Source organism: Triticum urartu, chromosome 3A, assembly GCF_056163025.1.
Source record: "Triticum urartu cultivar PI428250 chromosome 3A, HENAU_Tu73, whole genome shotgun sequence".
NCBI classification, from domain to species: domain Eukaryota; kingdom Viridiplantae; phylum Streptophyta; class Magnoliopsida; order Poales; family Poaceae; genus Triticum; species Triticum urartu.
In genome coordinates, this window is record NC_141875.1 from 25,599,949 (window position 1) to 25,663,821 (window position 63,873).

At 46.0% G+C, this 63,873-nt stretch overlaps 5 protein-coding genes across 7 annotated transcripts in view; 4 read left to right on the plus strand and 1 right to left on the minus strand.

Annotated features, from left to right (window-relative positions):
- LOC147978079 (uncharacterized) overlaps window positions 1–11,239 on the minus strand; it is an 11,433-nt gene extending 194 nt beyond the window's left edge. Inside the window, exons 1-4 of the mRNA XM_087514638.1 lie at window positions 10,767–11,239; window positions 10,490–10,651; window positions 10,282–10,372; window positions 9,843–10,108 (exon numbers count right to left, since the gene is read on the minus strand). Coding sequence (XP_087370764.1) covers window positions 9,843–10,108; window positions 10,282–10,372; window positions 10,490–10,651; window positions 10,767–11,239 — 992 coding nt within the window. The remainder of the gene's footprint in view (window positions 1–9,842; window positions 10,109–10,281; window positions 10,373–10,489; window positions 10,652–10,766) is intronic.
- A 12,001-nt stretch (window positions 11,240–23,240) lies between these two features.
- On the plus strand, window positions 23,241–27,764 carry LOC147978080 (LEAF RUST 10 DISEASE-RESISTANCE LOCUS RECEPTOR-LIKE PROTEIN KINASE-like 2.5). The gene is made up of 4 exons (XM_087546124.1): window positions 23,241–23,926; window positions 25,948–25,983; window positions 26,293–27,358; window positions 27,453–27,764. The coding sequence occupies exons 1-4, from the start codon at window positions 23,272–23,274 to the stop codon at window positions 27,556–27,558; spliced, it is 1,863 nt and encodes a 620-aa protein (XP_087402250.1). The 5' UTR covers window positions 23,241–23,271; the 3' UTR covers window positions 27,559–27,764.
- Window positions 27,765–31,749: 3,985 nt separating this feature from the next.
- On the plus strand, window positions 31,750–40,064 carry LOC125546476 (LEAF RUST 10 DISEASE-RESISTANCE LOCUS RECEPTOR-LIKE PROTEIN KINASE-like 2.1). 3 transcript variants are annotated; one of them, XM_087546118.1, is made up of 6 exons: window positions 31,750–32,543; window positions 34,697–35,359; window positions 37,151–37,186; window positions 37,917–38,982; window positions 39,083–39,192; window positions 39,635–40,064. In XM_087546118.1, exons 1-5 carry the CDS (start codon window positions 31,826–31,828, stop codon window positions 39,186–39,188), a joined length of 2,589 nt encoding a protein of 862 aa, XP_087402244.1. In that variant the 5' UTR covers window positions 31,750–31,825; the 3' UTR covers window positions 39,189–39,192; window positions 39,635–40,064. The 3 variants fall into 3 exon arrangements, with proteins under 3 accessions (XP_087402244.1, XP_087402243.1, XP_087402245.1); XM_087546117.1 differs by having other exon boundaries at window positions 31,754–32,543; window positions 34,598–35,359; XM_087546119.1 differs by lacking the exon at window positions 34,697–35,359 and having other exon boundaries at window positions 31,760–32,543; window positions 39,635–40,063.
- Window positions 40,065–41,363: 1,299 nt separating this feature from the next.
- On the plus strand, window positions 41,364–58,981 carry LOC147978081 (LEAF RUST 10 DISEASE-RESISTANCE LOCUS RECEPTOR-LIKE PROTEIN KINASE-like 2.4). The gene is made up of 8 exons (XM_087546125.1): window positions 41,364–41,676; window positions 41,963–42,431; window positions 44,843–44,852; window positions 52,446–52,481; window positions 52,783–52,919; window positions 55,407–56,335; window positions 56,435–56,544; window positions 57,944–58,981. Exons 1-7 carry the CDS (start codon window positions 41,459–41,461, stop codon window positions 56,538–56,540), a joined length of 1,905 nt encoding a protein of 634 aa, XP_087402251.1. The 5' UTR covers window positions 41,364–41,458; the 3' UTR covers window positions 56,541–56,544; window positions 57,944–58,981.
- Window positions 58,982–60,302: 1,321 nt separating this feature from the next.
- LOC147978082 (uncharacterized) lies at window positions 60,303–60,698 on the plus strand. The gene has a single exon (XM_087514639.1). It carries the CDS (start codon window positions 60,303–60,305, stop codon window positions 60,696–60,698), a length of 396 nt encoding a protein of 131 aa, XP_087370765.1.
- Window positions 60,699–63,873: the final 3,175 nt, after the last annotated feature.

Genomic DNA, 63,873 nt, shown 5'->3' on the forward strand with positions numbered 1-63,873 from the left:
GCAAAAACAACATGTGTGGGGGTTAGCCTATCTTCGTGCATGAGACTGGATTTACAAAGTATGAAAACCAGAAAGGACTTTTAGGCAACTTGTGTGTGTTCTGGGCACACAAGTTGCCTCCCCCCACCCACCCCTTTTCTACTTTTGAAGCACTTTATGTGTGCTCTGGGCACACAAGTTGCCTAAACACGTAGGAAACTTAAATGTGTTCTGGGCACACAAGTTGCCTCACACGTAGGCACCTATACGTGCGGTCTGGGCACACAAGTTGCCTCCCACCCCTCCCACCCACCCGCCCCAATCAGGTAGGTTTTTGGGGGGTGTTAGGAAACTTGTGTGTGGGTTAGCCTATCTTCGTGCATGAGACTGGATTTACAAAGTATGAAAACCAGAAAGGACTTTTAGGCAACTTGTGTGTGTTCTGGGCACACAAGTTGCCTCACAAAGTATGGAAATATGCCCTAGAGGCAATAATAAAAGCATTATTATTATATTTCCTTGTTCATGATAATTGTCTTTATTCATGCTATAATTGTGTTATACGGAAATCGTAATACATGTGTGAATAACAGACACCAACATGTCCCTAGTAAGCCTCTAGTTGACTAGCTCATTGATCAACAGATAGTCATGGTTTCCTGACTATGGACATTGGATGTCATTGATAACGAGATCACATCATTAGGAGAATGATGTGATGGACAAGACCCAATCCTAAACATAGCATAAAGATCGTATAGTTCGTTTGCTAGAGTTTTTCCAATGTCAAGTATCTTTTCCTTAGACCATGAGATCGTGTAACTCCCGGATACCGTAGGAGTGCTTTGGCTATACCAAACGTCACAACGTAACTGGGTGACTATAAAGGTAGACTACGGGTATCTCCGAAAGTATCTGTTGGGTTGACACGGATCGAGACTGGGATTTGTCACTCCGTATGACGGAGAGGTATCACTGGGCCCACTCAGTAATGCATCATCATAATGAGCTCAAAGTAACCAAGTGTCTGGTCACGGGATCATGCATTACGGTACGAGTAAAGTGACTTGCCGGTAACGAGATTGAACGAGGTATTGGGATACCGACGATCGAATCTCGGGCAAGTAACATATCGATTGACAAAGGGAATTGCATACGGGGTTGCTTGAATCCTCGACATCGTGGTTCACCCGATGAGATCATCGAGGAGCATGTGGGAGCCAACATGGGTATCCAGATCCCGCTGTTGGTTATTGACCGGAGAGCAATCTCGGTCATGTCTACATGTCTCCCAAACCCGTAGGGTCTACACACTTAAGGTTCGGTGACGCTAGGGTTGTAGGGATATGTATATGCAGTAACCCGAATGTTGTTCGGAGTCCCGGATGAGATCCCGGACGTCACGAGGAGTTCCGGAATGGTCCGGAGGTAAAGATTTATATATGGAAAGTCCTGTTTCGGGCATCGGGACAAGTTTCGGGGTTATCGGTATTGTACCGGGACCACCGGAAGGGTCCCGGGGGTCCACCGGGTGGGGCCACCTGTCCCGGGGGGCCACATGGGCTGTAGGGTGTGCGCCTTGGCCTACATGGGCCAAGGGCACCAGCCCCAAGAGGCCCATGCGCCTAGGGTTACAAGGGGAAAGAGTCCTAGGAGGGGAAGGCACCTCCAAGGTGCCTTGGGGGGGAGGGAAAACCCCCTTGGCCGCCGCCCCACCCTAGGAGATTGGATCTCCTAGGGCCGGCGCCCTCCCCTTGGCCCTCCTATATATAGTGAGGGAAGGAGGGCTTTTCTCCCACGCCTTTGGTTGCTTCCTCCTCCCTCTCCAACACCTCCTCCTCCTCCATAGCGCTTGGCGAAGCCCTGCCGGAGTACTGCAGCTCCAACAACACCACGCCGTCGTGCTGCTGCTGGTGCCATCTCCCTCAACCTCTCCTCTGCCCTTGCTGGATCAAGAAGGAGGAGATGTGGCTGTTCCGTACGTGTGTTGAACGCGGACGTACCGTCCGTTCGGTGCTAGGATCTCCGGTGATTTGGATCACGTCGTGTTCGACTACCTCATCCCCGTTCTTTGAACGCTTCCGCTCGCCATCTACAAAGGTATGTGGATGCATCCGATCACTCGTTGCTAGATGAACTCCTAGATGGATCTTGGTGAAGCCGTAGGAAAATTTTGTTTTCTGCAATGTTCCCCAACAGTGGCATCATGAGCTAGGTCTATGCGTAGTTCTTCTTGCGCTAGTAGAACACAATTTGTTGTGGGCGTAGATGTTGTCAACTTTCTTGCCGCTACTAGTCTTATCTTTCTTCAACGGTATTGTGGGATGAAGCGGCCCGGACCAACCTTACACGTACGCTTACGTGAGACCGGTTCCACCGACTAACATGCACAAGTTGCATAAGGTGGCTGGCGGGTGTCTGTCTCTCCTACTTTAGTTGGAGCAGATTCGATGAAAAGGGTCCTTATGAAGGGTAAATAGAAGTTGACAAATCACATTGTGGCTTTCACGTAGGTAAGAAAACGTTCTTGCTAGAACCCTACTTCAGCCACGTAAAACTTGCAACAACAATTAGAGGACGTCTAACTTGTTTTTGCAGCAAGTGCTTTGTGATATGATATGGCCAAAGTTGTGATGAATGATGAATGATCTATATATGATGTATGAGTTGTTCATGCTATTGTAATAGGAACCACGACTTGCATGTCGATGAGTATGACAACCGGCAGGAGCCATAGGAGTTGTCTTTATTTTTGTATGACCTGCGTGTCATTGAGAAACGACATGTAAATTACTTTACTTTATTGCTAAACGCGTTAGCCATAGTAGTAGAAGTAATAGTTGGCGAGCAACTTCATGGAGACACGATGATGGAGATCATGATGATGGAGATCATGGTGTCAAGCCGGTGATAAGATGATCATGGAGCCCCAAGATGGAGATCAAAGGAGCTATGTGATATTGGCCATATCATGTCACGTTTATTATTTGATTGCATGTGATGTTTATCATGTTTTGCATCTTGTTTACTTAGAACGACGGTAGTAAATAAGATGATCCCTCATAATAATTTCAAGAAGTGTTCCCCCTAACTGTGCACCGTTGCGACAGTTCGTTGTTTCAATGCACCACATGATGATCGGGTGTTTGATCCAAACGTTCACATACAACGGGTGTAAGACAGATTTACACATGCAAACACTTAGGTTGACTTGACGAGCCTAGCATGTATAGACATGGCCTCGGAACACAGAAGACCGAAAGGTCGAGCATGAGTCGTATAGAAGATATGATCAACATGAAGATGTTCACCGACGTTGACTAGTCCGTCTCACGTGATGATCGGACACGGCCTAGTTGACTCGGATCATGTTATACTTAGATGACTAGAAGAGGGATGTCTATCTAAGTGGGAGTTCATTGAATAATTTGATTAGATGAACTTAATTATCATGAACTTAGTCTAAAATATTTACAATATGTCTTGTAGATCAAATGGCCAACGTAGTCCTCAACTTCAACGCGTTCCTAGAGAAAACCAAGCTGAAAGACGATGGCAGCAACTATACGGACTGGGTCCGGAACCTGAGGATCATCCTCATAGCTTCCAAGAAAGATTATGTCCTACAAGCACCGCTAGGTGACCCGCCTGTCCCAAAGAACCAAGACGTTATGAACGCTTGGCAGACACGTGCTGATGACTACTCCCTCGTTCAGTGCGGCATGCTTTACAGTTTAGAGCCAGGGCTCCAAAAGCGTTTTGAGAGACATGGAGCATATGAGATGTTCGAAGAGCTGAAAATGGTTTTTCAAGCTCATGCCCGGGTCGAGAGATATGAAGTCTCCGACAAATTCTTTAGCTGTAAGATGTAGGAAAATAGTTCTGTCAGTGAGCACATACTCACTATGTCTGGGTTACATAACCGCTTGACTCAGCTGGGAGTTAATCTCCCGGATGATGCGGTTATTGACAGAATCCTCCAGTCGCTTCCACCAAGCTACAAGAGCTTTGTGATGAACTTCAATATGCAGGGGATGGAAAAGACCATTCCTGAGGTATTTGCAATGCTGAAATCAGCAGAGGTAGAAGTCAAAAAGGAACATCAAGTGTTGATGGTTAATAAAACCACTAAGTTCAAGAAGGGCAAGGGTAAAAAGAACTTCAAGAAGGACGGCAAGGGAGTTGCCGCGCCTGGCAAGCAAGCTGCTGGGAAGAAGCCAAAGAATGGACCCAAGCCCGAGACTGAGTGCTTTTATTGCAAGGGAAGTGGTCACTGGAAGCGGAACTGCCCCAAATACTTAGCAGACAAGAAGGCCGGCAAAACAAAAGGTATATATGATATACATGTAATTGATGTGTACCTTACTAGTACCCGTAGTAGCTCCTGGGTATTTGATACCAGTGCAGTTGCTCACATTTGTAACTCAAAGCAGGGGCTGCGGAATAAGCGGAGACTGGCAAAGGACGAGGTGACGATGCGCGTCGGGAATGGTTCCAAGGTCAATGTGATCGCCGTCGGCACGCTACCTCTATTTTTGCCTTCGGGATTAGTTTTAAACCTTAATAATTGTTATTTAGTGCCAGCTTTGAGCATGAACATTGTATCGGGATCTCGTTTAATTCGAGATGGCTACTCATTTAAATCCGAGAATAATGGTTGTTCTATTTATATGAGAGATATGTTTTATGGTCATGCTCCTATGGTGAATGGTTTATTCTTAATGAATCTCGAGCGTAATGCTACACATATTCATAGTGTGAGTACCAAAAGATGTAAGGTTGATAATGATAGTCCCACATATTTGTGGCACTGCCGCCTTGGTCACATAGGTGTCAAACGCATGAAGAAGCTCCATGCTGACGGACTTTTAGAGTCTCTTGATTATGAATCATTTGACACGTGCGAACCATGCCTCATGGCTAAAATGACCAAGACTCCGTTCTCAGGAACAATGGAGCGAGCAACCAACTTATTGGAAATCATACATACTGATGTGTGCGGTCCAATGAGCGTTGAGGCTCGCGGTGGCTATCGTTATGTTCTCACCCTCACTGATGACTTGAGTAGATATGGGTATATCTACTTAATGAAACACAAGTCTGAAACCTTTGAAAAGTTCAAGGAATTTCAGAGTGAGGTTGAGAATCAACGTGACAGGAAGATCAAGTTCCTACGATCAGATCGTGGAGGAGAATACTTGAGTCACGAATTTGGCACACACTTAAGAAAATGTGGAATAGTTTCACAACTCACGCCGCCTGGAACACCTCAGCGTAATGGTGTGTCCGAACGTCGTAATCGCACTTTATTAGATATGGTGCGATCTATGATGTCTCTTACCGATTTACCGCTATCTTTTTGGGGCTATGCTTTAGAGACTGCCGCATTCACTTTAAATAGGGCTCCGTCGAAATCCGTTGAGACGACACCGTATGAATTATGGTTTGGGAAGAAACCTAAGCTGTCATTTCTAAAAGTTTGGGGATGCGATGCTTATGTCAAGAAACTTCAACCTGAAAAGCTCGAACCCAAGTCAGAAAAATGCGTCTTCATAGGATACCCTAAAGAAACTGTTGGGTATACCTTCTACCTCAGATCCGAAGGCAAGATATTTATTGCCAAGAATGGATTCTTTCTAGAGAAAGAGTTTCTCTCGAAAGAAGTAAGTGGGAGGAAAGTAGAACTTGATGAAGTATTATCTCTTGAACCGGAAAATGGCGCAACTCAAGAAAATGTTCCTGAGGTGCCTGCACCGACTAGAGAGGAAGTTAATGATAATGATCAAGATACTTCTGATCAAGCTCCTACTGAAATTCGAAGGTCCACAAGGACACGTTCCGCACCAGAGTGGTACGGCAACCCTGTCTTGGAAATCATGTTGTTAGACAACGGTGAACCTTCGAACTATGAAGAAGCGATGGCGGGCCCGGATTCCGACAAATGGCTAGAAGCCATGAAATCCGAGATAGGATCCGTGTATGAAAACGAAGTATGGACTTTGACTGACTTGCCCGTTGAACGGCGAGCCATAGAAAATAAATGGATCTTTAAGAAGAAGACAGACGCGGATGGTAATGTGACCATCTATAAAGCTCGGCTTGTCTCTAAGGGTTATCGACAAGTTCAAGGGGTTGACTACGATGAGACTTTCTCACCGGTGGCGAAGCTAATGTCCGTCCGAATCATGTTAGCAATTGCCGCATTTTACGATTATGAGATATGGCAAATGGACGTCAAAACGGCATTCCTTAATGGTTTCCGTAAGGAAGAATTGTATATGATGCAGCCGGAAGGTTTTGTCGATCCTAAGAAAGCTGACAAAGTGTGCAAGCTCCAACGCTCGATTTATGGGTTGGTGCAAGCATCTCGGAGTTGGAACATTTGCTTTGATGAGATGATCAAAGCGTTTGGGTTTGCGCAGACTTATGGAGAAGTCTGCGTTTACAAGAAAGTGAGTGGGAGCTCTGTAGCATTTCTCATATTATATGTAGATGACATACTTTTGATGGGAAATGATATAGAACTCTTGGACAGCATCAAGGCCTACTTGAATAAGAGTTTTTCAATGAAGGACCTTGGAGAAGCTGCTTATGTATTAGGCATCAAGATCTATAGAGATAGATCAAGACGCCTCATAGGTCTTTCACAAAGCACATACCTTAATAAGATATTGAAGAAGTTCAATATGGATCAGTCTAAGAAGGGGTTCTTGCCTGTGTTACAAGGTATGAAAGTGAGCTCAGCTCAATGTCCGACCACGGCAGAAGATATAGAAGAGATGAGTGTCATCCCCTATGCCTCAGCCATAGGTTCTATTATGTATGCCATGCTGTGTACCAGACCTGATGTAAACCTTGCCGTAAGTTTGGTAGGAAGGTACCAAAGTAATCCCGGCAAGGAACACTGGACAGCGGTCAAGAATATCCTGAAGTACCTGAAAAGGACTAAGGAAATGTTTCTCGTTTATGGAGGTGACGAAGAGCTCGTCGTAAAGGGTTACGTCGACGCTAGCTTCGACACAGATCTGGATGACTCAAAGTCACAAACTGGATACGTGTATATTTTGAATGGTGGGGCAGTAAGCTGGTGCAGTTGCAAGCAGAGCGTCGTGGCGCGATCTACATGTGAAGCGGAGTACATGGCAGCCTCGGAGGCAGCACATGAAGCAATATGGGTGGAGGAGTTCATCACCGACCTAGGAGTCATACCCAATGCGTCGGGGCCAATCAAACTCTTTCGTGACAACACTGGAGCTATTGCACTTGCGAAGGAGCCCGGGTTTCACAAGAAGACAAGGCACATCAAGCGTCGCTTCAACTCCATTCGTGAAAATGTTCAAGATGGAGACATAGAGATATGTAAAGTACATACAGACCTGAATGTAGCAGATCCGTTGACTAAACCTCTCCCTAGGGCAAAACATGATCAACACCTGAATTCCATGGGTGTTCGATTCATCACAATGTAACTAGATTATTGACTCTAGTGCAAGTGGGAGACTGTTGGAAATATGCCCTAGAGGCAATAATAAAAGCATTATTATTATATTTCCTTGTTCATGATAATTGTCTTTATTCATGCTATAATTGTGTTATCCGGAAATCGTAATACATGTGTGAATAACAGACACCAACATGTCCCTAGTAAGCCTCTAGTTGACTAGCTCGTTGATCAACAGATAGTCATGGTTTCCTGACTATGGACATTGGATGTCATTGATAACGAGATCACATCATTAGGAGAATGATGTGATGGACAAGACCCAATCCTAAACATAGCATAAAGATCGTATAGTTCGTTTGCTAGAGTTTTTCCAATATCAAGTATCTTTTCCTTAGACCATGAGATCGTGTAACTCCCGGATACCGTAGGAGTGCTTTGGGTATACCAAACGTCACAACGTAACTGGGTGACTATAAAGGTAGACTACGGGTATCTCCGAAAGTATCTGTTGGGTTGACACGGATCGAGACTGGGATTTGTCACTCCGTATGACGGAGAGGTATTACTGGGCCCACTCAGTAATGCATCATCATAATGAGCTCAAAGTAACCAAGTGTCTGGTCACGGGATCATGCATTACGGTACGAGTAAAGTGACTTGCCGGTAACGAGATTGAACGAGGTATCGGGATACCGACGATCGAATCTCGGGCAAGTAACATATCGATTGACAAAGGGAATTGCATACGGGGTTGCTTGAATCCTCGACATCGTGGTTCATCCGATGAGATCATCGAGGAGCATGTGGGAGCCAACATGGGTATCCAGATCCCGCTGTTGGTTATTGACCGGAGAGCAATCTCGGTCATGTCTACATGTCTCCCGAACCCGTAGGGTCTACACACTTAAGGTTCGGTGACGCTAGGGTTGTAGGGATATGTATATGCAGTAACCCGAATGTTGTTCGGAGTCCCGGATGAGATCCCGGACGTCACGAGGAGTTCCGGAATGGTCCGGAGGTAAATATTTATATATGGGAAGTCCTGTTTCGGGCATCGGGACAAGTTTCGGGGTTATCGGTATTGTACCGGGACCACCGGAAGGGTCCCGGGGGTCCACCGGGTGGGGCCACCTGTCCCGGGGGGCCACATGGGCTGTAGGGTGTGCGCCTTGGCCTGCATGGTCCAAGGGCACCAGCCCCAAGAGGCCCATGCGCCTAGGGTTACAAGGGGAAAGAGTCCTAGGAGGGGAAGGCACCTCCTAGGTGCCTTGGGGGGGAGGGAAAACCCCCTTGGCCACCGCCCCACCCTGGGAGATTGGATCTCCTAGGGCCGGCGCCCTCCCCTTGGCCCTCCTATATATAGTGAGGGAAGGAGGGCTTTTCTCCCACGCCTTTGGTTGCTTCCTCCTCCCTCTCCAACACGTCCTCCTCCTCCATAGCGCTTGGCGAAGCCCTGTCGGAGTACTGCAGCTCCAACAACACCACGCCGTCGTGCTGCTGCTGGTGCCATCTCCCTCAACCTCTCCTCTGCCCTTGCTGGATCAAGAAGGAGGAGACGTGGCTGTACCGTACGTGTGTTGAACGCGGAGGTACCGTCCGTTCGGTGCTAGGATCTCCGGTGATTTGGATCACGTCGTGTTCGACTACCTCATCCCCGTTCTTTGAACGCTTCCGCTCGCCATCTACAAAGGTATGTGGATGCATCCGATCACTCGTTGCTAGATGAACTCCTAGATGGATCTTGGTGAAGCCGTAGGAAAATTTTGTTTTCTGCAACGTTCCCCAACAGTTGCCTCACACGTAGGCACCTATACGTGCGGTCTGGGCACACAAGTTGCCTCCCACCCCTCCCACCCACCCGCCCCAATCAGGTCGGTTTTTGGGGGGTGTTAGGCAACTTGTGTGTGGGTTAGCCTATCTTCGTGCATGAGACTTGATTTACAAAGTATGAAAACCAGAAAGGACCTTTAGGCAACTTGTGTGTTTTCTGGGCACACAAGTTGCCTCACAAATAGACTTTTGGGCAACTTGTGTGCGTCCTGGGCACACAAGTTGCCTCACACTGAAATTGCCTCCCCCCACCCACCCCTTTTCTGCTTTTGAGGGAAACATGTTAGAGGGGGAGGGGGGTACAAGAAGGAGAAGGGAGTTGGGGCACTTTATGTGTGCTCTGGGCACACAAGTTGCCTCCCACAAACCCGCCCAATCAGGTAAAGTTTTTGGGGTGTTAGGCAACTTGTGTGTGTTCTGGGCACACAAGTTTCCTAAACATGTAGGCAACTTAAAATGTGATCTAGACACACAAGTTGCCTCCCCCACCCATCTTTTTTGCTTGCTTACTCGCCGGGAAACGTTAAACGAAGGGGGAAAAAGCAACAAAAAAGTACACACAAAAAAAGAAAGGAAACAGGACTTTGCTTATTCATTATTTTGCTTGGGAATGTCGATGTTTACAAGACTGAAGTCATCTAGCACAATGTGGGACTTGTGGTAGTGGTGGTCCCACATGGTACGGGTAGTTGCTACTATTTTCCTTGTATTAGTGTCCAAATTTATATCATCGAGCGTCCTCCAGGAGTCAAGCACCTCAAATCTTCGGTCTCTTATATTCAGATTAAAGACCCAATAATGGTTCGAAGTTTTCTTCTTTGCTGGATTAAGGTTCTCCAATATAGGAAACATAATCTGTTTTTTGTTGCACAAAAAAAAAGTTAACGAAAAAATCGAACAAATGCCTTGTCAAAATGTACAAAAAAATGGACTCCCTTCATTTGCACGCAACTTGTGTCTCCAAAAAGTAAGTGAACACATATATAACTTGGGATATATTTTGTGCAGACATCAAGAAAATGACTCACCATGTCTTTTCGGTCCAAATGGTTAGACTTGTTGAATCTGCCATTCATGTCTTGTGTGTTCCATTCCATCTGTTGTAGCCTGATTTGAAAAATAAAAAGGAAAACCATCAACACATGATGACCTATATTGCGCAGAAGAAAGAAGAAAAAAATGCAAAAAAAACACATATAAATAGAAAAGCTTGAAGGCAAAACTTTTACCGAGAATCGAAGAGGCGTGACGACCTTCTTTGAGTCTGCAGGCAAATTCAGCATTATAGACTCGATGCCAACTTCGAACACGTGCGAAACAACGACACCCTCAACCTTCATTGAGTCTGCAAGTTCCCTCAGGGTGACATCATATCCATTGTAATCAATGATTTTTGGGCTGGAAACAGAAAAAAGCAAGGCGATTAAAAATGAACAAGCAAAAAAGTAACCCAAACGCATTAAGATCCCTGGAGCAAACATTGGCCATTGCTATGATTAGACAAGTTTGGTACCTGATGTCTGTATTTTTTGATTCATCTACACTGATCTTTGCATGCAAAATCATTGAAGCATATAAACGGTTTGCTTCAGGTTTGCAATGGAACTCTTTCTTGTTCCCAGGAATCATGAACGGTGATCTCAGGCATGGAGGCAGCTTGATGAGCCTCCTCTCATGTTGAAATGTGACTGGCTCGCCTGAACTACTACTACTGTAATACTTGCTGCCCGAACATAAATATGTTTCAGTCATACCTTGGGTGTCTTTAATAGGTGTGTGCAAGTTATTTGGTGACAAGCTACTGACGTCTTGCCCACCAATTGATTCTTTTCGCCTTCGCTCTGCTGCTGTACATGCTTCTTCTATAGCATCCCAATCATCATCTTCTATATTAATAACTTCATTCACATCATCTTCATCAAGAAATGGCTGTTTCAAACTCCTATTCACATCATCTTCGTTGTGGATTTGTTGTTCCGAACTCATTGTCCATGCAAATTGACTGCTGGTATTGGTTGCTTCTTTATGACTTGGAATAAGATCATCTAAGATAATCCCAAAGTTGGGTGCTGGACAGTATTCGTCCCATATCCCTTTCAACTTGCTTGGGGGGGTCATCAACGGGCTCTTCACATGTGTTTTCTGCTGGAAGGTTGATTTCTTTATTGGTTGGAACAACACATCTTGCTAATATCTCATCTATGTTTAGTGTGTCATTGGAGTGCTCCTGGTGTGTCTCCGGTGGAAAGTTTTCCTTGTTTGCATCCTTTGTAGGAGGTCTGCTGAATTTGGAGCTCATCGCAGGCACCTTGGTATCAACCTTGGGCGACTCTGGTACTGGAACTGGTTGTTTCATGTCGGTGTTTGGATTCCCAACAACTTGCTGGCTCCCTGTAGGCAGCATGAGATTAGTCTTGAGAAAATTTGCGACTGACTTGGATAGTTTGAGATGAGTTGTAGGCTGTCTATCAAGTGGGGGGCTTGTTACATGTTACTTGGCATCCTTGCTGATCATCTCAAGGCAGCTCCCTTGACTAATTGTAGTGAATGGCTGTCTTAGAGAAGGTAGTACTGGTACAGGTAGCTTGGCATCAGTCTGTGGCAAGTTTTCAAGTGGACTTGCCTGCCTCACGGCATTATTTGTCTGACTCGTGAAATGGTAATGTTGCAGCCAGCTTGCTGTCATTGTGCCTCAGCTTACCAGGGGGCTTGGGATCATTCTGTACAAAGGTTGCATGTGAGCTTGCTTCTCTGAAATCAGTAAATGGTGGGCATGTGTTTTTTGGACAGGCTGCAGGCAAATTGAGATCAACTTTGGGCAACTTTGCACAAAAACTTGCTTGCTTGTTAACTCCCATACAAGTTGCCCCAACTTTCAGCTCACTTGCTCCATCTTTCAGCTCACTTGCTCCCTTGGTTTTATCATTCAGTTCCTTCTTAAGCTTTTCATTAGCTGATCCTTGCTTACATGTGGTGCCTAAGGGCTGCACTGTTCCCTTTTCTCTAAAAATTGGAGCGTCAGCAATTGGTGCTTCAGTTGTTCTTCGTACTGCCTGAGCTCCCATACAAGTTGCCCCAACTTTCACCTCACTTGCTCCATCTTTCAGCTCGACTCGGTGAACTTTTTCAGTTTGCTGTTTATGCTTGAGTGATGAAACAACCTGCCTAGTTTCATGTCTTGGCTCGAATGCTCCAACTTCAATTGGCGCCAAGTTGAATGATACCCTCTTTTGCTTCCTTGGTGGTAGTGGGGGCATATGCCTTTTTGGTTCTTATTTTCTTTTTGCTATCGGGGCATGGAATCCACAAATTTCTTGCATAAGCTCCTCCTGTGTGTGTAGTGGGCATAACTCTTCCATGTTGAAAGTGCATGCCATTTGCATGTTCTCGTCCTCCAGAATGCTTTGGAATATCATGTTGCTATATGAAGCAGGTGTTCGTCCATCATAAAGTTTCGGCAGATCAAGCTTCTCGCCTTCTAGCGGTTTCCATTGCTTGTTGAACTCCATCATAACAATGTCTATAAGAGATATACTTTTTGGGTCATCTGCCCCTTTTGCTTTGCTGCCATGCTCTTGAATGAAGAAGTCTGTAGAGCAATCGCCTTCGTTGGTGCTACCTGAACTTGCTGCCGGCTCATCTTCTGCAGAATTACCGCCCGGGGTACCTGCTCCGGTGTTGTGACCTCCACCCCTGTCCTCATCGTCTTCGTCATTCCCTTTCCTATTACCCCCTCTCTTTTCACTTGTTTGGTCATCGTCCTCATCCCGATCATCATCTTCATTCGGTTGTTCTTGATCATCCTTCTCCGTTCCATCCTTTTCAGATCCCTCCTCACTGTGCACCTCTTCAGTGGGGTGGCTTCCATTACCTCCATCTGAGCTGGTCTCACCGTCCCCTTCCCCTGATCCACATCAACATGTTTTTTCTCACCCGCTCTCTGGTCCTCCTCCAGATCATCATGTTCTTCAGCTGTATTGGTGTTAGTATTGCCTGTTTGTGGGTCCTCATCATCTTCGCTGCCACCTGAGTCATCATTGTCCGATTCGGTTTCGCTGTCTTCAGCCGGTTCGTCCTCATCACTCTCGCTATCAGACTCGTATGACTCTTCATCCTCGGTAGAGCTGTGCTCAATCACTTTTGGGATGGATTTCCCCTTCTTACTGCCCCTTTGAGACGTTGCCCCCATTGTACAGCGTGCATCTGTACTTGTCGTTGCTTCGCCGTCATCAAGCTTGCCTACTCCAACTACCAGCTTCCCAACAGCATGTGACATTTCAGTGCACATCTCATGAACCATCTCTGTCAGCCTCTTTTGTTTCTACACAAGGCACGAAAACACAAGTAGGCCATTGGAAAAACAACGATGTCACAAAATTTGAAATGAAAAAAAAGACTTTCCTGACAAGATGTATAGTTTGAATACTTACAGTTTTGTTGTAGCTTTGTGGGAGCCTGGCTGCAACAAATTTTATGATGTGATCCATGCTGCCAAACAAGCTGTCTTTTGCGCACCGGGAAAATTCTCTCTTGAGCTGCAACAGAAGCATGTTTTATAAAAAAAACAGAAAAGTGTCCGCGACTATACGGGGGAGGGGTGTGATAAATGTAGTTGGCTTGATAGAAAACTAACAACACAGAGACAATTACTGATGATTCTAGCATCGTCTGCCTGATTTTTGAATCACAAAAACTAACGTCACACCCCATATCTCGATATGGCTAGGGAGAAGGATGAATAACAATAAGTTTCCCTTTGGTGCTATAAAAAATAGAAACATAAATTGGGGCAACTTATGTGTATGTGGGGCACATAACTTGCCTGCCTGGCTACCTCTTTTTGCCTGCTAGAAAAAACACTAAAACAAACAGAAACAAGTGGGAGTTGCTGGTGTTTATACCATCAATTGCCAGAACTCAAGTTATGGGAGTTGTCATGAAAACATGGAAATTCTAGTGGTTTGTAGGTTGTGAGTACAAAATAAAACAGAAAGTGCCTGTGACTGTATGGGGGAAAAGGTAAAAACAACACCTAAAAAAGGTTTGATTCAGCTAGTTTTCGAATAAATGTAGTTGGTTTGATAGAAAACTAACAACACAGAGACAGTGGCCGGTGTTTCTAGCATAATTTTGCCTGATTTTTGAATCACAAGCTAACATCACACCCATGTGTGGATATGACTAGGAAGAGGGATGAAGAATAGTAAGTTTCCCTTGGTGCTATAAAAAATAGAAACACAAATTGGGGCAACTTATGTGTACGTGGGGCACATAGCTTGCCTGTCTGGCAACCTCTTTTTGCCTGCTGGAAAAACCCTAAACAACAGAAAACAAGTGGGAGTCGCTGGTGTTTGTACCATCAATTGCCGGAACATAACGTAAATTTGCAAACACTCATAAAAAGGAGACCAAAAAAATAGACACCCCTCCTCTCCTTATCCAATTAACGGCAACTTCATTAGTGTCTATTTGAAAAAGGTTGTTTGTCATGCTATCATGCTATTCCTTTATGTTTAGCAGAGGGGAAAACTTGTTGGGGAACGTAGCAGAAATTCAAAATTTTCTACGCATCACCAAGATCAATCTATGGAGAGACTAGCAACGAGGGGAAGGAGAGTGCATCTACATACCCTTGTAGATCGCTAAGCGGAAGCGTTCAAGTGAACGGGGTTGATGTAGTCGTACTCGTCGTGATTCAAATCACCGATGATCCTAGCGCCGAACGGACGGCACCTCCGCGTTCAACACACGTACGGAAGGGAGACGTCTCCCATGCCTTGATCCAGCAAGGAGGAGGGAGAGGTTGATGGAGATCCAGCAGCACGACAGCGTGGTGGAAGTAGCGGGATTCCAACAGGGCTTCGCTAAGCGCTGCGGGAGGAGGTAGATGTGTCACGGGAGGGAGAGGGAGCGCCAGGCCTTAGATTCGTTTGCTCCTCCTTTTTCCCCACTATATATAGGGCCAAGGGAGAGGGGAGGCGCAGCCCTTGCCCCTTCCTCCAAGGAAGGGTGCGGCCAAGGGTGGGGAGGAGTCCATCCTCCCCAAGGCACCTCGGAGGTGCCTTCCCCTTGTAGGACTCTCCCCTTTTTTTTCTCTCTTGGCGCATGGGCCTCTTGGGGCTGGTGCCCTTGGCCCATATAGGCCAAGGCACACCCCCTACAGCCCATGTGGCCCCCCGGGGCAGGTGGCCCCACCCGGTGGGCCCCCCGGGACCCTTCCGGTGGTCCCGGTACAATACCGATGACCCCGAAACTTGTCCCGATGGCCGAAATAGCACTTCCTATATATAATTCTTTACCTTCGGACCATTCCGGAACTCCTCGTGACGTCCGGGATCTCATCTGGGACTCCTAACAACATTCGGGTTACCGCATACTAATATCTCTACAACCCTAGCGTCACCGAACCTTAAGTGTCTAGACCCTACGGGTTCGGGAGACATGCAGACATGACCGAGACGTTCTCCGGTCAATAACCAACAGCGGGATCTGGATACCCATGATGGCTCCCACATGTTCCACGATGATCTCATCGGATGAACCACGATGTCAAGGACTTAATCAATCCCGTATACAATTCCCTTTGTCTATCGGTATGTTACTTGCCCGAGATTCGATCGTCGGTATACCGATACCTAGTTCAATCTCGTTACCGGCAAGTCTCTTTACTCGTTCCGTAACACATCATCCCGTGATCAACTCCTTGGTCACATTGCGCATATGATGATGTCCTACCGAGTGGGCCCAGAGATACCTCTCCGCTTACACGGAGTGACAAATCCCAGTCTCGATTCGTGCCAACCCAACAGACACTTTCAGAGATACCTGTAATGCACCTTTATAGTCACCCAGTTACGTTGTGACGTTTGATACACCCAAAGCATTCCTACGGTATCCGGGAGTTGCACAATCTCATGGTCTAAGGAAATGATACTTGACATTAGAAAAGCTATAGCATATGAACTACACGATCTAGTGCTATGCTTAGGATTGGGTCTTGTCCACCACATCATTCTCCTAATGATGTGATCCCGTTATCAATGACATTCAATGTCCATGGTCAGGAAACCGTAACCATCTATTGATCAACGAGCTAGTCAACTAGAGGCTTACTAGGGACATGGTGTTGTCTATGTATCCACACATGTATCTGAGTTTCCTATCAATACAATTATAGCATGGATAATAAACTATTATCATGAACAAGGAAATATAATAATAACCAATTTATTATTGCCTCTAGGGCATATTTCCAACAAAACTTACACGCAACTTTCCATACACGCCTGGCCCTTTCTTGTCTTTCTTCATGACTTTGGTTATGAGATCATCATTCCAAATGGCCGCCCTGGGCAGCGTGCTAGGAATCGGCTCATCTACCTCCAATGAATCAAGGTATAGTATCTGCATTGTTTTGGATTAAATAAGCATCAAATTTCATTCCCATAGTGTATTTGAATTAGGAAAAAAAGAATGAACAAACAAAAAATTGTTAAATATTGTATTTGTACTTACTACTAGGTGGAAGACACAGCAACAAACCGCTTTCTTCTTCTCCCCAAACCCCATGAATGCTAGCCTTAGTTGATCAACAACAAAGTCGCATATCTTCGAGTCTTTGATGACATTTGTGTTCAAGATAGCGGGGAAACACCTTGGCGAAATGCTCAAGCTTGTTGTTGGAGCGAGGAAACAAGAAAAGGCAACTGCCAGCCAAGCACGGAGAAAATCATCATCAGCAGCCTCGTTCATATTTTCAATCATTTTGCACCACGACGTCAGCGTAGGAGAGTTTTTGCCCTCAATCTTGTAGATGTTGTTGAATTCCCTTATGACATCGGGATTCATTTCGAAGCAGACTTTCCTCCCTTTGTTTGGCAAGCCCCATATCCTGTGAACACTTTCTGCATCAACTGGGATCTTGCCCCTGTTAGGTATAACTATTTGAGACATCTCTGGGTCATAGTGTTTCATGATCCACTGACTGAGATCCCCTGGCATGCTAGTGGCTTTTATATCCAACAAGCCACTCTATGTCTCTGATAACAATCTTTTGGTCATCAACAAGGTCCTTGTTTAACTTGAAAAGCCTTGCAGGTGATGACCTGTTCCTGGGACCCTAAGAAAGGTTGTATAGATATGAAATTACCTTGAATAGTTCAATATGAAAAACGGCATAAAAATGCAACAAGAAAATGACTTGTGCGTGGGTTCGGCACATGAGTTGCCCCCCCTCACCTCTAGGTGTGTGCTATGCTAGGGGAAACATGATCCAGGGACAGGTGGCGGGGCAACTTATGTGTGGGTTGGGCACATGAGTTGCCTCACCCCCTCCTTTTTTTGCCTATTAAAACATGATTATAATCCATTTTTTGTGTGGGTTGGCACATAAGCAACCATTATATAGCAAATAGGAAAAGAACATCGCATCTGCTTTTGGGACATAAAAAACTTTCTGATTAAGGGATTTGAAGTGTAGTTTACAAGGATTCAATAATACCTCAGTGTCAGCAACTTTACGGCGCTTCTTCTTTGGTTGTTGCTCTCGAGAAACATCCCCCTCATTCACACCTTCGAATGGAGCATCCTCATTACTGCTGGTGCTAGGACGCCGCTTCCCTCGGTTTACTACACGCTTTTGCCGCTTTCACTCGTAAACAATTGTTCGATTAATAGCTTGCTCTTCTGATACAGGTGCCTGCCAAAAAAGCAAGAAAGATAAACACTAAGATGCGCTTATGAAAAAAAGGGGTAGAGCGAGGTATGGGGGTGGGGTGGGCCAGTTAAACCTCCACTCGGACTTCAGATGCAGGAGATGGGACCCTATCGTGCTGCGACGATGTTGACTCCAGTTGATCACGCTTTTTGCTTGATGGACCAGCCATGTTTGCCTGAAAAAAATAACAGAAAATTAGCAAAGGATTAAACTCTTCACATGTTGCAATGTTCATTTCAGCATCGTATTTGTTTTCTGTAAAAACCTACATGAAAATTGAACGCCAATAAGGGACAAAAAAGACTACTAACAATTAGCATAAGCACGTCCCACAGCCTACCTGATAGCAAACATTTTTTGATAGCAGGCAAGTTCCTGACACCAAAAATTTGCCCAAACCCAAACCTGCCCAAGACTTGCCTGCTACACAAAGGACTAGTGGATAAATAAACTTGTCTGACGTTTTTACCTAACTTTCCTAATAGTGAACATCAACTTGCGTGGTACTTAATAAAAACACGGACTCCTACCCAAACCAACAAAACAGGGCCAAACTTGCCTGACGTTTGGCATAAACTTACCTGACGTTTGGCATAAACTTGCCTGCTGGAAAAAAAAAGTCGAGGAAAATTCCTCCGCAATCTGCAGCGGGGGCACGCACACCTCCAAAACCTATTTTCGACCACGAAAATCGCACTAACCAGCTGTGGGGGCGAACATACATCCATGGATGACTAGAACTAGCGCGAAGTGAAAAACGCTGGCCAGGTCGGAAAAACGCATGACGAATCCCTAGTAAAACTCCGCGCCACCAGCAACGGAGAGATCCAGAGCGGGATTTACCTTCACGTCGATGAACCGCCTCCTTCCTTCGCCACCGCCCGCACAGAACGACTCCTGTCTCGCTTCGTCTCCTTCGCCGTAACTACCGCTCTACGCGGCCCGCCGATCTCGCTTGCGAGAGCAGCTCCCCCAACGGCCGACGAGCCGCGCGGGAGAGCAACTCGAAGCACCGACCACCCCGCGACGCCTAACCACTCCTGAGAGCACCGATTTGAACTGCGGCGAGGCGGATTTGGGCAGGCGCGTCATCGATTTCGTCAATTTGGGCGAGGAGGAAGGAGGAAGGAGAAACCGCCCACACCACCGAATGGGGGGAGAGTGCCGTTACGAGAGGTGGAGAAGACACAGGTAATGGCGGGCCCCACCACGCGCGACGTCTCGTACCAGCCAGGTTCCACCTAGCCGCGATCGCATGCGATCGCGATGCATCCGACGGCTCTCGCAGGGTGTGCTCGTTTCAGTCAAATAGCACGCGTGCACTTTTTAGAATTTGGGTTTTATTATTATTTATCCCTCAAAAAAGTTAGATTTTTTTCATTTTTTTGTTTTAATTATTTTGATTTTTTTTCATATTTCAAATAATTATACGAGTGCCTGAAATACAAATATGAGCCACTTATTTAAAATATTTCTAGGTTAAAAAATATTCACACATTTTGCATAATCATCCATGCAATTAAAAAAAATGCTCATGGAAATCAACAAAGTTATACATCTAACTAGTTTTTTTATTATATGTAAAAAATAAATATTAAGTTTTCCTTATTTAAAATAGTGTTAGTTCAGTTTTAAAAATATTTTCGATGCTCCCATGGCTTGGACCGCCTTGCCTCTTCCTATCCTTCCTCATCATCTCCTGACATGGCAGCTGCCGAGTGCCGGTAATGGTAAACTCACTCACCCTCGCCAGTCGCGAAATACTTCTTAGCAGCAAATAGGCATCGGGCAGTACATAAATGCCCACAATTGGACACTTCGACGCGACAATTTTGACCACTTAGATGATCAAAATCGTCTGTCTAGGCGTATAATCCTGAGTTTCAAACAAGCTGAAGCATAGCTGAAGATTTAATTAGGAATGACAACTACATTTGAAATGACTTGTGAGATATGGATTCTCTAACGAAAAGATAAAAGACGTGAGACCTGTCACAGTCTGTCTTTGCGAGTGGCAATATGGCACCTCTTGAGTAACGTGATTATATTAGAAAACATAAATTAAATTAGGAAATATTCTGGTTTGTCTTATATCTCAGATATATCATGTACTTCTATATATATGTCCACGAGGCTCAAGCAATACAACAAATATTTCATCAAACCTCTTTCTCCCTTCTAACATGGTATCAGTTTCCGGATTCTAAACCCTAGCCGCCGCCGCTTCCGCACCCGCGCGCCGCCCCCAGGGAGGTGGACCGCCGCCGGGGGCCGCGTCGCCCGTACTTAGGGTTCTTCCGCCAGCCATGTTGACCGGCTGCTCTAGAGTCTTTTTCCCGAACCTTTGCTCTGAGTTTTTTCGCTCTCTCATCAGTCGTTTTGATTGGCGTTCTTTTTTGGCTTTCCGATCCAATCTTAATCGGTTTACGTCGCCCGCCGTCGCCGTCGACCCCATGCGCCTCTACTCCGACCCCGGCGCGATCAGCCGGCCTCTTCTCCGACCCGGCGGCCACGCACGCCGAGGCGGCCCGTCTGGGCCAGCCGCCGTCCGCGTGTCGGTCCTCCTGTCGCCATCCGCCTGCTGTCAACGCCCTGCTCCGACCGGGACACCTGCATCGCCCCGACCCGGCGGCCTCGCGCCATGCGACGGCCAATCATAACCGTCGCTCGCGCGCCGGCCCGCCCATCGATCCACGTCACCCGCCTCCTTTGTGTCTGCACGGCGGCCCGGCGATCTACCTCACCGGCCTCGTCCTCGACTGCGTCGGGCTGACTGCGTCAGACTCGTCGACTACCTCAGCTTGGGCCCCGCTGCTACGTTGGTGCTCGGGCCTTGCTGCCCGGGCGTCGGCGCTGCTTTGGCAGCCCAGGTGCCAGTGCTGACAAGCTCGTCTGCATGACGTCCCATGCCGTTCATCGTCGCCGGCCTCATCCCGGACTCCGCCGCCATCACTCCTCCACCGATCGGCATCCCTAACCTCGCGCGCGATCGGCTTGATCACCCGCTCGCCGCCGCAATCCGCCTCCTCTACACCGCGCGACCGACCTGGCCCGTTGGTGATGCACGCCTCCGCAGGTCCCGTGAAGATCGTCCTGAGTACCGCGCGCCTCTCCACCAATCGAGCATCGGGTTGCCGCTGCGTCGCCCCGTCGGCCGCAGCGCCGCCGCCCCGTGGTTCTCCTCGCGGCTGCATCGACTCGTGCGTTGCCGCTGCGTCGCCCCTTCGGGCCGTAGTGCCGCGATACGCGGTCCCCGCCGCCTCCCCGAGGTCGTTCCCGCGGCTGCACTGACTCGTGAACCGCCGTTGCGTCGCCCCTTCGTGCCGCAGCGTCGCGGCCCGCGGTCCCCGCCGCCGCCCCGAGATCTTCCCGCCGTCGCCCCGACCCGCCTGCCGCCGCTGCGTCGCCCCTTCGGGCCGTAGCGCCGCGGCCCGCGGTCCACTCCGCCGTCACCGCGCGTCGACCTCCCGTGGTATGCGCCGCGCCGTCTCCCTTGGCGCGGGAACACCACCGTCCGCGCCGGTCTTCGTCACGTTGTCAGGGTTCTTCGCCTACTTTGTCCACCGTCGCCGCCGCTACCTTCGTAGCCGCCGTCGCCCGTCCACCCCCTTCGTCTTCGTCCAAGCACCAGCCCGTCGCCAGCGTCGCCATCATCTACCCCGACCACTTCGTCTACTCCGACCACCGTTGGTGACATCGGCCCCGCGCCGATGGACGCCGCAATCGTCGTCGAGTTCTTCACTGTTGGCCCCACCGACTTCTCCGACATGGCGTACAGCTCGTGCAGGTCCCTCGTCTACGCATGCCCAATGCTGGCAACACCGAGGCGTGCCATCATCCACGACGTGTCCCCGGGCCTGGCAAGCCTGGTCGGCGCTTCATCAACTTCTTCTCCGTCAGTCTACGCATGCCCGGTGCTGGCAACACCGGTGCGTGCCTTCGTCCACGATGTGTCCCCGGGCTTGGCAAACCCGCCGCGATGGGTCGTCAACAACATTTTTTCCCGACGCACCCCTACTTCGATATCACTGCGCCCATGCTAACTCGGTGCCCGCGGCTCCACGACGACTTCCTCGACACCGGCCACCCCGACTCGACATCGACCACAACATTCTTCGCATGGCTACATCGACCACGGCTCCACTACCCACGCTCTTGGCTACATCGACAAACGACACAAAGGGCTACCGCCTGCTTGAGCAACCTCGTTGGTTTCCACTCCAGCCACGACTCCACGATGCGTCAACCGTTACGACTGTCGGGGGCTGTCCGTCGGCTTGCCTTCGGATTCTTCTCCAGTCTCACCGTCTGTGTCGCTACCGTTGTCACTGTGGGGGGATGTTGAGTAACATGATTGTATTAGGAAATATAGGTTAGACTAGGAAATATTCTGATTTGCCTTGTACTCCAAGTAGATCATGTACTCCTATATATATGCTCACGAGGCTCAAGCAATACAACAACTATTCCACCAAACCTCTCTCCCTTCTAACAGCACCGTATGTGCACCGTCCTGGATTGGGCAGGCACTGGCATTGGAGACTGCCCCACCTGTGTCTCTAGCAGCGGCCAGTGCCGGTAGAGTAACGCGCCCTCGGAGTTCATGTGCCTCTGCCCCGATGGCATGCTGCGGTCACATATGCCAGTAAGCCTGCAAATTAATTTTCATTATCATAATAGATTCCAGGACATGGAAATGTAATGAAAAATGTGATAGTTATCTTCAAAGATCAATAATACACCTGGTCAAGCTTTAGTCCACGGGGAGCAGTCACATCGCGTCTCACCCCCTGTGGCTGAGAGACTCTTATACCTCATTTTCGTTCGGCTGGACAATTTACTCTTTTGAAAACTCCATCTACTGCTGAATTTTGCTCACTTAGATGATCGAAATCGCCTGACGCTCAAGTCCCCAGTTTACCAGTCTGTGCTTTCGAGGATAAGATAAAGCTATGTCGAAGATGTGCCACGAAGGAAGTTTACCAGTCTGTGCTTTCTGTTCACTGGCCGATTCACGCGTGTACTACTACTATGTACAGACACTGTTACCAGTCAAGTATACCAGCTAGCACATCTTGTCAACCATGGTCAACAAGAGCGTGCCACCAACCGGCATTGATCGAGACGATGAGCCAGATCGAGATCTGGGATAGAATTCGCGTGTGTGGACGATGGTTGCCTAGCCAAAAAGCAGTCAAATGTTCCTGCAAACACAACTCGCTCACTGACTTGCCCTCTCCTCATATACATGTGCAGTTTCATGGACTCGGTGCCAAACAATTGTTGACCAAAGTCCTGCTCGATGTTCCCATGGCTTGGGCCTCGCCTCTTCCTATCCTTCGCCATCATCTACACGATGCTGACACCATTGCTTGCCGCAGCCTGTGAACCCAAGCGATGCGGCAACGTGACCGTCTCAGCCCCGTTCGGGGTCGTCTCGGGTTCTGAGGAGAACAGGTGCGCCCAGCTCGGGTTCCAGGTCCACTGCTCCGATGGAGTCCCGTACCTCGGCTACTACGAGCCCGAGCACGGGCTACAGATCCTGGACATCTTCTACATCAACGGTTCCTTGCTAGTCTCTGACGTCCATAAACTCAGAGGCTTCAATCTCTCTCACGAGAATGGCTGCCATGTCCCGAAGGCAAACACGGCCACCAAAATCAGGCATCCATTCTCAATAAGCCGCCTGAATCAGAACCTCGTCTTCTACAACTGCACCAGGGCGCCGGCGGCCCGAGCAGGGCTGGTGGAGACGGTGTGCCAGAACAACACGTTTGTCCGCGCGGGAGGGCGTTATAACGTGTCGGGCATGATAGACGGTGCCTACGCTTTGGAGGGATGCAGTGCCACCGTTGTGCCGGTGCTAGGGGTGTCTGTAGACGTGAACGCCGGCGACTACGAGGAACTCATTGGCGATGGCTTCCTCCTGACATGGCAGCCGCCAAGTGCCGGTAGCGGTAAGCTCACTCACCCTCGCCACTCGTTAAATACTTCTTAGCAGCAAATAGGCGACGGTCAGTACTACCTCCGTTCTTGTGCATAAGTCATCTTACAAAAATCAAATAATTTTAAAATACTTAGGCGCGGTGCATTAACTCCACCTCGTTTCTTGTTTCTTGACATGAATAAAGAAATCAACCAATAAGAAACGTGTGGCGTATATGTTTTCAATGATTTGAGTACCTATAGCATGGCGTGCAGTGGTCAGTTTGTTGCATGCAATGATATTGATTAGCAAAAAAATATTAAGGTTTCTCGTTGTTTCCCCCTGCCTTGGTCGCGATACATAACATAAGATAAGGTAGTACATAAAATCGCCTGACGCTCAAGTCCCCAGTTTCAACCAAGCTGGAGTATCACTTGAAAACATGGTTTGAAATGATATACATTTAAAATGATAAGTGATAAATAAATTCCTGCAAATAAGAGAAGTGAGAGATGCCAGATCTGTCGCCGTCTGTCATTGCTAGTGGCAAAATGGCACGATCCTTCCGATCTGTGCACTCCACACACAAATATTCGACCAATCAAGATTTTGAAGTCATGAGAAAGTAGAAGATAATGATACTTTGACCGTGGAAGGTCCAGCAATTGTTAGGCCGTGTTTGACCGTGGAAGGTCCAGGAATTGTTGACCGACTCCTTATTACCTTCTCACAACTCATTTAGTTTGCAAGAGCAAGCACCCCGCAAAAAAAAACGGTTTGCAAGAGCAAGCAGATGGATCAGTTTCAAGTCTCTGTAGCTGCCTTGTTCTGCTCAGCCATGCTTCTGCTCACTCTCCTCTGTGGCACCACCATAAGCTCCGAAAAGACCACAACACCGTCGTTAGCCTCAACGTCCTGCGAGCCGGCGGCGTGCGGTGGCCTCCGCATCGCGTACCTGTTCTGGCTCGGCGGCACACACCCGCCGGAGTGCACCTACCGGGCCTTTCGGGTCACCTGCGACACCACTGGTAAGGCTTTCCTCCAGAACTAATTAAGTACCGGATCCTGGATATCTCCTACGAGGAAAGATCATTCCGGGTCACCAATGACGTCGAGCTCTCAAACGGCACCTGCGACATCGAGCTCCGAGTGAATGCCTCCTCCGTTTGCTTTATATATAAAGCGGGACGAAAGCCTTTTTCGGTGAATGCCTCCTCCGACCTTGGCCTCGTGCCATTCAGCATCAGTCCCACCAACCAGGTGCTCTTCTTCCTCCACGACTGCACCGACCTGCAGGCGCGGCCGCCGTTGCCTATGTGGGCGACAGTGAACTGGAAGAATGATGGAACCAATATGTCAACCACTTTCAACTCATTCGCGTAGCTCGCCGGAGGGTTTAAGCCCGACAACAAATGGGCACTGGGGTAGGGAACTGCACGGTGTCACTGATGTCAGTGCTGGGGTTAGGTACCCCAGGGCGGCCGGGGCAAACCACCAGCGGCTGATGAAGGGAGGGTTTCTTCTTAATTACGCGGCCGGCGACTGTGCAGCGTGCGAGGAGAGCGGTAGACGTTGCCGGATTAACACCGACTACGATATCTCCGAGTGCCACTGTGCCAACGTTGTGTAAGATCAGCTGTGGTGAGCTTCACATGTATCATAGTCGTTACTCGTATCATAGTGGTTTATAGCGAAAGAGAACACATCATGTGTCTAACTGCTATTTACTTCCCCCATGCCAAAATAACTGACGTGGTTTTAGTTCAAATACACTATGAGAACTGTTTTGTACGATATCAACATAATGCATGTCACTGGTCTAGTTTTGTACCGTAAGTACTCTTCGGTTTTGGTGCAGTGAGGATCATGCTGGTATAACGTTCATTTGCAGAAAATAACAAAGCACGCGCACACGTTCCTGCTTGAATGTTGCAATGTTCTTTTAATATTGAATATTGATATGTAATGATTATCTCTTCTTTTCGAAAAAAGACCAACGTAGTACTATTGGGTGACACTGTTTTTATACATAAATGTTATGTTATATTCCAGGTAGCAAGAAGCGATGGCACAAGATTATGCTAATAGGTATGCTAATTTTTGGCCATTTATATATCAATAGCTCCCTAATAGTGATTATCTATAATAAATAGGAACCTGAAAAGTTATCTGTCTATAGTCATTGAAAATTGATTGTAAAAAAAACTTGAAACAAGCAGCTCTAAGCTTGTGCATAATAACGAGACCGGTCAATTTACAGTATTTAGCTTGTTGCTACTTTTGCCACCATGTACTCTTGCAGAAAGAGATATGTAAACTATTGATGGCCTAGAAATCATTATGACTGTATTATAACTTCGGGTTTACAGAAGGAAATAACATATGCTTCCATCTCAGGTATGATAGCAGCAGCTGCAACCTTTCTCTTTGCATGTCTTTATGTGCTGATATGGTATAGAAAGGGGAAGAGGTTATGGTTTCTCCTTTCCGAGACGACTAAAAGCAACACTGAAAAGAATTACGAGGCCATGATAGCGTCCTATGGATCCCTAGCTCCGAAAAGATACATGTACTCAGAGATAATGAAGATAATGTCTTCTCACAATGACCAGCTTGGAAAAGGAGGTTTTGGTGTCGTTTTCAAAGGAAGACTACACGATGGTCGTCTGGTTGCTGTGAAATTCTTGCATGACTGCAAAGGAAATGGGGATGAGTTTGTGAATGAAGTTATGAGCATTGGAAGGACCTCTCATGTTAATGTTGTTAGTCTATTTGGGTTTTGTTTGGAGGGATCAAAACGTGCTCTTATATATGAGTACATGCCCAACGGTTCCTTGGATAAGTACATTTACTCAGAGAAGCCCAAAGAAATTTTAGGATGGGAGAGGCTCTATGCGATAGCAATCGGGATTGCTCGTGGCCTCAAATACTTGCATCATAGTTGTAATACACGTATCATCCATTTTGATATCAAGCCCCAAAATATCCTTCTAGACAAAGATTTTAACCCGAAGATTGCTGATTTTGGTCTAGCTAAATTCTGTCATACAAAGGAGAGCAAGCTTTCAATGACTGGAGCTAGAGGAACAATTGGATTTATCGCTCCAGAAGTTCACTATCGGACCTTCGGGGTGGTTTCAACAAAGTCGGATGTTTATAGTTATGGAATGATGCTGCTGGAGATGGTTGGAGGTAGGAGAAACGTAAAATCAATTGTTGCAAAATCCAGTGAAAAGTATTTTCCAGATTGGATTTATGACCACTCTGCACAAGATGAGGGATTAAAAGCATGTGGAGTTATAAGAGAAATTGAGGAGATCGCGAGAAAGATGATCATAATAGGCTTGCGGTGCATACAAGTGTTACCTATGTATCGACCTACTATAACAGAAGTTCTAGAAATGTTTGAGAGAAGGTTAGATGATCTGGACATGCCGCCGAAGCAGAACTTCTGTGAACTGCTGTAAGATATTTCTCCCATATCTTTATTCCTTTGTTTTCCTATGTGATTAGTTTCTGCAATAATAACTTGACTACCCGCTTATGTCTCATTACAGTGAAAGCTCAGCTCAGAATTTGGATGTAAAAAGTTCATGTTCTACCAAACCTGAAGAGATCAGCCTTGTGAATTCAAAAATCCTACAACAATCGCCAACTCTTTGAGCAGATAGGCCTTGTGAATCAAAGAACCTACGTTCATTTCCAACACGGTGAGAAGTTGGCCTGTACTACTGTACATTCAGAAATTGAATTCGGCATTGTACTTGTAGTAGGATATATTCCATATATGCATGACCTAGAGTCAAGAGCAGCCGCATGATAGCATCCTAAGTTACCAACCACGGAAGGAATACAATTTATTCTGATGACTTTTGTGTTACAACTGCTAAAAGGCATCGGATGTAGAAATCTACCAAGACCTTTTTGGCTGTAAATTTCCCCCAAAACTTAATACTCGCGATTTGGGCTCGAACTTCAGCCCCAAAATTTCAATATTCCGATGTATATCCATCTAAACATTGTTACAATATATGTCAATTCATACTTTCATAGCAAGCAGATTAATCGTTGAAGAGGGAGGCACATACTTACTTGGTCCTCTCCGTAGATTGTAAATAGCGCCGTGCTTTTTCTTGAAGTGCACACAACCTGTCCGGCTACTACCTCCCAACTCTGCGACCGTATTCCTCTCTCCATCCGTCGGCGAGCTGTGGGTTTGCGCCGCTTCTCAGGCAACATCGCTTCAATGGCCCCTAGTTTGCCGCCGTAGCCACCTTTGATGCTGAGTGGGTCAGTGGGGGTGGACTAGGCTAGCGGTCGCCGTTCACACAATAGGAGACGTCGGGGTGAAAGGGCAGGCTCTTCACGGCGCGGGTCATGACAGCAGTCGCACGCCGCAGCTGCGCCGACAAGCGGACGAGCACAGCCGGGGATGACGCGAGGAATCAATAGGGGGAACATACCGTCGGCCAGTGGCGGCGCAAGTTCCTGTAGCCCAAACCAACTCATAGGACGAAGGTAGAAATGGTGAGTGATTTCTGACAGCGACATGGCAAGTTGCGTACGACTCAGGAAGCAACCAGGTGGCCCAGTCTGTTTTCGCAGCTCAATTCTGCCTTTTCCTCTATTGTTTTTTGGAAGATCATTTTCCTCTCTAATTTTGATAATTTTTCCTTTCAAAAAGAAAGGTTCAACCGCCAAAACTCTTGTCTGCAGATGCACAAATTCATGCCATAAAACTTGATGCAAAGTAACGATAGTAGAATCATGAGATGGATAACGATACTAGAATCATGTCAAGATATGAAATAAACATCTACAATTATGTTGCCCTCTATAACCCTCCTTCAAAATAGATAGTAGTGGTTTTATTATCTTGTCCAGCTTGAGACGACGGGATACCAATTTCATCCGTGACAAGGAGGTCCAACCAATGGAAGTTGGGACAACAGTACAAAGACAACTCGTCCAACAAGTTAACAATGCAAGTTTACCGCTACATGTCTGGCTAGAAAAAACAAGATCACAAATTTGTCACCCCCGCCATGAAGTGGTGTTCTAGTTACCATATTTGCGATGTGTCTTCCAAAGGCGAGTCACCTTGTACTCTAACAACTGAAGCCTAGATCAAAGATCAGACTAATTGGTAATCCTCCACTTCACGAGAGAAGCCTCCACTCATCAATAAAATGGGAGGGACCGTGATCCACTGATCCAGATGTTATTATGGGCAGACCATTGACATGACTATAGACAAGAGTGCTTGAGCCTCATCGACGCATCAGCACTACATGACCACTCATGTCTGACGGAGCCAACTAGTTGACTGCTTCACAAGGAGGGAACGGTGCCACCAGAAGTTATGATGGGTTGTCTTCTGCCTTAAACCGCCGCCACGTCATCGGGAAGATCGTCACACCACACATCTAGTTGTCTCCACCAGAGCTCGAGTCAGCAATGGCTAGGGCAACAATCATCTCCGCGCAGACACTTAACAACATTCCATCATAGCACGCCATAGTTCAAACATGTCGAGTTGGACATGCAATCCGGCATCGAGGTAGCAGTTGCCACCACACCTCCTTGTTGGGGGCCTCGTCGGCCTGCAACGCCAACTTGCCCGTGTGTTGGAATCCGCCATGACTATCTAGGAACATAGGCTTGGCCCTTTTGTGCATCGACAACAACAAGAGGAGGAGACAACTGTTTGTGGCTTGGATTGCCACGCGAGTCGCCCTACAGCAATGCATCAACCGGGGTCTATGCACGTAGATCTAGCATGTAACAGACCATAAGTGCACGCGACTCACGCATGGAAACAACAACAGTGGCTGCTGCCTTACCTAGGCCGGTTCGTTTGCATCTTTTGGTTGAAACTTATATGCATCAGGAATAATGGTTCGAAAAATAACACTCATATTTGTACGAGGAAGAACCCACATTGCCCTTGGAGGACTTGTCTGGATACCAATTGTCTGGCCCACAACCATACGAGGACTTCTAACTTTGAGAATGAGAAGTTTTCTTCCCGGGTTGGTGGTTATCACACTGTGGGGGAAAAACATTTACATGATTTTTAACAATAAGCTTACTTAGTACCTAGATTTTCTTCTCTAGAAGTCCATTCTCGCACTTAGGTCCAATGTAACGAGCAAATACTTCATCATGTTGATTCTTGAACAATTTATGGTTATAGTCGACTCATCAGTGGAAAAATAATATTTGCAATCATAACCAAATAGTAGTGTTGGATCAACATCCTTCCATCTTTTGAGCACCTATGTGCTCTTGGGATATTGCTCTAAGTTTCCAGTAGGTACCATCAGCGTTGATGTTCCTCATAAAGGCAATCCCTTCCTTGGTCATACGGTTCTTGTTCAGGATTTGTTTCTTGAGAACATCACAGAGGGTTTGATGTCTTTTAATACTTTTGAATATTTCTGTCTCAAGCAAATTCTTCAACCTGACATTCTTATTCACGACATTTGTGCAGGTTTTCTTCGGTGGCGGTGGTGGTGGCGGCGGGGGGGAGGGGGGGGGGGGGTAGTAACCACAGTCGCATTTGAAGAACTTGGGATAGCAATATCATAAGCATTTGGTGATTCAGACGATGATTTTTGAACAGTTTATAGTAATAGTTATAGTCACTCATCAGTGGAAAAATAATATTTGCAATCATATCCATACAAAAGTGTGGGATCAACATCCTTCCATCATCCAAGCACACATGTGTCTTGGGATATTGCTCAAGTTTCCAATAGGTACCATCAACCTTGATTTTCCTCGTATAGCCAATCCCTTCCTCCATAGGTTTCCTTTCTAGGATTTGTTTTTTGAGAACATCATGGAGGGTTTGATGTCTTCTAGTACTTTTGAACATTTCTGCTCAAGGAAAATTTTCAACATGACATTCTTATTCGCGAAATTTGTGCTTTCCTTGGATGAGGGCTTAGTAACCAGAGTAGCATTTGAAGAGCTTGAGATAGTAATATCAGAAGCATTTGGTGATTCAGACGATGAATTAGTATTTTCACGTTCAATGCACTTTGAGCAAGGCGGAACAAATTCATCTTGAGAGACACTAACTTGCCGAGCGAGAAAGGAGTGGTTCTCAATCCTTAAATCATCAGGAGGCAGTATCATCTTTTCAAGATCTTGCTTCCTTTTGGGGAATTAAAATTTAAGCTTCTCATGATCAAATTGAAAGAGCCTCATGACGAGAGAAGAGTTCTTCAAACTTTGATAGTAGAAGCTTATGTTCGTTAGTCCAGGGTTTTTTTTTGGGACCATATAACAATGTCACCCATTTCAAAAGCAACAGGAATGGGATATGGGCAAGTCGTGCGATTTGCACCGCGGTGAACTGGCGCAGTAGTGCAGGGCTGCAGGCCACATTTTTGTTTTTGAACACTTCTTTTCAATTGCACAATTCAGCGCGTCTCGGAGTCAGTCTTCCGGGTCAGTGTATGAAAGGGCAATATTATTAGCTAGCCAATGGGAGTAATATAGTGAGGAAGCTTGACGTTTGACAAAGTCGTCACCTAACGTGCTGACAAACATTTCCAATCTGACAGTGGAGTTAGACAAAAGAATGCAAGGGAATCTGTCCTACGTACATGTGTGTCCCCTTCTGTGGATGGCGGCAAAACCAGTTGCTGCCCTTGGCTTCTTCCTAGGACTGGCCAGTCGTACATTGTTTTAAATAGCTCCGCTATAGCACGCTATAGCATTTACAAAAGATCTTGCGCTAAGAGACATTGGTCCAAACAAATGAATAAACATTTAAATAGCCCGCTATAGCTCCACTATAGGTGCGCTATAGCATTTAGAAGAGGTTCATCGCTAAGAGGCTTAGCGCGCTATTTAAAACTATGCGTATAATCTTCACACCATCCCCGCTAGCTTCTCTCATCTACGATCCACTGATATCATGATCCCGCTCTTACTGCTGCTCTTGGCTTCCTTCCTTCCATTGCCTCCGTTGGTTAGCGCACAAGATTTGGCAACCTGCTTGCCCAAGACTTGCGGCGACCTGACCGTGGCCTACCCGTTCTGGACGGAGGAAAAAGATCAGCAGCCGTGCGGGTCGCCGTCCTTCCAGATCAACTGCGACGGCGGCCAAGCATTCCTCAGTCGCTCCTTGCTCGGGCAATACCAGGTCCTTCAAATCTTCGCCGAGAACTCCTCCTTCATCGCCGTGGACAACAACCTCCCGCTCGACGACGGCTGCCCCAGGTATTGGTTCAACATCTCCCTGGGTCTCGGGCTGGGGCCGTACACCTTCAGCAAGAAGAATAGGGAGCTGCTCGTGCTATACAACTGCACCGAGCAGCAGCAGGCGACACCGCCAGGATTCCTCCGTACGGGTTGCGCCAATGAATCCTTCTACCGCCTTGGCGGGGATTACGGCAACCAGCGTGAACGGAGCCAACTCCCTCCGTCATGCCGTCTAGCCGTCGTGCCGGTCCTTGACTTCGCAAAGGGCAGCGACTACGCCGCCAGCATGAGACAGGGGTTTCTTCTCGAGTGGACGGTAGCCTCAGACGATTGCTCCAACTGCGTGGCAAGCGGCGGCCGGTGCAGGTACGCCAATGACGGCACGGGGTTTTCCTGCAGTTGCTCCGACGGCGTGCGCCCCGAGAAGTGCGGTGAGTTCAGGAACTCAACTCTGCACATCTTGTTAAAGAAAACTCTTACTCTTCATATTGATTTCCCTAGTTAATTCTTAATTCTTTTCTACAAAAGAAATGGAGCTCCAGCACCATGGAGCCTGAATTTGAAATTTTCAAAAATCAACTTATAACTTTAACATTTTCTGAAAAAATTGTTGGCCCAAATTTCGTACGTGTTCGTAGACGATTACTTTCCGTCAAGAGCTATCACGCAGTTGTCGAACCGGCCGAGTACTTTCCGGCCGTACGGTAGACTGTACGTACGAGAAGGCTTGTTCGTCGAGATGACACGAGCTAGCTGAGGAGTTGACGCGCACGTCCTAACCAAGCAAGCAGCCTGGTTGATTGATCTACAGGAGACTTGCTCACGTAGAAGCTAGCTAGACGTACTTGATCGATTGATCTCGCCGGGTACTCAGGCACACACGCGAAATACGAGGCGCTGATGTATATCAATAGGTGTGTGTCGCACCTAATACTTTATTTCTTTTGATCTGAGTTACAAGATTACAGGGGATACATAGGATTATATAGTAACTAATCTAGCCTACCACTACAAGTTCTATTCGGTGATGTGTTCTACTGTTCTGGTCCGAGCCGGACACAGACTACTAATCGTGGTTAATTCCAACAAAAGTTACACATGTATATAGGGATGTACAATACATGTTTGTAAAGTTTCATGATAAAATCATGTGAGCTGAAAAAAACCAATGAAATTCTAGCAGCATGTACTCTATTATTCACTATAAAAGTTCATGATTTTATTTTTCTGCGTAGAACTGTAGATCACATCAAAACGTATTTCACAATAAAAATACACAAACATGAAGTATACATCCCCATATCGTGTAATTTTTTTGGGGGGTTTTACAGAATTTCGAGCTCCATGGAACTAGGGAGTACAAAATCCTCACTCAATTTTTAGGAGGAACCACACCCCAGTTTTTTAGGAATACTAGGCCCTAGTTCTAATTAACACACCAAGTAAGCCCTGGAGTGACTTCTCAATTCTTCTTTGTTTGATTTTTCGACAACCCTTATTGTTGCATTGTGTTTTACAAAATGACGACAACGTATAGGAGTATATAAGTATTACACAAGGAGTCACACGTCGAATATGACAGTGCTGAGAATTACTTTGTGATGAAGCTTGGCTTGAGTCCTCTTATTGGCATCTTGATTGCGATTTGATTCATTGATGTGACCTGTAATAAATGTAACTAGGCTTAATTTGCTAACTTTATCATTTAGTCATAGATATGTAAGCCGTACGGGTGTTCTGGATAATGCTTCCTTTTTGGTTTGCTGTTGGGATGTTTGTTTGATTGATAGTACTTTGTAAAAATTGGTGGTTCCTTTAAGAGAAATCAACTAATAGGATGGTTGGGTAAAAAATAGGAAATTATAGGAGTATATATGGTGGGTTAACCCTAACCAATGCCCGGTAATCGAAGTCTAAAGTGAACGGAGAACTGCCTGTCAGACCAGGTGGCTAGTCAGAGTAGTCTGAAATGCTCACATCTATGCTAACCTTTAAAAAAAGGGATGCCGCCAAGCATTAGTCATGGTGAAGTTTTCTTTTCTAAACGATTTAAAGATTGAACCTAAAGCAAATGTCCTCATACTCCAATTAGTTTGTGGAAAAATCAAAGAAAAGAGAAGAACGGAGTAGTCAAACATTCGAGGCGCTGGTTCAACTGACTTTCCCAATCCTTGGGTTGTTTACTGGTTTATTTAGTTTTGCCAACGCAGACGGCAAAATTTGTGCTGGCATTTTTGGCCACATCCATTGCCCTTCAGTTTTCTTTGGGTCAATTTTAATTTTGAGTCAGGTCAAATATGTCACAATTGAAGAGTCGGTGTTTACCTAGTTGTGCTTCATAGGCACGGAGCTCCTCCCGACCAACTTTCCCCTTCCAAGATAGAGTACTCTCATTACTGTACTTTTCCATGGATAAATAACCTCTAGAATCAGTAGCACTTGGCCACTTGCCAGAATCCTCAGCTGCTTGAATTATAAATTTCAGAAGTTTATGCCCGACCCTCGCTTCTCTCATCCACGATCCACGATATGGCCATCCTGCTCTTACTGCTGCTCTTGGCTTCCGTCCTTCCTTTGCCTCCAGTGGCTAGCACGGAAGATGTGGCTACCTGCTCGCCCATGGCATGCGGCAACCTGACAATAGCCTACCCGTTCTGGCTGGAGGACGCAGGCCGGCCGCCGTGCGGCTCCCCGTCCTTCCAGCTCAACTGCAACGGAAGCCAAGCGCTCCTCAGTCGCTCCAGCTTCGGGGCCTACCAGGTCGTTCAAGTCTTCCCCGAGAACTCCTCCTTCATCGCCGTGGACAACAACCTCCCGCTCGACGACGGCTGCCCCAAGTGGTGGTTCAACATCTCGCTAAGTCTTGGGCTGGGGCCGTTCATCATCAGCAAGAAGAACAGGGAGCTGCTCGTCCTTGACAACTGCAGCAAGCAGGTGACGCCGCCGGGATTCAACCGCACGCGTTGCGCCAACGAGTCCTTCTACCGACTTGGTGGGGTGTATGGCGACCACCAGCGTGAACAAAGCAGGCTCCCTCCATCGTGTCGTGTCGCAGTGGTGCCGGTCCTTGGTTTCGCTGATGGCAGCGACTATGTCCCCATCATGAGACAGGGGTTTCTTCTCGAGTGGACGGTGGCGTCAGGCGATTGCTCCAAGTGTGTGGCTAGCGGCGGCCGGTGCTCTTATGGCAATGATGGCACCGGGTTTTCCTGCCATTGCTCCGACGGCGTGCGACTGATAGAGTGCGGTGAGTTCGGCGACTCAACTCTGCACCCTAGTTAATTCTTTCTTCTTTTAGATGAACGAAAGAGTAATTTCTAGGACGAACTAGGCATCAGTTTAATTAACACACCGACGAAGCCCTCGTTTGGTTCTTCGGCGACCCATCGTCATTGCAGTATCTTTTAGAGTGAATTTTCGTTTTTACTCTCTACTTTGTCATTATTTACGCTAATTACCCCACTTAGCAGCTTTTCATCCAGATTACTCCACCTAGAGAATCATAGTGGGAGTAACTTAGCTACTTCATCCGTTTCAGTTTACAAGTCCTACGCGTATACTTGGGTTATCAATTTTATCACCCTAATATAAACTATATAACACAAAAATTATACCATTTAAAAATAGAACATCTGAAGTTTATATTAGTATATTTTTTGTAATATATCAATTGTATTAGGTTGGTCAAATTGATAACCTAGGAGTACACGCATATCCTGTAAACTGAGAGAGAGAGGGAGTAGTCATATAGCGCACTTTGAGAAAATTCTGCTTATGTGACAAGTAATTAATAAGAGGTGGTAACATAATATGTTACTGTAAGCGCTTTCAAGACAAGATGAGTCTACGAGCTAATAAATGAAGCCATCTATGATATTACTATTATATTACTTTGCATTATGAAGATACTAAATTAGACTAGTGTCATATGCATGACACTAGTCTAATGTACTCCCCACTATGACCAGCCTAAACCCAGACGGAGATAGTAGTAGACTATGGTGCTTCGCTCGGGATTGTCTTGGTCCTCTCGACCAACTTTCCTCTTCCAACATAGAGTACTCTCATTACTGTACTTCTTCATCGGTAAATAACATCTAGAATCAGTAGCACTTGACCACTTGCCTGAAGTCAACTGTTTGCATTATTAAAACTTCGATAATATACTTCAACTGGGTACCCAAAAATTAGAGACAGAACTAGTGGCTCAGCCTAGTTTGATGGGTACCAAAAACTAGTGTGCTTCTTTTCTGATCAACCATCATTAGTTATGTTACTTTTCGGAATTGCATAATTACATATTCCCTCCGTTTTTATTTAGTTCGTGTATTAGTTTTAGTAAAAATCAAACTTTATAAACTTTGACAAAATTTATAAACAAAAATATTAATATATACAATATCAAATCAATATCATTAGATTTATTATTTAATGTACTTTCACATCATATAGATTTGTTATAGTAAATGTTTGTAATTTTTTCTATAAACTTGATCAAACTTTACGAAGTTTGACTTCAATCAACTCTAATATGCAAAGTAAATAAAAACGGAGGGAGTATTAATTAATATGCTATTAATTTGCAGATTTTCAACAGGTTGTGTTGTTCGTACATGATCTTAGATAACATCAGTATTTATGTAAAATCAATTTTTCAATTTATAGGTCCTGGTGGGTCATCAGTTCGTGATATTAGATTAGTGTGTGACATTAAAATCAGATTGCGAGAGCTATACTCCAATTTGTTTTGTCAGTGCTCAGAATGAGTGTATCCAATGATAACAAGTTACATATACAGACTGGTAACTGGCAGAGTAGGATTTCCCACAATAATGTGGGCATATAACTTGTATTATTGTGTCAAACTAGTATTTAAACGAAGTGGGATATGCAGTCCGTGTGCTCTTTACAGTATTGCGTAGATCATTGTTTTTATGTGTTTATGTATTTAGCCTGTTAATTAATTATTATTTTTGTAAAAAAATATAGTATATTGGATGTTATTGATTTTTAAACTAAATATTGTGTGATATTCCAGGTAGCAAGAGGGCTGGCACAAAGATACTACTAATAGGTGCGCTAACATTTACACCATCTTTTCACATGTTATCATTTAAATGCCAATAGTTCCTAAGATTCATATTTTCTTAAGTTTGATTGTATAATTAGTTTGGAACAAATACTCTCAATTAGTGCATAATAAAAGTCCACTGGGATCAATACCTACGATCTTCATTTTTCCCTACTTTTGCCGCCTTGTACTTTTTCAACCCTTTTAACCCACTCCTATAACCCGTTGGAGAATGGGTCGTGCGACATAAAGCTCCTCTTTGCTGGGACAGAGTACAATTGAGCATTAGAAAATCGGGAGCACGTGTTGCTAGCCTTTGGGTGCTTGTAGAGCTGCAGGAAGTCTGCAATGGTGGAGCGGCCGTACAGAAGGGCATATTGTCCCAAATTGGGAGCTGTATGTAGAGATATGGACAAGGTAGAGAGAGGCAGTAGCAACCTGATTGGTGAGGTCCAACTCCATGTGTCACAAACACCACGTAAGCGTCCCGTAGGCACCTAACTAGTGGGTCTGATGTTGTATCTTTGCTGTCCAAACTCACTAATAGGATCGTTTGGGCGGACTGAACAGATTATAATAGAACCTGTTGTTTTGTGAAAAAAAAATTGAAAGCATGTGGTCATGTGAAACCTTAACCATAGAACTAATTAACTTGAATTTAAAAGCCTTGATGTCCTTAGAGATCTAAATATCCATATTATAACACCTGGTACATCTACTTCTTCAATCTCAGCTTTGACATCAGCCGCTGCAACGCTACTCTTTGCATGTATTTACGTGCTAATATGGTATATGACGGGGAGAAGGAACTGGTTTCTCCTCTGGAAAACGAATAGCAGCACCACTGAAAGGCATTATGAAGCCATGATAATATCTTATGGATCACTTGCTCCAAAAAGATTCACGTACTCAGAGGTAATGAAGATAACGTCTTCTCACAATAAGCAGCTTGGTCAAGGTGGTTATGGTGTGGTCTTCGAAGGAAAGCTACATGATGGTCATCTGGTTGCTGTGAAATTCTTGCATGATTGCAAAGGAAACGGGGAAGAGTTTGTTAATGAGGTTATGAGCATTGGTAGGACCTCTCATGTGAATATTGTTAGCCTGTTTGGATTTTGTTTGGAGGGATCAAAACGAGCTCTTATATATGAGTACATGTGCAATGGTTCTTTGGATAGATACATTTACTCAGAGAACCCAAAAGAAATTTTAGGATGGGAGATGCTATATGGAATAGCTATCGGGATAGCTCGTGGACTGGAATATTTGCATCATAGCTGTAATACATGGATCATCCATTTTGACATTAAGCCTCAAAATATCCTTCTAGACCATGATTTTTGCCCAAAGATTGCCGATTTTGGTCTTGCTAAACTGTGTCGTACCAAGGAGAGCAAGCTTTCAATGATTGGTGCTAGAGGAACAATTGGATTCATTGCTCCAGAAGTTCACTCACGAAACTTTGGACTTGTTTCAACAAAGTCAGATGTATATAGTTATGGAATGATGTTGTTAGAGATGGTTGGAGGCAGGAAAAATGTGAAATCGGTGGCTGAAAAATCAAGCGAAAAGTATTTCCCGGATTGGATTTATGATCACTTTGCTCAAGACGATGGATTAAAGGCATGTGAAGTTACCGGTGACATTGAGGAAATTGCAAGAAAGATGACCTTGATTGGCTTGTGGTGCATACAAGTATTACCTGTGTATCGCCCTACTATAACCAATGTTCTGGAAATGTTTGAGAGAAGCTTAGATGATATGGCCATGCCACCGAAGCAGAACTTCAGTGGACTACTGTAAGATAGTTCTACATCTACTTGTGTTCCCTTTTTCCGTGAAGTTCTTTTTTTCATATACTTTTAGTAACTTGACCTACTTGCTTATCATTGATTCCAGCGAAAACGCAACTCATAATATGAATGTACAAAGTGCAAGCTCTACGACATCCGAGGAGATAAGGAATGTGAATTCAGGAAACACACAACAATTTCTACCTCTTTGAGAAGGTAACCTGTACTAGAGTATATTCAGAAATTGAACAGGCTCAACTAAGGTCGACATTTTATCATAATCATTAAGTAATTGCTAATGCATAATTGACAGGAAATTCCAATATAAATTACTCAGTCTGCCAATTTTGGTTGAAAAAACCTAATAAGAAGCGCTTTAAGATTATATAGAAGGGTCATGTTATGGGGATCTAACAGTGGTGAAATCAAAAAATTTGGTTTAACTGCAGCAAACGCTTAGCTCATGTGTTGTGTCCGAATGACCAAGTGTAAAGGGCGGCTCTATCTATAAAGCATGCTTCTCTGATTATAAATAAAACTCAGATAAAGGTCTTGTTGAACTTAAGTTCCATTACGGAAAAGCATTGTCCATGTAAGGAAATAATCACTGCATCACTAGATGGGGGTTATGTTGACTAACACATAATGTTTTTTTCAGGTTGGTAGTTGGGAAGGGCGTGTCAATCAGAAGAGGCACAATGTCATACCTTTGAATTCATCTTACATTAGGAGTGGCGACAACAAACTTGCATAGTCGGTTATCATAAAACCCATTGTTGATAACAATCACAGCAATGTCATCGTCACGGGCTTGCATTATAGTTCTGCAACAAACAAAAATTAGCATGCATATGGAGATGTCAATGCCAATCAATTTTTCTCTCCGACAGGCACCTAAATGCATGTCATATTTGTACCAGCGCATACCAAGGTTGTACCACTTGCCTGTCACCAGGTGATAACCGAAGCCTCCTATCACTGTATTCCAGGAAGTACTAGCGCATGAATTTTGTTGTGTTCCGCCTTACAAGTTGGAATAGATAAAAGGATTGGATCTTATGCCAAAGGCCGAGACTTACCAAGACCTTCCTGGCTATAATTTTTTTTCGAAGATCGGGGGAACTTTCCCCGGGTCCATTGCATAGAACATGAAATCAAACTGGTCTGTGCAGTCAAGTGATATTCCGGAGTAAAATTTGCCCCTAAAAACTCAATAAACACGATTTAGGATTTAATTGTGGCCCTAAAATTTTAATTCTGGATATAATTTAAACATGGGAGTAATCATATGCCAATTCGTAGCAAGCAGAAGCTGAAGGCGGTATACTTACTTGGTCCTCTGCTTGATAGGTGGTATCGACTAGAGGAATAGCATTGTGCTTTCACTTCACGTGCGTACAACCTCGCCGGCGACCACCGCCCCCTGCACCGATTTTACCCTTCCGCTGCTGGCGAGACGAGGGTTTGCGCCGCTTCTCAGGCAACATCGCTACCGTGGCTCCCCATTCCCTGCCCTAACCGACGCTGAGCTAGTTCAAGGGGGTGGAGGCTAGTGACTCTGGCACTCTGCTCTATGCGTGCGACGGTGGCCCCGCACGCTACGGCGGCGCCTGGATGGAGGATGGGCTAGAAAATCGGGGGCAATACGCCATTACCAGCCAGCTAGCGGCGGCGTAACGCCGCGAACCAACGAGAGAGAGACGTGGGCGCCTCGGCGGGTTTGGGTCGTAGGCCTTTGCAAAGGCCACGTAGTCGACCGAACGACCCAGACAACAGGATCAGAGCCACATAACGGGCCGCATGGGACCCAAATTGGCCTGTTCGTTCGGATAGCCCAATCCTACCTTTTTCCATAATTGTCTCGAAAAAAAAAACTTCCCTTTTCCATACTTTATTTTGGGAAAACGATGATTTTCGTCTCCAATTTTTCTGGTCCAAAGTCGATCCTACGAAGGGGCTCACCCACCTAGCATTGCGAACCTGAATGTTCTGACGCGAGCATAACGTAAATCATGGGACTATAGCTAATCAGCACGCACGCATGCACGAAATCAAACCAACACAACCCCGCCGACGTGCCTTGTCCACTCAACGCAACGCAACACCACGGCCAACCAAGATGCATCCCCCGTTGCCACGAGCACTCCTCTCCGTCCGGCTGGAACTGTGCTAGTATGTGCACCTGCCCCATAGCTCACGGCATCCATAGCTTTTTGCACCTCTCTTCATCCGAGACCATACATGGTCCTTACACAGGTTGGACACAGCTGAAAAGTCCTCAGCCACCCATAGTTTTGTCCCAGGTCCCCCTTGCCCGTCAATTGGGGTACTAAAGGAATTGGCCAGGTCCTCAGCCAACCGTATGCCATTCATTATTGGCCACATTATTCTCTCTCATATCTCCTCACAGCCCATGCATGATCGCTGATTCAGTTTGCCCCATCTGGTTGTTGCTGACAAATATTTCAAGGCTTATCTGCCGATGGCTGTGACCTGCTGGTTCTTAATGTTCGCCGGGGCATGGTGGCTGCCACTGATGCTCATGGCGGCTGAGCAGAAGCAAGGAGAAGGCTGCTCGGGCTCGCCCAAGACATGTGGCAATTTGAACATCTCCGACCCATTCTGGCTCACCAACTGGGAGACGGGAAGACCATGTGGTTCCCCGGACTTCGAGGTCGCTTGCTCTGGAACACTCCAATTCTAGGGCTCATTCGGTTTGGAGGAAATCTAAACGTAGGAATTTGGAGTAGTATAGGAATTTGATAGGATGGCACTTGCCACCCTAAGGAATTGACTTGCCTCGTTCTACGCACAAAATGAGCTTTGAGTGGATGTGTAGTTTCCTCCAAAAGCATAGGAAATGAATAGTATTCCTATGAAATTCCTTTACGCATTTCCTACAAACCGAATGCATATATAGGAAATTTTCCTCTGAAATCCTTGTTCCCATGTTTTTCCTATAAAAATCCTCCAAACCGAATGAGGCCCTATGGAGCTCTGTACCCTCGGGTCAAGGCTTCGAAATCATTGACATCTCGTACGAACAATACACTTTGCGAGTGGCTGATAGAGCCAAGAAGTACTTGCTGAACGCCTCTGACAGCTGCGGAGTAAGGATCTGGAACACCTCGGCAAAACTCGGCGTCCCGTTCAGCATCAGCCCCGCCAATCTGAACCTCATCTTGTACAACTGTATGGAGGAGGCCGCAGAATCAGCTGTTAAACCTCGGGACACAGAGCTTGTGCAGACCACGATGAAGTGCGGGAACGAGAGCAAGGTGCTTGTTCGCACGGGAGTGCGTAACGATGAGACAAGCGACTACAACGGCTACGCTATACACGGCTGCATCGCCGCCCTCATGCCGGTGTTGGGCACGTCGTCCGGTGAGCCAAATGCGAGAGACTACGAGCAGCTCATCAATGATGGCTTCCTCTTGACATGGGGTGCACCCCCTGCACGTAAGTTCACCTGCTAAATCACCTTTAATCAAGCTCGAATGGCAGTCCCTTTATTTAGAAACCAAGCAGTCAATCATGTCACTCACTTATTACTCGTAATAGCTCAACCACCACTAGTTACTAGTAGTACTCATGGATTGCATTATTTTAACAATTAACCATGTCAAGAAACTTGAAATACCGATTTTTACAAGCAAAATGTTGTGAGTGAAATGTACGACAGGAACGTACAGCTGGAATTCAGTCCCCCAATCCATCACTAGCGACCTCTCAAATCCGGTTAGAGTAAATTTTGGTTTTGAGAAGCCAAACCGCACCTAGCCTATCCTTAATGTAAAGGGAAATTGTAAATTCCAAATGTTCGGATTTTATGAACATTGTAATTTTTAGAGCGATAAAAAATCATGCATTGAGTGGGGTTTTAACCCTGGTTGTTTGGTAACTAAACTAACCCAACAACCAACTCACCATGTTTATCTTTTGTTTAGGTAAACAAATTTTTTGCACTTGAGTTTGTGTGTCGATTTTTTTTGCCGCAAATAGTTCTGATCGAGGAAAAGACACACATATGGGTTTTCGAACCCGTCTCCTTGTAAGCAACAAGTGTTGACCCAACAACCAACTTTTCTCTGCTAAGTTTTTGTCTTTGTAGTTGACTTTTTATCTCTATTTTATTAGTACAAAAACTTATAGGTATGACAGTGCCTGCGTAAAATTGTTTCAAAGATGACAAGGATAATGTCTCCACAAACTTACCTACAAATATCATGGCAACTTCACTTGAGGGATATTTTGGGTTGAAACATACCTTGATAACTTCTGTGCAAATGGCATGGTAATTTGTGCACCGGGAGCCGATAACTTACGTCTAAATGTCATGATAACTTCGACCGGGGGTGAAAAAATTATTGAAACATCTCCCCGGTAATTTATGTGTAAACAACATGGTAATATTTGCATGGCAACCCTGATAACTTAGGCACAAACACCACGGCAACTTTGACCTGAAGGAAAAAAGTTATCAAAAATGTACCCCGGTCCGGTAACTTTTGTATAAACATGATAACTTAGACACCATGATAACTTGGACCCTGAGAAAAAATGTTGAAAAATATATTCATGGTAATAGAAGCACTGCATACCTGATACTTAGGTGAACCAGGGGTGGGGGGAGGGATTTGTTGAAAAATATATTTCCGATACTTTGTTGCAAATAACACGATATTATACACACAATAAAGTTGATAACTCAATACAAACTCCACGGTAACTTTTGACCCCGGGATAAAATTTTGTTGAAAACATACCCTGATAACTTGTGTGTAAATAACATGGTAATATACATACAACAGAGCTGATAACTAACTTAATCCAGACGTGGTAACTTTTTGACCAGGGAAAAATGTTGTTGAAAAATACTCCCAGTAATTCAAGTGTAGACAACATGATAATACACGCACAAGAGAGCTGATAACTCATATACAAATATCGTGGTAATTTCTTGACCGAGCGAATGAAAATTGTTGAAAAACATATCCCGATAACTTTTATGCAATATGGTAATATACACAAGAAAGCTGATAACTTACTGCAAGCATCATAATCACGTTTTGACCCTGCGATAAAAGTTTGTTGAAAACATACCCAAAAACTTTTGTGTAAATGACACGGTAACTTATATATGACAGACATGATAACTTACGTAGCCCAGATGTGATAACTTTTGGTCCAAAACAAAGTCATCAGAACATATCAATATGGAATCTAGTTTTGAAGATGTCGTCGAGACGATTATTTTTGTAAAGACGGTTTTCAATCGGAGCGATGGTTTAAACTACAAAACATTTTGAAATTTGAAAAAAAAAGAAAAAAATCTAGGATGACATCAACTTTGTCTTTTAATGCATATATGCATATAATTAGAGGGAGGAGTGCCCCTGAAAAGAAAATTAGTCATTCTAATGCATGCATATGTATAATTAGAGTGAAATACGGATCGTTCTTATCTATTGCTAAAATCTGAACATTTGGTAGTTATAAAAGTCCTAAAGTAAAATCTTGTTAGACGAAGTAGATTTGGTTTCGAGGGGCTAAACCACACCTAGCCGATCCTTTATCCTTTTTAGAGTAAAATTTGTGCAACGCGGCTGCTCGGCCTTTTATATTTACTCTGCCGCAGCCGCGGTGAGTATAGTTTTTTCCCTCAACTCACGCCCACCGCTCTCCCCTGCTCGGCCGCATCCACTCTCGCGTTGTACTCCTTGCCTCTGACGACCACCTTGCACGCTGGTCGACACCCCGCAGCCCAACGACCTCCGGATGCCAAATTCCAGTAATCTTTTTTCTTTATTTTGTCGCCCTTTTCTTCATCTCCAGCCACATCGATGCTCCTCCTCGCCATCCCTAGCCCGGCAGCGGTTCTCACATCATCCCTGGTCACACCGAAAGGTGCAACACGCGCGGAGGAAGGCCTACACAGAGGAAAAGTCGCTTGCAAGAGTGAAAAGTGGCTGCCGGCCGCCATCGCCGATTCCGATGAATGCTTGTGTTCTGGACCACACCATCACACCACGAGGAGAAGCATGAATGGAACACCCATTGAAACAAAGAAACGCCAAGCCATTGCTCATGGAGGAAGAATTTCGTCTACTTTCTTGACTATTTCGTCACACGCTCGCGCACGGTGAGATTCTATCAAATTACTTTTCCGGAGAATCTATCCTTGGTTTCTAGCTAGCTCATGGATATAATCTAGTGGCGAGAAGTCATCGTTGACTACCTAGAAGGAGGTAGGAAGAAGGTAGAAGGGAGGGAGAGAGGCTTCCATGTGGGGTATAGCTCATTTGAGAAGTTAACTTTGAGGGTTTAGTTGGAACCGTATTTTTTTAGCAGAGCAAATATAAGGAGTTAAGTTATAAGGGATCATATAAGGGCCTAAATTTTCAGGGATATACTGAAGACGCTCTTAGGGCAACTCTAACCGATCCCTAAAAAATAGAGGAGGATACGACCGTGTAAACCTTAGTAGAGTATATTTACTCCACTAAGTTTTACTCGGTTCTAGCCAATCCTCTAAAGTTAGCGGAGTAAAGTTATTTTTTGTGGTTTATGCATTCCGTCGAATATTTGTCATGACTGCCCGTGATGACGGTGGCCACGACGGAAACGCTGGTGTCAGTTGTGGCGGTTGTGCTCGACGAGGATGGAGGGCGGCGTTGGGGTCGCTGTAGAGCCACCTGTGAACCAGCGGCAGCGAGCAGCAGCATGATGCAGCGGGGAGGAGCAGCGGTGAGCACCAAGAACCAGAGGCGACGCGCAGCAGAAGCAGCAGCATGCACCGGCGGGAGGTGCAACGGACAGCAGCAACAGCGTGCACTCACGGGGCTCTCCTTGGAGCTGGACCCGAAGCGGACGGCCTTGGATGGGCAACCAGACCACATACCTGCACACCCAGTGGTCACCATTGCGGCCGGACTGAAGCTGCGCCATGGCCTCGCGAAGCTGCGACGTTTCCGACACTGACAGGCGGTGGTTGGCCTCGTACTGCCTCAGCTTCCGGCCTGCAGCGACTGACGCTGCCTTCTGCGAGGATTCTGTACGTCGTCAAGGTCACCGGCGAGGTTGGAGGTCGCCGCCATCGACAAGGGAGCTTGATGCGAGTGGCCGGCTGGGCACAAGGAGGTTTTTGCATGAAGAAAATTTATCCTCGGCTGCATCGAGACGGAGTATGTTTAGCAATGGGATAGACGCCGGAGTATAAATTATTCTCCTCTATTAGGTTTAGGGGACCGGCTAGGTGTGGCATATAGAGGAGTAAAACCGAATTTATCCTCCCTTATAGCCGGATAGAGAATCGGTTAGAGTTGCCCTTAGTCCACGGCGGACGTACACTCACATCCTAGCTCATTGGTCAATACATGTCCATGGTGTTTTGCTTAACTAATCTACTATATCTAAATAGAAGCACCCCACTACCTCATTTCTCTTGACATGCGAGCTATCCACATGGCAATCCACATGCAGCCTTTCAACTCGGTCCAACTCAGCAGTGTAGCCACGTCATCAATTCCATATACACTTCCTATTCCTTTGATTTAATTTCTATTTATATTTCTAGCTGCTTAGTTCTTCACCGCAGAACGCTTCATTTTCCCGTTCTTTTCACCGCAGAACGCTTCATTTTCCCCCGAATTGAAGGCCCACTGCTCTGGCCGATCTCTTCTTCTTCTCCACGACGGTTTTGTTCCACAATCGATTCCCCATTGAAGGGGCCAATATATTCTCCAAGGCAGCGTTGTTTCTTTCTCCAGATCTCCGTCGCTGCCTCTTGCTTCTCCCCGTATCCCGTCTCCTTCTTGACCTTCTTCAATCCCCATCAATCCCCACTACTGTCTTGCAAAAGAAACATATGCATCTCCCCTTTAAGAAGTGCTGTCTGTGCAGCCTACGCACAACACATGCACGGCAGAGGGTGTCGTCGCGGAGGACCGGTCGGGAGCCGTAGCATCGGGTGTTTCCATGCTGGAAGCTTGGCCGCCTCCGTGGTCAGGCTCGCCGGCGAGCAGCGACAGGTCAAGCCGAAGGGCTTCGACACATGCCGTCGTGCGCCAACAACGACGCCACGCAAGGTCACGCTACAATGCCGTGCCCGGACGAGCGGCGTCATGGGCCATGACGCCGCGCGAATTTGGTCAAGCCGAAGGGCGTCGTCCGCCACAGGCCCACAGCAACGCGCGCTGCTGACGACGCCACACAACGTCGTGCTGCGATGCCGTGTCAGGACGAGCGGCCTCGTGGCCGAGGGCCTCGGGCGTGCGGGTTAGTCGCCGCATCCGTTGTGAGCAGCGATGTCGCCGACTGGGCCAGCCTGACAAAGCGCCGTCGTTTGAAGCCAGATACGAATCTGTTGTTGTTGCCGCCTGCGAGATCCAAGCCGTGTTGTCCGCTGCTTTTAATCGCGTCGTACCAGGCAGCAGCTTCTTCGGTGAAGAACATCGCCCAGGTCCTGCTTGGAGTTGCACACACTGGATCCAGTCGCTTCCTACATGAATAGATGAATAGACAATACACCATTAGTCATTAGATGTTTGATCTTAGTTGCAAAAAAAAAGTGCAGCTTCTCCATACCAACCTCATCACTACTTCCTGCTCACATCCGCCTAGATAATTAACAACCTTGATGGGGCTAATTTAAAGTTTCCAATGTCCACACACATCGCCTGCATCCTCAAGGTAGCTATCAAAGTTCCTCTGTGTATGTGTGTTATTCTGCAGGTGCCAATGATTGTCCGGTGATATCATGGCCTTTGGCAGGTCATTTTATTTGCTCTATGTCCACTGTCTCAATATGTAGGTAGCTACTTTCACTGGCTCCTGCTCTGTGGTTTCTTGGTCTATTACAATTGGTCCGATCATTACTTTGCCCAATTTCATGGTGTCTAATTATATTAATTGACCATGGTATTGAAAATATTCCTTAGCTTGCTCTATGTCAAGTCCTTGCCGATTGTTGATGTCAAAATAAAAAGTCCCTCCCGGTTGTTTCTATCGGGGTTCAATTGCTCGCCACCGTTGGTGGTAAATCAATACGGATATATATTATACCACTAATTATTTGAATCATTGTCTCTATATGAAGGCTATCATATTGTGGCTTATCATTACCTATATGAAATATAATACTCTCTCCGTTCACTTTTGTAAGTCGTTTCAGACAACTCAAATTGGGTTGTTTTGCACATTGTATGAAATGTCTTGAAGGTCTTATAAAACTGAACAGAGGGAGTATTATTGATTCACATTGTGAACTTATTTTTCATGCGGATGTTACTTAGAAATCTACAAGAAATTTCCGCAGCAACGCGCGGGGCATCAACTAGTAATCTATAAATGGTGTAACTCGACCAGTCAATATCCGCCGTTCATCTATTTCCCTTCTGCTTCGCATACATCATAAACACAATTCATCGCAAATCTATCTCTTACCGTTCGGATGTGCCAAACCGGCTTGCCATTGTTGCTGTTTCAAATTTCTTGTATCCAAATGGACATACCTAGTTAATAAACACACAAAATAAGGCACCACCACACTAGTTTGAAAAATGTATGGGACTGTGGGCGTGTTCGGATCTCCTCCCACTTCATGCTTCACAAATTCCTGAAGCGGGAGCCGAGCCGAACGATATATCAGCGAGAAGCTGGCTTCCGGAAGCTAAGGCCGAGGCCAGTGCAAAAACGAGGAGCGACGGCGGCCCAGCTCCACCAAAACTTGGAATCTGGAGTTCGCCCTTTTTACATCCAACTGCCGCCGCCAAGTGCCTTCAGATCGAACCGGTATGCTCGCTGGAACAGATCAATAGCCCAAGCTGGGCTGCCTCCAACTGGCCCAAACTGGCCCACCAAGCTCCCAGCTGGGCTGCAGCACTGGGAGAAGCTGCCGATGCTCCCGAACGCTCCTGCGATCGCTAGGTGGAGTTAGAAGCGAGGAGAAGAAGCTGGATATGTGAAGTTTTCATAAGCCAGAGGAGTTCAGAACAGCCCCTGTATCGACAGACAGTGACAACGCTCCGTGCCTCGAGTTCCTTGCTCCAAACATATCAACGCATTCTACGGTAAAAATACGTAAGAGATAAAACTGTGGAACTTTGCACCAACTAAGCATATCGATCGAGTACGTTTTGGTCGATCTCTCAGCTCGTAGCGTAGAAGGAGATTCCAGCGAAACGTTTTTCGTACCCTAGCCGCCGCCAGGAGGCGACCAGGGAGGCGATCCCTTTTTCCACCGATCTCCACTGCGAGGGCGCTGGCCCCCTTTCCCTCATGTTGCTGCTCCGGCGACAGGAGGGAAGGGGGACCCTGTTCCTGCTCTATAGTTAGGGTTCGGATTTGTAGGTCGTAGTGCGTCGTTGGGGTGGTGGGAGCCGCACTCAGACGAATAAATTTGCCTCAACTTCACTCCCACACTGGCAGTGTTCTTCATGGCGCCGTCTCGGTGTTGATGCCATCGTATATTTGTCGATCCTTCAGATCGGCGGCGTTAGGGTTCATGGATGGTGTCGGCGAGGCGGCGACAACTCTATCAGGTGTGTCTCGCCTTCTGCTCTGTCCCTGTTACTGCGGCGTTGTCTTCAATGTCATGATGGAGCAGGGAGGTTTTGTCATCCAGGAGTACGCGCAGACGGATGTCTACGCAAGTGACAGCTCGAAGATGGTGCATTTTGTGTTGGGCCTGCGGTTGGAGGCTGACAGTTCTGGTTTCATTGTCCGACGCCGTAGTCGTGCGAGGGTGTCAGTTCTGAAGTTTGATGGCGTGTCCAGGAACACGTTGCCCCGGTCTGATTCTTTCAACAATAATTGTTTTGCTTCAGGCAAACTACTTTAGAGGTCCGTAAAGCTGTTGATTAGCGATGGAGCCGCGTCGAGCTCGGGTGAAAAGGTGATATGTCTCCTTTCCCTTAGTGGAGAGGGACATGCGCTGGTTTTTTTGAATATGATTATCCTATCTTTTCAGACATGTAATGTTGATGTTTACGTGGCTTATAACTGAATCTTTATTTTATTAATAAGACATATATTATACCCAAAAAAAAGCATATGGATCGAGACATTTGGATGTTAACTCTCTAGTGCGTATGGAGAAGTAAATACATACAAGTCAAAGTAGTTGGCTAACACCAACCATTCATAAATCTTCCATTCTTCTCTCTTGTGATAAGATATTATCCCTTGCAGCTTGAGGTTTGAGCCGTATGGCCACAAGCCACCCACGTATCGATGGATCGAACAGCGGGATGCATCCAAGCCCTCCTCTCTTTCCTAGCAACAACATGCTTCTTGCTGCACCATACGACGACGCCAGCGGCAGCAACCACGGCGATATGGAGATGTCTGAAAAGTCCTGCGGCCATTCATAATTCCATCCCACTCTTCCCTTGCCCCCTCAACTGGGATACTCGGGGAGTTGAGTTCCTGTGTGACGACTGCCAAAGGACTCCATCGCCCAACCATACATCATTCGTTCTTCCTAGCCACATTATTTCCTTCTCGTATCTCACCACAGCCCATGCCCATGCATGATCACCGATTCAGTTTGCTCCCCTTTGTTTCAAGGCTCATTCTCCGATGACTATGAGCTGGGTGTTGTTGGTCTTGGCCGGGGTGTGGTGGCTGCCACTGATGCTCGTGGTGGCTGAGGACCAGCACGGAGGAGGCTGCTCGGCCAAGAAGTGCGGCAACGTCAGCATCTCCGATCCTTTCTGGCTCACTGACCAAGAGAGGGGAAAATCATGCAGTTCTGCAGATCCCTACCCGGACTTCGATGTCGCTTGTACCAACAACAACAACAGTTATCCCACTCTGCGGAGCTCTGTACCCTTCAACACCGGCTTTGAGATCCTTAATATCTCTTACGAGGAACGCAGCTTCTATTCTATGCGGTTGATTTGGGCAAGCTGGTCGCGTTTCATGCCGCCCAAAGCTACTGTGGATCATTCTATAACACCTCAGTCAAGCTGAACCGCCCGTTCAGGATCGACCCCGTCAACATGAACCTCATCTTCTACAACTTCACCGAAGAGGACGGATCAGCGTCCGCGGCACGTCGGGACAAAGAGCTGGCACAGATGAGAGTGAGGTGCGGGAACGAGTGGGCGATGCTTGTCCGCGCGGGCGTACCTCACGACGCCACAGGGTACTACGCTCCCTACGCTTTGGAGGGCTGCGCTGCTATCGTCGTACCGGTGCCGGCCTCGTCGGCAGGTGCGAACGCGAGCGACTATGAGCGGCTCGTCAGCCATGGCTTCCTCTTGACATGGGATGAACCTCCTCACCCTGCACGTAAGTTCACCTGTCAGCTCATATTTTAATCAAGTTTGTAGCTAGCTAGCTAGATAAGCTAGGACGAGCAGTGCCTGGTTTGCTTTGATTTCCTAACTGAATCAACCAAGCAATCATGTTACTCACTTATTACCTGTAATAGCTCAACCACGACTAATTACTGGTACTCATGGAGTCATGGTCTGCATTACTACCATAGTACCATGTCAGGAAACATGAAATACCGATTTTTTAAAGTAAATGCTGAGAGTGAAATACACGACAGGAGCGTACCATGGTGCTGCTGTCTGTAGATCATACTCGGTCCTCCGGTCCATCTCTAGTCCACAGTCCACAGTTACATCGCATTGCACCTCATTGGTGAAGTCTCCCTTGGGTTCTGCTGAACTATTTTAAAAAAAATCATTATCTATGCAATTCCGACTCTAGCTAGCTGTCTTCCACCTCCATCTTTTTGTCTTTTGAAAAATCATTGCCCGCCCAAAGTGCAATTGATGGCCAGATCTGTCTCCAACCTTTCCGATGTCCACAATCAGCTTGTAGTCGTTGCTGTTCCAAATTTCTTCCATCCAAATTCATATACTTGTTAAACGACAACACGCTCCTAGTTCAATTTTGGCACACTGGGTAAGTTCTGGTATAGAGGAGAGATTTATAGGAAAAATGTACACAACATGCGCGTACCTACTAATTACTACTCTATGCATACTGAAATGTACTAAGTAGTGCGATTTAACAGAACCTGTATCACCGGTCAAGTTCTGTACCCTACACAAGTACTCTTCGCTTTTGGTGCACTGAGATCATGCTGGTACAGAGGAAATTTGCAGATTTTGTTTAACAGGGCACATATGTTCCCACTAATTGCTATGCAGAGTGAGATGTGCTGTTCATTGCAATATGACTAAAACATAAATTTATAAGTCACAGCTTATCAAATCGCTTATATTGGCTAATACTCTACACAGGCCTAACCCTTTTTTTTGTTAAACCTGTATTTGAGCGACATGGATGCTCAATAAAAAAAATCACATTTCCAGTCCATGTTCTATATATTGTCCTTCACAATATTGCAATGTATTTCATATACTATGTTTGCCTCTTTCATTTGGAAATACAACCAATGTCTATTGCACGACATTGCTTTTACTCATAAATGTAACACTATATTCCAGGTGACAAGAGGACTAGCAGGAAGATTATGCTAATAGGTATGCCAAAACTTTTGCCATCTTTTCATATGCAAGGATTTAAATATCAGTAGTTCACTGATAGTGATTTTCGATGAGGAAATAATAACTTTAAATGTATAATCTTTGTAGTCACTGAAAGTTGATTCTAGAATCAAAATCTGAAAGCAAGTGTGGTCATGTGAAACCTTAACCCCCAAACTTGTGGTTTTGCGCAATTAACTTGAATTTAAAATTATTGATGTTCTAAGAGATCTAAATATCCCTATTATAAGTTTATAACTCCTGGTACAAAGAAAATAAACGTCTGCTTCAATCTCAGCTTTGGCATCAGCGGCTGCAGCACTGCTCTTTCCTTGTATTTATGTGCTGATATGGTACATGACGGGGAAAAGAAATTGGTTTCTCCTCTGGAAAAAGAATAATAGCAGCACAGAAAGGCATTACAAGGCAATGATAGCAAACTACTAGGGAAAAGGCTAGCAGCAGCGCGGGTTTTAGGCCTATCAGCAGCGCGGGTACCCGCGCAACCAAGAAGGCGCTACAGCTAACTCTTAGTAGTAGCGCTGCCTGTACCCGCGCTACCACTATTGACTATAGCAGCAGCGCTTTTCAGGAACGCGCTGCTATTACTTAGCTGTAGCGATTTCCCGGTCCAGCGCTACTGTTATATCTTTCACCATTTCCCCATTCCGGCTTCGATAAACTGCAATTTCCAAATACTAGGTACTACTAGATATCAATTTCATTAAGCATTATAGGTACTAGGTAGTACTCCCTCGGTTCGAAATTACTAGTCGTGGTTTTAGTTCAAATTTGAACTCAAACCACGACGAGTAATTTGGAACCGAGGAAGTACTAGATAACAATTTCATATATACTCAACATGCATCCTCAAGCAGTACAAGGTGACATCGACGACAATCATCATATTTAATTCTAGATGACATCGACGACGATCATCATATGTAGTTCTACATGATATCGACGACGATCATCATATGTAGTTCTAGATGATATAGCCACATACACATATGTAGTTCCAGATGATATCGACGATGATCATCATCCTCAAGCCTGGGCGGTAGGTGTTCCTGATAGTAATTAGGATGGCCTGTCCAACACGAAGATTCTTGCCAACGAGGAATCTCTTCCACCCAACCGAGTTCAAGTGTGTGCGACCATATGTGCCCATGCGGTAAGTACATGTGGTGACGGAGCCCCTTGCGGTAAGGCGTAGTCCAACTGAGCCTTCTTCATCAGGCTCGATACCACAACTCACAGATAGGTTCTTTGGCAATCTCTGAATAAGAAAAACATATCAATTAATAAATAGCCTAAGCATGTATTGGACTCTACACTAAGCATATCATCGGATTCACTAAGCATATAATCGGATAATTTGCATTTGTAAGTATAACAATAAAGCATATATATATCATCAAATTACTACATGCAGTACGTATAACATACCATTTCATGCCGATCGACCATGGTACTTGTCAGGCGGGTCACGAATGGCACCTCGACAAAGTCATCACGTGGCGGAATTATGTCCCATAGGTTGCACACCTCCTCCTCGCTCAGCCTCATTCTTTGAGCTATGATGGCTTCATGAAGTGGGTTCTCATCATCTTCATTGAGTGGGTCCTCATTATCTTCATCATCTTCGTCATCTTCATCATCTTCCACCAGGTTGATATAAATAACAATCAGCTTGGGTCTTTCTGCTCTAAAGGAGAATCTGATCAACTCACCACCAGTAAGACGCATGCGAGCGAGGAAACGGGCCCATCCATCTCCTCCAATCTGCGACATATTGCGTCCTTTCTCGACCTCCATAGTGTACGCCCCCTCAGGAGCCTCAAATGTCACAGTGTCTCCTGTCAGCTTGTTGAATTTCAACCTCACATTGCATGGGACGATCTGTGTAAGAAAAGCAAAATGACACAATGCAGTAATGCCAACACTAAAAATAAAATAGTTGTTACATTTCATCTAATTTCTTACCGCCGCATGATGAAAACTCAGATGGAAGTAGATGCCGAACAGCTTGCCAGTTGCAAGGCTGCTGACGCACCTTGACTTGCACAGTCGACATAGTGGTGCTGGTGGTGGCGCCATTTTACTAAATCAAAATGTTCTAAATCAACTAGCCTACTAAATAAACTAAATCAAAATGTTCTAAATCAACTAAATCAACTAGCCTACTAAATCAACTGAATCATATCAACTAAATCGACTAAATCAATTAGCATACTAAATCAACTAGCATACTAAATCCACTAGCATACTAAATCAACTAAATCAAAATGTTACATATGAAAGCCTACTAAATCAAAATGTATCAGGGAGGAGGGACAAGGAGGGGCGACTCGAGGAGGGAGAAGATAGTAGGACGGAGGAGGAAGGCGGAGCGAGGAGGGGCCGGCCGGCCGCGAGTGGAGGGAGGACGGATCGAGGAGGAAGGCGGAGCGAGGAGGGGGCGACCAGCGGCGAGTGGAGGGAGGACGGAGGAGGAGGCCGGTATCGAGTCCAGCGAGGAGGATGAGGCAACAACGGCGCAGATCGGGGGAGGGGCGACGGGGGAGGACCGGCGGCGCGGGGGGTGAAGAGGAGACCGTGATCGAGTGTGTGTGAGTGTGATCTGTGGATGAGGCTAGTGAGATCTGTAGTAAATTTAGCAGTAGCGATTATTGCCTGAATGCGCTGCTGCTACGTTACGTAGCAGTAGCGCTGTCTATTTTAATGCGCTGCTGCTATAACTGGCCTCGCGGCGGCGTCGTGGGAATTTTAGCAGTAGCGCCGCTTGGAGTGCGCGCGCTACTGATAAACTTGTTTCAGCAGCGAGTTTCCACAGCCCGCGCTACTGCTACTTAGCAGCAGCGCCTGATTTTATAACGCGCTACTGGTAAGATTCTGTGTATAGACTTTTCCCTAGTAGTGGCATCGTATGGAGCACTGGCTCCAAAAAGATACATGTACTCGGAGGTAATGAAGATAACGTCTTCTCACAATAAAAAGCTTGGTCAGGGTGGTTATGGTGTGGTTTTCGAAGGAAAGCTACATGATGGTCGTCTGGTTGCTGTCAAATTCTTGTATGATTGCAAAGGAAACGGGGAGGAGTTTTTGAATGAGGTTATGAGCATTGGCAGGACTTCTCATGTGAATATTGTTAGCCTATTTGGATTTTGTTTAGAGGGATCAAAACGAGCTCTTATATATGAGTACATGTGCAATGGTTCCATGGATAGATACATTTACTCAGAGAACCCAAAAGAAATTTTAGGATGGGAGAGGCTCTATGCAATAGCGATTGGTATAGCTCGTGGACTGGAATATTTGCACCATAGCTGTAATACACGGATCGTCCATTTTGACATTAAGCCTCAAAATATCCTTCTAGACAAGGATTTTTGCCCAAAGGTTGCCGATTTTGGTCTTGCTAAACTGTGTCGTAGCAAGGAGAGCAAACTTCCAGTGATTGATGCTAGAGGAACAATTGGATTCATTGCTCCAGAAGTTCACTCACGAAACTTCGGACTTGTTTCAACAAAGTCAGATGTATATAGTTATGGAATGATGTTGCTAGAGATGGTTGGAGGCAGGAAAAATGTGAAATCGGTGGCTGAAAAATCGAGCGAAAAGTATTTCCCAGACTGGATTTATGATCACTTTGCTCAAGACGATGGCTTAGAAGCATGTGAAGTTACAAGTGATATTGAGGAAATTGCAAGAAAGATGACCTTGATTGGCTTGTGGTGCATACAAGTATTACCTGTGTATCGTCCTACTATAACCAAAGTTCTAGAAATGTTTGACAGAAGCTTAGATGACATGGCCATGCCACCGAAGCAAAACTTCAGTGGACTACTGTAAGATACTTCTACATCCGTTTGTGTTCCCTTTTTAGGTGAAGTTCTTTTTTTTAATATTTTTAATAACTTGACCTACTTGCTTATCTCCAATTTCAGCGAAAATTCAGCTCACAATATGAACGTACAAAGTGTAAGCTCTATGACATCCGAGGAGATAAGGCTTGTGAATTCAGGAAGCACACAACAATTTCCACCTCTTTGAGAAGGTAACCTGTACTAGAGTATATTCAAGTTGAAGAGGCTCAACTAAGTTCGACATTTAATCATAATCATTATGGAATTGCTAATGCACACTAACAGGAAATTTCAATTTTCTATGAAAATAATAATAACAATTGCTTTAATATTGTAGAGAAGGGAATTTTTTTAGTTTGATGTGCATATTCCATGTGCTGTGTACGAATGACCTAGAGTAAAGGGTGGCTCTATCCCTAAACCTTGCTTCTCTGGTTATAAATAAAAGAGAAAAAAAAATATTTTTCATCACTCAATTCTTCGTTAAGTCTAGATTTGGTCCCTTAACTTCAAAACCGGACAACTTGCATCCTTAACTAATGAAACTGCACAAGATTCATCCGTGGTCAAGGTTTTGACCAGTTTTGGTGGTGTCCCACCCCAGTTTTGACCGTGCTGACTCAAATTCACGTACTTTTCCAATTCCTCTTAATGCTTTCAAATTCGGGTAGTTTTTTCAAATATGTGAACTTTTTAAAAATTTGTGTACTTTTTCCAAATCCACGGACTTTTTCTAAGTTCACGAACTTTTTTTAATCCGCATACTTTTTTAAAGTTCATGTAGTTTTTTTCAAATTCATGTAATTTTTAAAAATTTATGTACTTATTCATATTCGTGTACATTTTTTTGCTTTTGAAAATTTTATGTGAACTTGAAAACGTACGCGGATTTGAATTTCTTTAACCCAAATTAGAAAAAAAATGTGTGGAGTTGAAAAATTATGTCAACTTGAAACAAGTATCTGAATTTCAAACAAAGTTCATGCATTAGAAAAGGAACACGGATTTGGAAAAAAAATACACGGACTTTACAAAGTATGCAGATTTGAAACAAGTACGCGAGTTTCAAAAACACTTCATGGATTTGAAAAAGAAATACTTGGATTTGATAAAATTACACGAACTTGAAAAAATAGACTAATTTGAAAAAAAATTCAAAATAGTTCATATATTTGAAAAATATATTTTTATTTTTGAAAAAATTGCTTGAACTTGGAAAAACTATGTGGATTTGAAAAGAGTATGTGAATTTAAAAAAGTTCACAGATATGAAAAAATTACGCGAATTTGAGTCAGCACCGGTCAAAACCGGGGTCAGTTATCACCAAAACCGGTCAAAATCAAGACCAGGGACGAACCTTGTCCGGTTTCGTTAGTTGAGGGTGCAAGTTGTCTGGTTTCAAAGTTGAAAGACCAAATTTAAACTTCACCGAGAGTTGAGGGACGAAAAGTATACTTTTCTCTAAATAAAACTCAGATAAACGTCTATTGAATTGAAGCTCTGTTAATGAAAATTATTGTCTATGTTCGCAAATAATCACTATATCACTAGATGTGGGTTATAAAGAGTAACATATAATGATTTTTCAGCTTGGCTGTTGGGAAGGGCGTGAAGAACAGAAGAGATACAATGTCATACCATTGAGTTCATCACACAATAGGAGTGGTGAGAACAAACTTTTGCTTGCAGATGGAGATGTCAACGCCAACCATTTTTTTTCTCCGATGGGCACCTAAATGCGTGTCATATTTGACCAGCACATACCAAGGTTGTACCACTCACCAGATGATAACTGAAGACTTCTGAGATCACTGTATTTTAGGTGTATGCATAGCACGAAGTTCAGACCAAATTTTTTCTTAGGTGTCCGATGAGTTTTGTGTTTCACCTTCCAAGTTGGAACAGATAAAATTATTGGATCTTGAGAAAAGTATACTTTTCATCTCTCAACTTTTGGCAGAGTCTAAATTTGGTCCTTGAATTTCAAAACCACACAACTTGCACCCTGAACTTTTCAAACCAGACAAATTTTGTCCCTCACCCCAGCCAAAGCGGTATTCATGTTAAGTCAACATGGTTTTGACCAAGTGCAGTCCAGTTGGCAATTTCTCTCTCTCCTACTCAGATCATCTTCTCCCATTTTCATCCTACCTAAGGCTAGCATTTCGTCGACCAGTTGGTGTGCGCTGCTCGTTCGTGCTGCCGCCTGCGCTCCTGGGCCACTAGCTGCTTTGCAACCGCATCCTGCTACCCCGTTTGCTCCTAGGCCTCTGCTATCACCGTCGGTTCCTGCCAAAGGACGCCCAGATGAACCGAGCATCGCCAAGTGAGTGCATCTCTGCTCTAGCAGGTCACCGCCATGCGCCCTGTGTCCAGCGACGGAGTCCCGCTGGAGATGTCTTCGGCCGAGCCCCTCCCGCGGACAAGGTGCGCCGGCCGTGGGCTCCCGCGCTACCTCGGCGCCGCCTCTACACCAACCACACAGGTGCCTTCCCATGGTGCCCCGCACTCGCCATGGATGCGTTTGGGCAGTCCGGCTTGGGGGGCGACGCATACCTCCTGCTTCTTCTCAATGCTCAACCTTGAAGCTCCGATGACAGCGACAACGGGGCACTCTATAGCAACGCGCCCCTCTGCTGGGCTGCCCGCTGTCCGCACTCGTCCACACACTGAGCTCCATCATCGGTGCCACTCTCCTGGTCATCGTGACCGACGGTGGCGGCTGGAGAAGGAGCTACGGTCTGCGGTCCAGCGGCTTCGTTGCTGCTGCGCTTGGCTTCTTGTGGCTGTTGGCGTGCTCTGGACAGGGTGGCGAGAGCGAGAGTAGAGGAGAGGAAGCGAGACCGAGGTGAGGGCATGAGCTCGGCGTCAGCGCCGCGGGTAGCACAGCAGGGAACACACGCTGGAGCGGCCTTGCGGACGTCGCCAAGGACCAGAGCCACCTCGGCGGAGGCCTCCATGCCCACGTCCTTCTCTTGCTGCTGAACGCGCGCCAACAGCTCGGCGAAATGCCTACCTGAGATGGAATGAGAAGGAAGAAGAAAATTCGCTAGTGAATGCTACGTGGACACAGACCCGGTCAAAACCACAACCACGTCATTGTGAAACCGCTTCCAGGTAGGAGACGGACTTAACTTATCTGGTTTCAATAGTTCCGGGTGCAACTTGTCCGGTTTTAAAGTTGAGAGATTAAATCTAAACTTTAACAAAAATTAAAGGATCAAAAATATACTTTTCTCTTGGATCTTATGCCAAAGGCAGACAACTATTTCCCCAAAAAAAATGGCAGACAGGTAGCAAGATCTTCCAGAGTGTAATTTCGCCCCAAAACTGGATAAATGCGATTGAGGCTCTAATTACGGGGCTGAAATTTTAGAATGAGGATATAAAATGTATATCCATCTAAACAAGCTACTAATTATATGCCGATTTGTAGCAAGCAGATTAATCAAAGGCGGTGTACTCACTTGTTCCTCTGCTCTGCGTGGGCCATGGCGGCACCTGCATGGACATGCGCACTCTGACTCGGGGGCAATACACCATAACCGGACAGCCAGCGGTGGCGTAAGGACGCCAGGGGGTCATGTAACGGCCCAGATCAGAGCAACACAATGGGGGACGAGACTTGTCTGTTCCCCTTTCGTGTGTCCATCCGTGCTCCCGCCGTATGCGACCCACATTTTGCTGTTCGTTCCGATAGACAGCACATCACTTCCCTTTTTCATTTTATTAGAATATAAGGTTATTCGTATTGTAATCTATCTCTATTAGTTTAGTCTTGAAGCCCAAGCTTTATAATCTATATAAACAGCCCTTGAGGCCGCAATCAATACAACAATTATTCTTCAATATCTCAAACTATCATGGTATCCGACGCCTAGGTTTTCCGCACCTGGTATGGCACCGCCACCCGCGCCGTCACCCCGGCCGACTCGGCCCCTCTTCTCCATGGCCGAGTTCCGCACCGCCGGTGCCTCGCCCTCCTCCTCTACAACTACCCAAACACCTCCCGCTCCAAACCCAATGTTCTCCCTAGCCGACACCATTGCCGACGTCTCTCCCTTCATACCGATCTCATTAGACCTCGGCATCCACAACTACTACCATTGGCGCCACCTCTTCATCATCCATCTCGGGCGCTGCGGCCTACGCCACCACATTGATCCCTCCTACCCGCCGCAGCCCGACGATCCTCGCTGGGTGAAAGATGATCTCGCCATCATCCAGTGGATTTACACACGCATCTCCACGGAGCTTTTCAATCTGGTCTCCGATGATGACGCCACCGCCGTCGATCTCTGGGCCTCCCTTCAACAGCTGTTTCAGGACAACTCCGACGCGTGAATCAACGCGCTCAACACTGAGCTACGCACCACTGTCCAGGGAGACACCCCAGTCTCCATCTTCTGCCAGCGAATCAAGGCCATCGGCGATGAACTCCGTGAACTTGGCGATCACGTCGAGGATTGTACTCTCATCAACGCCCTCCTCCAAGGCCTCGGCGATCAATTCAAGAAGCAGCAGTCCTTCATCCCCATGCTCAAGCCGTACCCCACCTTCAAGGAGGTCCGCTTGATCCTCCAGCAAGAAGAGAAGAACCAGGCTCGCAAGGCGCAACGGGCACCACAGGTGTTTCATGCTGCCGCTCCCTCTTCTGCAGCTCACACGCCCGGGCTGCCACGGCAACCGGCCGCTCCTCCAACTCGTGCTGCGGCCACCACGGCCTCTACACCGCCCCCAGGCTGGCGCCCGAGCCCCAACTACAAGGGAAATAATCCCATCTACCGGCCTCCTGCATCTCGTTCTACCGGACCTGCACCAGCCTCGTCATCTACCGCTCCAGTGCCACCAGCTCCGCCGCTATGGCCTCCTCAACATGACCCTTGGACTGGCCTCGTACAGGCTTGGGCGATGCCATGGTCGACCCCTTCGCCGTATGGTGCCCCTCCTGCGTACACGGGCACGTGGAGCGCCGGTCTTCGTCCAGCCACCGGCTCCCCTGGACTCCTTGGACCCATGCCGCCGGCGCACGTCTACACCGCCACTCCTACTCCGCCTCCCAGCATGACAGGACCGCCGCCGCCCTACAACACCATGCCGGCCTCCTACGGCAACATGCAGGCCCCGTACACATACTACCCGTCAGTTCTCCCCTACGTCAACATGCAAGCTCCTGGCCCCTCTACTCCTCCCCAACAGCCGGCTTGAGACCAAGCCGCCTTCATCAATGCCATGAACAATTTTACCCTCAACGACGCAGGTACGGATTGGATTTTCGATTCTGGTGCATCATTGCATATGTCTTCAAATATGGATTTATTGTCAGCTTGTTTTCCTTCTGCTTTTTCCACGATCACCATTGGCGATGGCTCCACCATCCCAGTTTCATGCACCGGTCACTCTTACATCCCTTCCTCTCATGCCAATTTTCTTCTATGCAATATTCTTGTTGTTCCTTCCATTATCAAGAATCTTATTTCAGTTCGACAATTTTGCATTGACAACAAAGTTATACTGGCCTTTGACCCTTTTGGTTTGTCTGTGAAGGATCTGACAACGGGGGAGGTCCTCGCTCGGTACAATAGCACAGGCGATCTTTATCCTCTTCATGGCGTGCCCACATCCACCCCCCGTGCCATGCTCGCTTCAGTTGATCTATGGCATCGTCGTCTCGGTCACCCCAACAAAAACACTTTGACGTCTTTACTCCAAGAATTTTGTATCCCTAGTTCTAGCAGCCCTCATAATCCCTCTCTCTGTAATGCATGTCAATGCGGCAAACATGTTAGATTACCTTTTGGAACCTCTACTACCATTAGTACTTTTCCTTTTGAGTTACTTCACTGTGATTTATGGACCTCTCCAGTCCCTAGTGTTTCTGGTTATAAATATTATCTTGTGATCTTGGATGATTACTCTCACTATACTTGGACTTTTCCTCTTGGTGCTAAATCTGAAGTGCATGCAGTCTTTCTTAACTTTCAACAATATGTAATCACACACTTTGGCTTGCCAATTCAATTTATTCAATGTGATAATGGTCGTGAATTTGACAACATCCAAAACCGCAACTTCTTTCTTCCTCAAGGCATTCTTATTCGTTTTTCATGCCCTTATACATCTTCTCAAAACGGTAAAGCTGGACACTCTCTTCGCTCTATTAATGATGTTCTCCGCACCTTGCTTTTACAAGCTTCTCTTCCTTCCCGTTTTTGGGTTGAAGCCCTTCGCACCGCCACACTACTTCTAAATATTCGACCAACTAAAACTTGCCCTCTTTATTCACCTTTCCAATCTCTTTTTCTCTCCCACCCTGACTATTCTTTTTTGCGTGTATTTGGCTGTCTATGCTTTCCAACGTCGCCTCTACCGCCTCCAACAAACTAGAACCACGCTCATTACCTTGCATTCACCTTGGCCTTTTTGATGATCACAAAGGATATCGTTGCTTCGATCCATCTTCTGGTCGTATCATTATCTCTCGTCATGTCACATTCGATGAAAATACTTTTCCCTTTTCTGTCACTACAACCACAACACCAACTCCACCACTATCCGCCACTATTAAAACCTCTTCCCTAGTTCATCCTTCGGTCATATCTGCCGCCATGGAATCTTGCTCCGCTTCTCAGCCGGAGTCGCCTACCATCAGCCACCCTCCTGCCCCGTCTCCCAACTCTTCCGCGACTACAACATCTACCCCAGCCGTATTCCCCTCATCACATCCTACCACGGCAACAGCCTCCACACCCACCACCTCTGATTCTTCTACCTCACCATCTCCTCCATCCGAACACCCACTCCCACCCAATGTCATTCTCATACCACCACCGACCAATGATCATGTCATGTGCACCCGTGGCAAACGAGGATTTCTTCTCCCCACAAAACGTCTCAATCTTACCGCCACCCCAACCATCTCCTATTTCTACCAGTTACAAGCGAGCTCTCCTTGATCCTCTCTGGCTTTCCGCTATGCGCGATGAATTTGAAGCTCTTCAGCAAAATAATACATGGACTCTTGTTCCCAAACCTCCTGGTGTTAACATTGTTTCTGGAAAATGGGTTTTTCGTCATAAATTTCATTCTGATGGCACTCTTGCTCGTTACAAAGCTCGTTGGGTGTGTCGTGGTTTCTCCCAGCAGCATGGCATTGACTTTGATGAGACTTTTTCTCCTGTTGTTAAACCTAGCACTATTCGTGTTGTTCTTAGTCTTGCTGTTTCTTCTTCTTGGCCTATCCATCAACTTGATGTTAAAAACGCTTTTCTTCATGGCACTCTCAATGAAACTGTTTATTGTCAGCAACCCTTTGATTTTGAGCATCCCTCCTTTCCAAATTTTGTTTGTCTCCTCAACAAATCTCTTTATGACCTTAAACAAGCTCCTCGTGCATGGTTTCAACGCTTTACTACCTTTATTCAAACCATAGGCTTTATTCCCTCCAAATCTGATTCTTCTCTTTTTGTTTATCAGTCTCCTACTCACACTGCCTACCTCTTGCTTTATGTTGATGATA

Coding starts and splice junctions, on each gene's coding strand:
- LOC147978080 (XM_087546124.1), top strand. CDS start 23,272: ATGTTCCCATGGCTTGGGCCTCGCCTCTTCCTATCCTTCGCCATCATC. Junction 23,927..25,947: donor GCCGCCAAGTGCCGGTAGCG/GTAAGCTCACTC, acceptor GTTATATTCCAG/GTAGCAAGAAGCGATGGCAC. Junction 27,359..27,452: donor CAGAACTTCTGTGAACTGCT/GTAAGATATTTC, acceptor GTCTCATTACAG/TGAAAGCTCAGCTCAGAATT.
- LOC125546476 (XM_087546117.1), top strand. CDS start 31,826: ATGATCCCGCTCTTACTGCTGCTCTTGGCTTCCTTCCTTCCATTGCCT. Junction 35,360..37,150: donor CGTGCGACTGATAGAGTGCG/GTGAGTTCGGCG, acceptor GTGATATTCCAG/GTAGCAAGAGGGCTGGCACA. Junction 37,187..37,916: donor CACAAAGATACTACTAATAG/GTGCGCTAACAT, acceptor CTTCAATCTCAG/CTTTGACATCAGCCGCTGCA.
- LOC147978081 (XM_087546125.1), top strand. CDS start 41,459: ATGGCTGTGACCTGCTGGTTCTTAATGTTCGCCGGGGCATGGTGGCTG. Junction 41,677..41,962: donor TGCTCTGGAACACTCCAATT/CTAGGGCTCATT, acceptor ACCGAATGAGGC/CCTATGGAGCTCTGTACCCT. Junction 56,336..56,434: donor CAAAACTTCAGTGGACTACT/GTAAGATACTTC, acceptor CTCCAATTTCAG/CGAAAATTCAGCTCACAATA.
- LOC147978082 (XM_087514639.1), top strand. CDS start 60,303: ATGGCCGAGTTCCGCACCGCCGGTGCCTCGCCCTCCTCCTCTACAACT.